Below are 72,089 nucleotides of genomic sequence, written 5' to 3'. Positions count from 1 at the left end.
TATATGAGGATCGGAGTGTCACGTTCCGACACCAGGATAGTATATGGATCGGGTGTCACGTTCCGACACCAGGATAGTATATGGATCGGGTGCCACGTTCCGGTACCAGGATAGAATATGGATCGGGTGTCACATTCCGACACCAGGATAGAATGAGGATCGGAGTGTCATGTTCCGACACCAGGATAGTATATGAGGAGCGGAGTGTCACGTACCGACACGAGAGGAATAAAGATAATGAATCTTGAAAGATATTAATATACTCAATCTAATGAACCTAATTCCCAGATGAGTATGATGAGGAGGCGTGAGTCCTCATTGATGTGCTTGGTGTTGTAACCAAGGGTTATGGTAATTGTAAATGCTGCATGCTAAGGATATTAGTTTATTTTATGATGTTATCTGATATATACTGTTTTCTATTTTGAGTTGGCTGATGATATCTACTCAGTACTTGTGTTTGTACTGACCCCTACTTGTATGTTTCTTTCTTTGTTATTTGTGGAGTGCAGCAAACGTAACGTCGTCTTCAACTCAACCGCAACTCTAGCCAGTCTTCATTACTCCGGATATCAGGGTGAGCTAATGTTTCTAGCTTGGACTGGATCCTCCTCTTCATGTCTTGATGCCTTGAAGTTCCGGCATGGACTAGCTGTTTATGTATTTTAGCTTCTTAGATACTCTTAGATTTAGTAATTTGAAGTAGATGTTCTTGTGATGATGACTTCCAGATTTTGGGGATAATAATAGTTGTCGAGTTTTTAGAAGTTATTTAATTAATTTTCATTAATGAGTTTAAGTCTTCCGCATTATATTCTGTTATTATATTGAAATGTTGGGTTTGTATTGGTTGGTTCGCTCACATAGGAGGGTAAGTGTGGGTGCCAGTCGCGACCCGATTTGGATCGTGACACTCATGTTTGGGAAATAACCTAGAAATATCACTTATGTTTGTTTTTGAACTACAATATCACCCAACTTTCGCTATTTTTCTCAGATTATACTCGACATAGAGAATACATTATTTCACTCCTATTAAATGTCATGCCACATTATTTATTTATTTATTTATTTATTATTAAAAAATATTCTTTAAACCTATTTAAACGTTAGGTTGCAATATGTTTTTTTTAAAATATATTGTTTTCTATTTATGTTTTCTGAAGATGTTTTATTTTTTAGATATATAAAGATAACTTTTAAAAGGGAAAATTGTATATAATAGCAAACTAATAACCTAAAATAACTGGAATAGCTAGGGTTTGATTTAATTGTGCTCCATAGAAAACGTTAGCTAAAATTTGCCTGCGTCTCTCTCTTAGAAATCTCGCTCGCGACTCTCCATTCTCGCTCGCCTCTCTCGCTTTATACACAGAAGTGTATAATTCTGTTTCTGTTTTGTATAAAGCGAGAGAAAATTGTATATACACATGCAAAAATATATATCTTCGTGTTATACACTTAATTATACAATTTACAAACATTTTACTTCAAATATTGCAGAGAAAAAGACCAACAAATTATTCAATTGCGAATTATACAATTGCAGTGAAACACAATTTTCTTTAGCTTTATACAACAGAAGTGTAAATATTGTGTTTCTGTTTTTATATAAAGCGAGAGAAAAACATATATCTTCTGGTTATACACTTATAATTATGCAATATACATACATTTTAATTCGATTCAACTGTATGCAAAGCAATTTTTATAAAAAATTGCAGCGAAATAGGCAACGAATTATACAATTGTGCATTATACAATTGCAGTGAAATAGGATAGTGAATTATACAATTTCAGCGAAATAGACCAGCGAATTATACAATTTAGGCCAGCGAATTATTCAATTGTATATGTATAGAGAATTATACAGTTTTATGTTTGCTATGGAGCGCAATTATGCAAACATTGTTATAGCATACAAATATGAATTTTTTGTTTGCTATATGTGAAAGTTGCCCATTTTAAAAATGAATGAAAAAAGTACCCTACTTCTACAACTAACTACTAATGGACTGTTTTAACTATTTTTTAAAATATGTTTTTTATTTTTTTAATAATAATAATTATTTTTTTACTAAAAATATTTTAATAACTTTTTTAACTAATAATTATAGTTTTTATGGTGCACTTTTTCCTCTCCTATTTAGATAGATATTTCTACATTCTATTTTGTTGGAGCATTCCTTAAAATCATTAAATGTGTGATAAATATAAATCGACATTACAATTTTTTTATAAAATAATTCAATTTTTAGTTTTCATTTTTTAACCTTAAAAATTGAAATTTGAAGCATTTCGAGATCTTTCATTTTTTTCCTGTCATAGCCATTACTGTTTTTATAATAAAAAATAGTTCAACTTCATTTTTTTCCCTTTAAATTGTAATTAGAGGCATTTTAAAATAATTTTTTTTGTCGTTATAGGTTTTTTTAAATAAAAGAACTTTTATTTTCTATTTAAAATAACTATATTAAAATTCATATTTTTAATTGTATTTTTAGAGCATATTTAAAATGTTTTCTGAAAAATTAAAATTCTTGAATATTTGTGGTGCCGACATGTGACACTTTTTACTTCTCATATTATATATAGATAGATTTTAAAAAAAAAAAAGATAGAAAAACCCACATATTATACCTACTAAAAAAAATTACATTAAGAACTGTACTATGAACTCCTTCGGTTCTTCAAAAAAAATATGAGGGTTGCTCCGGTTCTTTAAAAGAATTAGAAAAATATTAATAATAAATTAAAAAATGTGACATGACACTCTAGTATGAGAGAAATAATGTATTTTTTTTTGCGTCAAGTATATTTTAAGGAAAATAGGCAAAGTTGGGTGGTATTGTATTCCTAAAACAAACATAAGTGATATTCTTAGGTAATTTCCTAAACATGAGTGACTATCTAGAGAAATTACTCATGAGTGTTTATAAGTTGAATTGTAACTATTACCAACTCTGATAAAATTTATTGGCAAATTATTAATTACTAACTTATATTTAAATAGTTGGTAAATTCACCAATTGAAGTTAAATTTTTTTGTATATCAGAATATAGTGTTGAGGCTTTAATATTTAGTTTGTGTCATTAGCCGTTTTAACTTTTAACCAAAATTTGACTTTGTTCAATATTTTTGGTAAACGTGATCAGATTAGAACTCCATCAGTGTCATTAGTTTCAAAATGTCATTTTTTATCTAACAAGAAGGTTAGTTCAAATTTTGAGGCTTCACCTTTTTTGTTTGTGCTGTTAGGTGTTCTAAATGTTATGTTTTGACCAAAATTTGACTTTTGTCAACATTTTTGTGAACGTGCTCAGATGAGAATTTTGCTAGCGTAATTAACTTCAAAGGTCATTTTTTTAATCTAGTAGGATGGTTGGTTAAGATTTTGAGGCTTTCATTTTAATGTGTGCCGTTATGTTACAACCCAAAAATTGACGTGATGACACTCGTCTTATCCCACCAAGACAAGTCAGCCCTAAACTCAACTTATTACAATAAAATGCAGAAAAATTACTATCAAGTTACATTATACCCCAAAACCTGGTTGTCACGTGTACAAAGCTCTAAAGTATTACAATTGAATCAATGAAAATATAAGTCTCATATGATATTGTTTCTAGAGTAGAACAAAATCATAAACAGGAGAAAGAAGGTATGCTGAGATGACCAACAACTACCTCACAAATCTCCGGAAAGCCTCGGAAAGAAAAGAATGACAAGTACCGTAAAAATCCAGGCTCATAACCTACAAAAAAATTTGTAGAAGTAAGGGGTGAGTACCAAACCACACGGTACTCAACAAGTAAATCCCTAAACACAAGCTAAGGGGGTGAAATACCGGTACTCCTACCACCCCAACGAACCTCCATAACTATAAACAAATAGAAATCAGCCCAACCTAACTACTCGCATTTTACATAGCACGTAACTCAATAACAACACTTAGACAAATTATATATCCTCCACAATAATACTTTAACAAATCACATATCCTCAACAACAACACTTAAACAAATTAGATATCCTCTATAGCAACACTTCAACAATTTACATATCCTCAATAACAACACTTCAACAAATTATATATTCTCAACAACAACACTTCAAAAAATTAAATATCCTCAATAACAAGCTCAATGTTCAACAATCACAAGTTTCGCGAAAAGGCAATCACAAGATCAGCAAAAGACAATATCAAGTTCACTAATGATAAGTATGTGCAATGCAATGTCAAGTATAATGATGCATGTTTGACCTAGTGATACACACCCGCTGTCTCTTAGTCCAGGACCCATGGGGTCATATCTGTCCATGCAGTTGTCGCGGCGCACGTTACGACCCTCGATAATAATAACCATCACGACGCACGATACGTCCCTCGAAATATAGTATCTATCGCGGCGCGCGATACGTCCTTCGAAATGGTACATCCTTCTTAAGTTCTCATTCTTTCTCAATGCACATAACACTTGTCATAATCATGTCTTAAAATAATAAAAATGACATGTTCACACAAATAAAGAGGATATGACCATTTTCATAACATTGCACAATTCACATCAACATCAACATTGATTCAACAAGACTTTCAAACTATTCTCCATTATCAACACATCATACACAAGTAATTATTACATTGCCTTTTATTACCCTTTGTTTTCATCATTAAAAAAAATCAATGTGGACCAGTCAACCCATTACCAAGTTCCATTACTCCCAAACATATACCACAAGGAAAAACACACATTTCATACACATAGCAAGGTTTAGAAATCCACTTGCCTGAATCCAATAAGAATTTACTCCGGGACTTGAGCCTTTCCCATTTGTTGAACTTCCAACTCAAAGCAGTCTATTTACATGCATAATCACAATAAGCTTTCAAAACTAGCAACATTCATATAACTATAGGTCTAGCCTAGACCTAAAAACTCCTTCAGAATATATAATCAAGTTCCTAAGTTTCAACTCTAGGGTTAAGTCTTGATCTTCTCCAATATCATAAATTTAATATCATTCATATAATACAATACACCGATTATATAATTTAATAACCAATATATCAAAACTTGAATCATAATAATAAAACTATTACAAAGATATTAAATTGATCCTAATTAATACCAACGTATTTGAACACAAAAACAAAGATATTCAATGAAATACTCAGAAGGCTACTTGCATATTTGTTTAATAAAACAATCTCCCTTTCCATTAATTGGTTAATGCGTATCAACAATTGATCATAATTATTTAATGAGTAAGGTACAATTTTACTAAATTTACACGTGATAGTTGGATCTAGAAGTTAAATGGGTTTCTGGAAATTTTTGAAATACATACATACATACATACCTATATACATACATACATACATACATATATATATATATACACACACACACACTGGGTCATTACACGTTAGGTGTTTTAAGTTATAAATTTTACAAAAATTTAACTTCGGTCTATATATTTGATAAAGTACGGAAGATCATTTTTTATGTAATAAGATGGAGGAATCGGTTTTGAGGCTTCTATTTTTAGTTTGTACCGTTAGACATTTTAATTTTTATGTTTTGGCCAAAATATTACTTTAGTCAATATTTTTATTATCGTGATCAAATTTAAATTTTGTCACCGCGGTTAGCCATATAAGGTCAGTTTTGGTCTCATAGGATGGTTGATTTGGGTTTTGAGACTTTTATTTTCAATTTGTGTCGTTAATCATTTTAACTAAAATTTGAATTAGGTCAAATCTTTTTTGGGATGCATGCTCAAATTTGAATTTCGTTAGAGCGATTAGCTCTGGAAGGTCATTTTTCATCTTATCAGATGGCTGGTTTGAATTTTGAGGTTTCCATATTCAGTTTATACCGTTAGGCATTTTACCTTTAGCTTTTGATCAAAATTTGACTTAGCTTAACATTTTGTAAACGTGCTCTGATAAGAATTCTGTCAGGGCGATTAGCTTCGAAAGGTCATTTTTATATCTAACAAGATGATTGTTTCATTCATATATGATTTATCAAATTGATATTAATATTTTTGAATTTATATTCGTGCTCTTAGATTTTTAAATGCAATAAATTAATAAATATTTTACTATTGAATAATCATTCAGTTAATAATATTTTGAACATATTATCAATCAATCACTAACCTAACATTAAACTTGAATTATATATTACCAACAAATTAACAATCATATTAATGTATTTAAAAGGGAAAATGCACAAGTACCCCATCAACGTATTATTAATAAAATATTTTCGATCACGTAAGCAGAAAAGAGGTAGAAAATTATTAATAAAATAAGTTCAGGAGGGATAATAGGACCTTGTGTCCCCGAGATTTCGGGCATAGGTTGAGGAAAAACTTGTGCATTATCCCTATGTAAAATTGATTACCACCAAGGGTTGGGGTGGAGTGGTAAGTATTCCTTCATCCTTAACCAAGACATTGGATGAGAAACCCAAGTATTTAAAATTTATTCATAAATTACCAACATAAATTTTCAGTTACTCAAAATTGTCAACCAATTACAAAAGTATGAATCGAATAATAAAGTAAAAAAATTTACCAACTCCTTTTCAATTTGTTAGTAAAGGTACTATTGATATACTAACAAAATATTAGTTGGTGAATTTACCAACGAAAATTTCAGGGCCATGTTTCAAAATTTTGTAACAAACATTGTAATGACGTGCGAGGTTATTTTTGGAAATTTTAATAATTCGTATAACTTGAGTTAATTTATTTATGGTTAATTATAAATAATGGAATTAATATATAGTTAGTGGCTAAAGTGATCATTTATTTAAGACCCTATTCTTTTAGGGTCATGTATTAAAAGAATAAGTTAGTACTTTATTAATTTTAATAAACTATTTATTTAGAAAAGAAGGGGAGACAGAAACCTGCCTAAGCGGATGCACACGAGAGGGTTTGTTTGATCGTCAGGTAACAATTTATGGTGCTTTATCGTAATTGTTTTTAGTTAGTCGATTATGTGATACATGGGATAGAATCTTGGTTGAATGAGCAATTAATGTCTCTATCTAGTGCAATGTTGGCCAGTCGTAAATGGGGGCAATTGGAGGCCATGTGAATACTATTGTTGGTTTGCATTAGAGAAAACAATGAAAATTTATAAAAGGATAAATTAAGTGCTAATATTATTGGGTGAATAATTAGTAGTAATAGTTATATGTGACTAACTGCAAGGTGGGTGGTACTGGGAAACTAAGAAAAGAATTGGGAGTAATTGGATTGGCCATAATGAGCCAATGATTGGACATAATGAGTCAATCATTGGCTGGAAAAAATGTTAAACAGAAGGAAAAAAAATAAAAAGGGATCAATTTTTCGTTAACATTGTTTTAATTAAATTAGTAGTGTAAATTTTATATCTTGGTCATTATATTGTGAATTTAGTTTTGATAGGTGGACATGTGTAATTAAATATTATATGTATGGTATTGAGTGAATGTCATTTGAATTATGATAGTGAAAAGAAATAATCGAAATTTAATCTTAGGCTTGAAACTTGGAAAACTATGATAGTGAAAATGTTAATTGACACCAAGAATTACAAACTTGATTATAAATTTGGGTGAATTTTTAGGTCAAGGTTAAATACATAAAAAAATGTGGCAGTGTTTGTTCGGAAACGTTATTGTGAATTTATATACTTGAATAGATTTCATCGATTTGGAAGTTCAACGAAAAGCGAAGACTCAAGTCCCGGAGTGATTATTCGGGTGGCAAAGGCAAGTGGACTTCTAAACCCTTGAGCATATCATTTGCATTGTATCTGAGACATGGTTGTGATAGGAGTTTTGTGATAAGAGGATGTACCATTTCGAGGATCATCTCGCCACCGTGATGAAGATTATATTTCGAGGGATCGTGCTCCACGATGATTACTATTATCGAGGGTCGTGTTGTGCGCTGCGACAGATGCATGCACAAATATGTCCCCCATGGGTCCCAGATTGAGAGACAACGGGTGTGTATCATAAGGGAAGACATGCATCACTATACTTGACATTGCATCTCATGACATTACACATTTTATTATTGATGAACTTGAACTTGTGTTTTGCTGATCTTGTGAGTGTTTTTCTGTAAAACTTGTGACTGTGGAATATTGAGTTGCTATAGAGAATATGTAATCTGATAGAGTGCTAATGTTGAGTTGTGTACTTGGTAAACTGTAAAATGTTAGGTTGTGGTGTGGAAGTTCAGATAGGGTGTAAGGAGTACCCGTATTTTGTTCCCTTAACTTGTATTTAGAGGTTTGCTTATTGGGTACCGTGTGGTTCGGTACTCACCCCTTGCTTCTACAATTCTTTGTAGGTTACGAGCCCGGATCTTCGTGATATCTTCTATTTTGTTCATTTCCGAGGCATCTTGTGGAGTATTGTGAGGTATTTGTTTGTCATCACAGCGAACCTTCCTACTCTAGTTTATGACTTTGTTTTTACTTGAAAGACAATTTCATTTTAGACTTGCGTGTTTTATTTCATTTCTAATATTTACATTAGAGACTTGTGCACGTGACAACCTGGTTTTGGGGATTAAATTAAGTTGACTTGTTTTCTTAATGGAAATTGCTATTGGACTTCTGTTTATTTCCGCACTTTGTTAGATGTTGGGGTTTAGGATGAATTGTCTTGGTGGGATAAGACGAGTGCCATCACACCCATTTTTGGATCGTGACAAATAGTATCAGAGCTCCAGGTTCATCGGTCTCACATGTATACAAGTTGAGTCTATGTAGAGTCTCAATTATCGGTATGAAGACGTCCGTACTTATCTCTTTGAGGCTCTAACGACTATTAGGAAACTTCTTTTCGTTCAATTTTTTCTCATAGTGCATGGTTAGAATTTCTTTGTACTAAGTTATTGTATACTTTTGACAAATGATGAGGACTAGAGCTAATGTTACTGGTGGTAGAGTAGAGGCACTTCCCGAGGCAGTTGTTGAGGCCCTAACTAGGGGTAGGGGTAGAGATCCAGCTAGAGGTCATGCTCATGGTACAATACTAGCCAGACGTCGTGGCCGTGGAGTAGCACCAGTGAGAGGCCATGCTAGAGAGGTCTTTCTAGAGCCTCAAATTGATGGTAGAGAGGAACAGGTTCCTCTAGAGCCTGCTGTCACACCTTTGCTTCAGGATACATTATTAAGGCAGTTAAGTGTGATGGAGGGCTTTAATCAGGGTGGTGGTGCAACCACCACACCATATAAATCTTAGACTAGAGAAGGGGCTTAGACCCAAGAGCAACATCAAGCTCTAGTTGTTCAAGATATGGTGGGGCATCTACCAGTGGATCCCGCCGTTGAGAATGATTTTACACCAGTATTTGGGGGTCAAGTTGCACCTGCGGTTGTGCTGATAAAGGATGAGCAACGTAGGTATGAGAGATTTCAAAAGATGGACCCACCTCAGTTTTAGGGTGGGAAAAGTGAGGACGCTAATGATTTCTGACTGTATGCCGAGAGTTGGTAGAGGTAGTTGGGTTAGCTGAGTCTCATGGTGTTCAATATTCTACCCTCCAGCTTCGTGGTCCAGCGAGAGAGTGGTGGAGGATTTATTCGGGGTTTTTGACAGTTGGATCTCCTCCAGTGACTTGGTAGATTTTTTCTAGTGCATTCCATGATTGTTTTATCAGTTGGAGCAAGAGAGTACAGAGTCGCTTGAGGTTTGAGAATCTGAGACAGGATGGTTTATCGGTTATAGAGTATGAGGCTCATTTTTTCCATTTGTCTAAGCATGTGTTGGCCATTATTCTAGATGAGACAGAGAGGATTCGCAGATTTGGGAGGGGATTGACTTTCTCAATCAGGTCAGCTGTGTTTCGGGCATCTAGAGAGGGGGCTTCTTTCCAGTCCAATGTGAGCGCTGCCAAAGAGGTGGAATTGATGGAGAGAGAGGAGTTTGGGGACCCTAAAATGGCCAGTACATCAGGTTAGTTTCATGGTGCCTCATCTGAAGGTAGGGGATCACAAAGTAAGAGATGTTTCTTTCAGCAGCGGGGACACATTCATGCATCTATGCCGACATCCGAGGGTGGTCAGACATCTAAGTGTTCTTATAGTTCGAGTTAGGGCTCGTACTGTTCACAACAATGACCTACAGGGCTGGGAAATTATGGTGGATTTTCAGTGTCCAGACAACAGTTCCCAAGACAGAAATTTTGCTTTACTTATGGATATCCTGATCACCTGATGTGGCAATGTACTTCTTAAAGGGTTTGTGGTGGGCCTTGATCTAATTCTTCATTTAAGAATAGACCACCGGCACCAAAGGGTAGAGGTCGTGGCAGAATTTAGTCAGGTAGAGGTGATAGGGTTTCTAGTAGTGGTGTTGCAGCTCAGAATAGTAGGGGTAGAGGTACCTCCCAGGTTGGAGGTGGAAGACGAGGCCACTGTTATGCTTTACCGGGGATACCTGAGGTAGATACCTGTAATGCTGTTATTACAGGTATCATCCCAATATACCATTGACCTGCGTCTATATTGTTTGATCTATGGTCTACATTCTCTTATATGTCTACCAATTTTGCAGTTGAATTTGATATGATATGTGATAACATGACTGTACCTATTCGTGTTTCTACACTCGTGGGTGAGCCCTTAGTGGTTGATCAAGTGTATCTATCCTATCTTGTTTCTTTGGCTGTGTATGACACTTGGGTGGACTTAACCATTCTGGGGATGGTAGACTTTGATGTTATCTTGGGTATGAATTGGCTTACTACTTATCATGCTATCCTTGATTGTAATGCTAAGACTGTGACCATCGCGATGCCTAGTGTTTTGAGGGTTGAGTAGAAGGGTATTAGTGGTTCTTATCCTAGCAAGGTTATTTCTTTTTTCCGTGTTAAAAGAATGGTGGAGAGAGATTGTTTGTCTTACCTAACTTTTATTCGGATACTAGTGTTGAACTACCTCCCAATGGACTCTGTCCTGTGGTTGAGTAGTTTCTCGATGTATTTCCTTCTGATTTTCTAAGTGTTCCTCCCGATAGGGATATTGATTTTACAATTGATTTGGAGTCGGGCACTAATCCTATTTCTATCCCTCCATATCGTATGGATCCAGCAGAGTTGAAAGAGTTAAAGGATCAGTTGCTGGATTTATTGAGTAAGGGTTTTATTTGCCCTAGTGTGTAACCTTGGGATGCCCCTGTATTGTTTGTGAAGAAAAAGGATGGGACTACGAGGATGTATATTGATTATAGACAGTTGAACAAGGTAGTAATGAAGAATAAGTATCCTCTTCTGCGTATTAATGATTTATTTGGTCAACTACATGGAGGATCATTGTTCTCTAAGATTTATTTGAGGTCTGGGTATCATCAGTTGAAGATTAGGGCATTAGATATCCCTAAGACAACTTTTCGGACCCGGTACAGGCATTATTAGTTCCTAGTGATGTCTTCGGATTGACTAATGCTCCTGCAGCATTTATGGAGTTGATGAATGGGGTGTTTCGACCATACCTTGATTATTTTGTGATTTTTTTTATCGATGACATCTTGGTTTACTCCAATACTGAGGAGTACCATGTCCGACACTTAAGGATTTACTTGATAGGTTGCTCAACGTGTGATTTCTGGCTTTGTTTTGTGGCATTCTTGGGACACGTGGTGTCCAAGGAAGGTACTAGAGTAGATAAGGCCACGATTGAGGCAGTCATAGGGTGGACGTGACCTACTTCACCTACTGAGATTAGGAGTTTTTTGGGATTTACAGGCCATTATCAACGATTTGTTCAGAGTTTCTCTACTTTTGAAGCTCCATTGAGTAGATTGACTCAATAAGATGTGGGTTTTTAGTGGTCTGATGAGTGTGAAGAGAGATTTAAAAAGATCAAGACTTTGTTGACTTCGGCTCCGGTGTTAACTTTACATGCGGAGGGCTTAGACATTACTATGTATTGTGATGCTTTAGGAGTTGGATTGGGTAGTGTGTTGATGCAGAAGGGGAAAGTGATTGCTTATGCTTCTAGGCAGTTGAAGTCCCATGATAAGAACTACCATAATCATGATTTGGAGTTGGCGACTGTGGTATTTGTACTTAGGTTATGTTGTCATTATTTGTATGGGGTGCATTGTGAGACCTTCACTGATCATAGGAGTCTTCAGTATATCTTTAGTCAGAGGGATTTGAACTTCGGGCAACGGAGATGGTTTCAGTTGCTGAAGGACTATATGTGACAATTCTGTATCATCATGGGAAGGCCAATGTTGTGGCCGATTCTTTGAGTAGGAAGACTCATATTATGAGGAGTCTTGCATCTCTTAGTATTGAGGAGAGACCATAGTCTAGAGATGTTCAGATGTTAGCTAACAATCTTGTTCGATTGCAGATTTTGGAGGATAGTGATGGGATGATTGCTTTTATTGAGACTTGGTCTTCTTTAGTCGAGTATATCCATGAGCACCAGTTTGATGATCAGATTTGACGATCGGAGGCAGGATTTTTGTGCCCAAGACAGGCGAGTATCACCCATGAAGGGTGTGATGAGGTTCGGAATGAAGGGTAAGCGTAGTCCTAGGTTCATCGGACCTTTTGAAATTTTGAGCCGAGTTGGAGAGGTGGCTTATCAGTTGGTATTGCCATCTGGTTTGTCAACACTTCATCCTGTTTTCCATGTTTCAATGCATCGAAAGTATATTCCGGATGGATCTCATGTGATTTCACTTTATTATGAGGAGACGGGTCCCGACTTGACATATGAAGAGGAGTCTATAGCTATATTAGATAGGTAAGTACGAAAGCTTAGGATCAAGGAGACTGCTTCAGTGAAGGTGCAGTGAAAGCACCGTTTAGTAGGAGAGGCAACTTGGGAGACAGAATCTAACATGCGTGCCAAATACCCTCAGCTTTTTGAAGCTCCAGATACCTTCTTTTACTTTATGTTCGAGGACGAACATAATTTTTAGTGGTGGATAATGTAATGACCCGCGAGGTTATTTTTGAAACTTTAAAATTATTCGTATAACTTGAGTTAATTTATTTATGATTAATTGTATATAATGGAATTAGTAGATAGTTAGTGAGCTAAAGTGATCATTTATTTAATACCCTATACTATTAGAGTCATGTATTAAAATAATAAGCTAGTGCATTTTGTCAGTTTTAATAAACTATTAATTTAGAAAAGAAGGAGAGGCAGAAACCTACCTACGCCGACGCACACGAGAGGGTTTCTTTGAACTTCAGGTAACAATCTATGGTGCTTTGTCGTAGTTGTTTTAGTTAGTCAATTATGTGATAAATGGGATAGGATATAAATTCAAGATCTTGGTTGAATGAGCAATTAATGTCTCTTTCTAGTGCAATGGGGGCCATTCGTAAATGGGGCAATTGGAGGCCATGTGAAGACTATTGTTGGTTTGCATTAGAGAAAACAATTAAATTTTATAAAAGAATAAATTAAGTGCTAGAATTATTGGGTGAAAAATTAGCAGTAATGGTTATATGTCACTAACTGCTACGTGGGTGGTTCTGGGAAACTCAGAAAAGAATTAGGTGTAATTGGATTGGCCAAAATGAGCCAATAATAGTCCAGAATGAGCCAATTATTGGCTGGAAAAAAATATTAAACATAAGGAATAAAATAAAAGGGACCAATTTTTCGTTAGCACTGCTCTAATTAAATTAGTAGTGTAAAATTTAAATCTTGGTCATTATACTGTGAATCTAGTTTTAATAGGTGGGCATGTGTAATTAAATATTATATGTATGGTATTGAGTGAATGTCACTTTTAATTATGATAGTGGAAAAGAAATAATCTAAATTTAATCATAGGCTTGAAACTTGGAAAACTATGATAGTGGAAATATTAATTGACATCAAAAATTACAAACTTGATTTATAAATTTGGGTGAGGTTTTAGGTCAAGGTAAAACACATAAAAATATGAGTATTGTTAGTTCTGAAACCTTATTATGAATTTATATACTTGAATAGATTGCATCAATTTGGAAGCTCAACGAAAAGCAAAGACTCAAGTCTCGAAGTGATTATTCGAGTGGCTAAGTCAAGTGAAATTCTAAACCCTTGTTAAGAGTATGAAATTCATTTATTTCCTTGTGTGGTGTTGAGAAAAATTTGATGACTTGTTGCCTATTTGTTGGTTTTGTATTCCTTATTGTAAATTGTGCTTTGTTATCAAGATGATTATCTCCTCATTTTCATTTGAGCATGTCATTTGCATTGCATCTGAGACATGGTTGTAATAGAAGTTATGTGATAAAAGGATGTACCATTTCGAGAGTCGTATCACGCCCTGCAATGAATATTGTATTTCGAGGGACGTATCGTGCGCCGCAACAATTACTATTATCGAGGGTCCTGTCGTTCGCCTCGATAGATGCATGGACAGATATGTCCCCCAGGGTCCCAGACTAAGACACAGCGGGTGCGTATCATTAAGGCAAACATGTATCACTATACTTGATATTGCATCTCATGACAATACAGATTTTATTATTGATGAACTTGAACTTGTGGTTTGCTGATCTTATGAGCGTTTTTCTTTAAATCTTGTGACTGTGGAATATTGAGTTGTTATAGATAATATGTAATCTTATAGAGTGTTGTTGTTGAATTGTGTGCGTGGTAAACTGTAAAACGTTAGGTTGTGGTTTGGAGATTCAGACAGGGTGTAAGGAGTACCGGTATTTTGTTCCCTTAACTTGTGTTTAGAGGTTTTCTTGTTGGGTACCGTGTTATTCGGTACTCACCCCTTGCTTCTACAATTTTTTGTAGGTTAAGAGCCCGAATCTTCGTATATCTTCCATTTTCTTTGTTTCGGAGGCATCTTGTGGAGAATTGTGAGGTAGATGTTTGTCATCTCAACGAAACTTCCTACTCCAGTTTATGAATTTATTTTTACTTGAAAGACAATTTCATTTTAGACTTGCGTGTTTAATTTTAGTATTTACACTATAGGCTTGTGCACGTGACAATCTGGTTTCAGAGATTGAATTAAGTTGACTTATTTTCGTAATAGAAATTGCTGTTCGAATTCTATTTATTTTTTCACTTTGTTAGATGTTGGGTTTTAGGATGACTTGTCTTGGTGGGATAAGACAAGTGTCACCATACCCATTTTTGGGTCGTAACAAACATCTTTGGGTGTTTACCAATGAGCTATTTACAAACTGATTACTATAAGTTGACATTTGACTGGTAAATCAATTTGTGAACCAATTTGATCAATTTACCAACAATTTTTTTGTTGGTAATTTGATCAAAACCAAAAGTAAGAACCTCATTCCTCGTAATTTCTCTTTGTGTTATACTTGTGTTGTTTTTTCATCACATTATTTTGTTGTTGCGTCAAATTTATTAGAGAAGTGATATATTTATTTTATAAATATTTTCTTATTGATTAAATATAAAACTGAATTGTTAAGGACCAAAATCGATAAATTGATAAAATATTTCTTATTTTTTCTAATTTTAAACGCAACCTTTAGATATAAAAAATATAATTTGAGGTTCAAACAATAATTTTCATTACCATAAAAAAATTTCATGATAAACAATATCATAGGAAATCACAAAATTAAATATTTGTAAAAGCCAAGGGTACTATTGTCCGTCAACACTATATGATCAGTAGAGTGAAAATGGAAAATAAGTAGTTAAAATTAGGTATATAGCATTTTATATAGTAATATTCTCAAGCTATATCATTAGAGTTTGACTTTCAATATATAAAATTTAATATATCAAGTTATAACATATTATTATAAATTAAAGGTTGATTTTTAAATAATTGAAGACATTTATTTTTTTAAAGAAAGAAAAATATATAAATAATGTTCCATTTTTAAACGGAAAACAAGATGATTGTTGTGATTAAAAATAATTTAATTTAATAATAGATAATAACTAATTAACACATATTAAGGAATTAAAAAAATCAGATTATTCAGTTTCCTTAAATGCTCAATTAAATTAAAATCAAATAAAATTCTGATTTGATTACTTAAAACGCTCAAATAATTTGAAATCAAATTAAAATATATATTTTTTCCTCTATCCTGTTTCTCTCTGTTGTTGCATATTGTATTTTAATTTTTTTGGTGATTGAAGATATTTTGTTGTGGAAAAAACGTGATTTGTTGTGATGAACAACAACATGTCCATCTTAATTAAACATGGTGGAAGGTGGAATCCGTTAGGTTGGTATTTATTATAGTTTGTTGGTTTGTTTTTGGTAATTTTCTTATATACACTTTAAGGTGTTTTTTGTTTCACAACGCGTATTGGTAGGTACCATATTTGCAACAACATGGAACAATATATACATCTTAGTTTTATTAAAATTGAAAATTCGAGTTGATACGTGGTTTCTGAAAAAAAATAAAAAAAATGAATAATGATGAGTCAATCTACTAGTAAAAAAAGCAAACGAAATTGATATTACTGTGGGTTAAGTAACGTGCAGGAAAGAATTTTTTATAGTGTTTTGGATCATTGTGGTAACAACCCTAAAAATGGATATGTTAAGTAATGCTTAATGTGTCTAGAATGCCAACTGTTAGACCGGGTTCACACGGATTGATGCGCGTAGAACCAGACCTCGGAACCCTTGATAGATCCAAGCCAACTAACTTGGGGATTCAGTTGATCTAGGAAAGGTTGGGTCCAACCAAGTAGGACTCTCAAATACGAAGATCTACTTGAAGGAGTCTTTACCGTACTTAAAAAAGGAAGATCTTAGGTTTGGAGGGTCTAGAGGTAAAATGGTCTTTTTCCAGGCTAAGGGTAGTATCATAATTACCTAAATATAATTAATTATTTAACTAATAAGGTGGAGGAGTATTTTGGGGAGAGAGGACCGAAATTGGGCTCTTGAAGTGAAGTCTTGCTCCACCCGGGATCGAACCTAGGTGGAAGCAACGAATTAAATTGTTTTCAATTAAGTTGATAAATTAATGTAATTAATTTATATTATTATTTATTATCGTATTTAAAATAAAAGAAAATCATATTTTTAATAATTAAATAAAACCTTATTTGACTAAGTCCTTTACTAGACTCCTAAGCCTAAGAAAACTCTTCTGTGCCACCCTCATCTCTCTCTATGACGTCTCTATCACTCTCACTCACGTTTTTCTCTGCCAAATAACGTACAAAACAGTAGGTAAACCAAAGTTATTCATACTTGAAGAAATTACAACGATAATTATAAACATACAACTAATCAAACACGTTAGGCAAATAGAGGGTTTTTCCATCAAGTTGGTGTTGAAGCTCATGGATTTTTGATGTGTGTTTGGAGGGGTTCTTTGGGAAGAAAGTCGAGGTTTGAACGTCCAAAAGGTATGGGTTTTCTTATCTCTTTGTCCCTTTCCCATGAGACTCCTTAAGGTTCATATTATTCATCCGAAAAACTAGGATAGTTTCCTCTTTTGCCTACCCCTGTCACTAGCTCCCAATGAATCGTAGGTTGGGTATGATTGCTGGTAGATATAGGTGTATATTATGTTTCGTGATGAATATGATTATGTTTGTGAACTTGAAATTATATAAATGATAACCTATGTGTTTCGAAACTATGTGAATGTGTGTGCAAAAATGTGGCAGTGACTATGTGTCCTCGGATTAAGGCTCTAAAATTGATAATGTTTTAGTTGTTATTTTAGATGCATAAAACTTTGTAAATCATGATATTCATTAAAATGAAAGTGTGGCAGATTTAAATATCAATCTTTTGGCTTAAAGAATCGATGAACAATTCACCCCAAAACGTATTAAATGATCTACAAGTTACTCTATGAATTCAAGTGTAAATGTTGAAGGAAGTGAGCTAAAAATGTGACAAAATTTCAAGCAAATTATAAGTTGTTTTCGGCTAAACACAGAAATATAAATCTGGAAATTTAAATGGGTATAAATTATGTGAGGTCATTAGGAATTGAACTCGCGACCTAACCCTTGAAAAGCACTAAAACGTGAAAAGGAAAATGGGGTCTAGGGGGATTGATCTTTGGTGTGCTGGCTGAAAAGTAAAGTACAAAAATTAATAAAAATAAAATGGGAGGCGTGGGAATCGTACCCACAAACTCCAGGCATCGAGTGGAAGCAAAGGAAAAAAAATAAAAGAAAAGGAATGTGAGGCGTGGGAATTGAACCCACGACCTCAAAGCTGTGAAGGATAGTAAAGGAGAAAGGGAAAATAAAATAAATAAAATAAAGGTGAGGCGTGGGAATCAAAACCACGACCTCTAGGCAAGTTGCGAAATAAAAGAAAAATAAATAGAGGTTGTGGGGGTTTGATCCCACAACCTCATGGTTTATGCGAATTGGACAAGGAGAATTTAATGAAAAAAATAAAAGGGGTTGTGGTGGTTCGATCCCACAACTCCTTGGCCAAGTAAGAGGAGATTTCAAGGAGAAAAATAGAGAGGGAATGTTGATGTTGGGTCTCGATCTAGGGTCCCAATGTTATGTGGACTAAAAATAAAATCAATAAAAAATGTAAGTGTTGTCCAAGGGATTCGAACTTGGGTTCCCTTGCCCAAATTCTGCATTGATACATAAGTCATACGTGAATCAAATGTTCAAAAATAATGCCACCTACTTAAATCAAAATTGAGATCTTGTCATACATACAAGATGCATAAGTCTTTTACTACATAATCTTAGGAAGATATGAATCGCTTAAACGAACTATGAATGAAGCCTTATGGCTTATATGTGTAGACTGATAAATCTAGCATACGTTTTAAAATAAGTGAACCTAAGATGTATGCAATGAAATGATGAAACCCTAGAAGGGTTAAGTACGAGAGTAAAATACACTAAATGGCCAAGTGAATTGGCATATGATGAAATGAACAATGAAATGATGAAACCCTAAGGGTTAAGTAAGAGTGTGAAATACACCAAATGGACAAGTGCATTGACATATGATGAAATGAACAGTGAAATTATGAAATGAACAATGAAATGATGAAACTCTATAAGGGATTAAGTAAGAGTGTGAAACACACCAAATGGCCAAGCATATTGGTATGTGATGAAATGAACATTCACGTAAACAAGGGTGAGTAATTATGAAGAGCATGTGTGCTAATGTTAATGAATGTACTGAAAATATGATATGAGGCTAATGTAAAAGATAAGAGCAATCTCAAATGAGCCTAAGTAAATGTTACCAAAACGTACTCACCTATGAGAGTGTAAAGTTAATGAAGAGACTAGTCTCTATGAAAACTCTAATGAAAGTATTAAGATTAACACACTTAATACTAATGATGAGATGAGAAAACATCTATTGAGATATGATGTCCTTGTACTAGAAGCCAGATTCCATAACGTATGATTTGAATGTAATGGAACTTTATACTGAGCACCGATGGACTAGCTATGAGCGGTGATGCCTTCTTTCGGGAAGGGCAGAGGTTCACGTGACTCTCATGAGATGAGACTTTATGGCATGCCGGGTATGAGTCTCCATATATCTCCTAGTCTTTGAACCTATACTACCAATATAGGGATCTGGCGGGGTTCAATTCCCATGTACGCTAGCATGTTTTGGGTCACTTTGGCCGATGATTCCACCTCTTTTCTGTGTTGGGTTTCATGACACTGGATTTCATGATGCTCACATGACCTATGTTGGTTAAAGTTAAAGTTCCCAATGAATGAATGAGGCCAGCCTCAAATGATGCAGATAATGAAACGAATGATACCAAATGTGTAACGATAGGACAATCAAGAGGTGAGTTAGATTAAAGTAATGATATTAGGTCATTCTTGGTCATTGCACAACGAACTCGATAAAAGTCTTAAACTACATCCCAGGTATAGCTAGTGTTTACATTAGCCCATGAATGAAATGAAATGAAGTACATATGAATGAACGAAACAGACTCTGTGTTTGCTAAAGCAGACTCCGTAGTTGAGGTCCCATACGTTGAGACCTCATTTTTGGGAAGTCTTAATGACAAGTACATGATTCCAAGGTCTCATGACATATGAATAAATGATATGAACAACGTTATGTGTTATAGGAATTATGATATGTGCTATGTTTACGCTGTTGTGTGCTATGTGCAAAATGTTAAGTATGATGATTCATGTTACTGTCATGGCATAACATTCCTAATCCAAATTTGGAAAGCTTATTAACTTTCATAATCCAAATTTGGAAAGTTGACTCACTTTCCTAATCTCAATTAGGCAAGTCCACTGACTTGACCTGCTATAATCATGTTGCTAGGAAAGAGATATTCTTACTCATGCATGTCCTTGGTGTGTGCTTGCATATACCCATACTTAATACAAGTGTGTACTAATATCATACAACTCTACAATTTTAGGTGCAGGCACAGGTGGAAGCTAGTGCAATAGGTTGACGCAGAAACTATCCGGACGTGGAGCATTCATCTGGAATTGGTAGGACCTCATGATTTCGAGGATGCTTTCTCAGTATATTCTTTCTTAGTTATAGCATTGAGCTAGTTGAGTATGTTCCACTAGCGTTTGTTTCCGCTTTTGTTCAGACATTGTATTGGTGCCATTTTGGCAAGTATACATTTAATGTTATATTAAACTATTTCTTTTATTTGATGATTTTAGTGTTAGATGGTGAAAAATTATGAATCTAATAGAATGATTAGTATGTATGTTAAGAAATAATTTTTTTTTAAATTTTCCGCAAAAATTAACCTAGACTAAGTAAGAATGACGTAAGTAGGTTTGTCTGTAACCTTTGAGAGGTCAACGACGCCGGTCTCGTCTGGAGTCTAGAATCTGGTCGTGACAAAGTTGGTATCAGAGCGCTACGTTAAATTCTGAGGATAATAAGTTCACATCAACCACATCGAGTAGTTTCTAAGTCATGGTAGTAAAGTGCACCACTATCCTGGATTAGAGACTGCATGATGCGTAGGAAAATTTCCCTTCTTTTGCCTTCTCTAATGTCAGATTTCTTGGTTTTAAGAGCGTTTCTAACATCAACTCTTGAAGTTTCCAAAAGATGAATACAAGGAGAAAAGTAGGGGGGAGATTGGACGAGCGGTTTCTGGGGTAATTCAAGTTCTCCCCAGGCTCCAGCTTCTGGAATAGATATGCCTGTTAACTTAGCTGGGTTGAAATATGGAGAAGTAAGGACAACTTTGGTACAGATGGTCCAAGCTAGCACTTTACAAGCTCAGCCTATTGGGTTTGATTGATGTGGAGATGTTTGAGTTTGCATCCTACCAGCTAAAGGATGTAGCTCAATACTGGTATAAGGTGTGGAAGGATAGCAGAGCCTTAGTAGGGGGTCCTATTACTTGAGATCTTTTCAAGATGACTGTTCTAGGGCGATTCGTTCCCAAATATATGAAGGAGGCTTAGGTTGAGGAATTCATTAACCTTAAGCAGGGCTCGATGTCAGTCATGAATTTCTCCCTGAGGTTCATAAGACTTTACAGCCTAGGAGAAGCCACCTTGTAGGAAGTGTGGCATACTGCATGGGGGAGAATGTATGATGGACTCTAGCACTTGTTACAGTTGTGGCAAACCGCGTCACATGATGAAGGATTGTCTGAATAGGAGAATTCAAGAACAAAGGAAGGAGAGAGTTCAACCTAATTGTCCAAGTGAAGAGGCTCCAAGGAGGAAACGATTCTTTGCACTCAAGTCTAGCGGTGCAGGGGAAGGAACCTCTAGTGAAGTCTCGGGTAAGTAGCCGTAATTAGTCCTTTAGGTAGTTGACGGTGTATGGTGTTTATGCACTAGTATGAGTTAATATGATTGAGTCTTCATGTTGGTTGCTGATTTGTATGACTTACATGTTTACTTATGTTGTATGCTTTGATGAGACTACTTTAGGAAAGAGTTCCTTAGTCAATTCATGTGAAGCTACTAGTAGGTTTCAAGGATGTGCACCATCATGTTTATATGTGAATCTGATATTTACCAATGGGGAGTATGAATTACCTATGTATGCATACATTCTATAGATGAATTACTTATTGTTAGTAAAGAGTAGTGTCATTCGGGGACGAATGTTCCTAGGGGGGGGGGGAAATAATGTAACTATCCTAAAAATGGATATGCTAAGTAATGCTTAATGTGTCTAGAATGCCAACTATTACACCGGGCTCACACGGATTGATGCGCGTAGAACCAAACATCGGAATCCTTGCAACATACAATCCAACTAACTTGGGGAGTTAGTTGAGATAGGAAAGGTTGGGTCAAACAATGTAGGGATCTCGAATTCGAAGATTTACTTGAAGGAGTCTTTACCGAAGTTAAAAAAGGAAAATCTTAGGTTTGGAGGGTCTAGGGGTAAAATGGTCTTTTTACACGCTAAGGATAGAATCTTAATTACCCTAAATATATACTTAGTTATTTAATTAATAAGGCGGAGGGCATTTTGAGGATAGAGGGCCGAAATTGGGCTCTTGAAGTGAAGTCTTGCTCCACCCGGGTTCGAACGTAGGTGGAAGCAATAAATTAAATTGTTTTTAATTTAAGTTGGTAAATTAGTGTAATTAATTTATATATATTATTTATTATATAATATTAAAATAAAAGGAAATCAGATTTTTAATAATTAAATAAAACCTTATTTGACTATGTCCTAAACTAGACTCCTGAGCCTAAGAAAACTCTTCACTCCCACACTCATCTCTATCTCTCAGGTCTCTATCACTCTCACTCACGTTTTTCTCAGCCAAATAATGTACAAAAACAGTAGGTAAACCAATGTTTTCACACTTTAAAACTCACAACGATAATTATAAACAAACAACTAATCAAACACGTTAGTTAAATAGAGGGTTTTTTCCCTCAAGTTGGTGATGAAGCTCTTGGATTTGGACGTGTGTTTGGAGGGGTTATTTGGGCAGCAAGTCTTGGTTTGAACATCAAAAAGGTATTGGTTTTCTTCTCTCTTGGTCCCTTTCCCAAGAGACCCCTTAAGGTTCATATATTCATACGAAAAACTAGGATTGTTTCCCCTTTTGCATGCCCCTGTCACTAGATCCCAATGAATCGTAGGTTGGGTATGACTGCGTGTAGATTTAGGTGTATATTATGTTTTCGTGATGAATATGATTATGTTTGTCTACTTGAAATCATATGAAAGATAACTTATTTGTTTCTAATCTATGTGCATGTGTGTGCAAAAATGTTGCAGTGACTTTGTTCTAAGATTAAATCTCCAAAATTGATAATGTTTTTGTTGTCACCAAATTCGGTATGACCAATGGAAGGATAGTAAACCTTTGAGGGCGGGTCCTATAGAGTGGAAAACTTTTAAGTTGTCCTTGATAGGTTCTTTCCTAGGGAATTGAGAGAAGCTAAGTTGGGGGAATTCATTAAACTCAACCAAGGTGATATGAGTGTTAAGGAATATTCTTTGAAATTAACTCTTTTATCAATCTATGCTCCAATCTTGGTGGCAAACCCTAGAGAATTGATGAATAGGTTCATGACATGGGTGTCCGAACTAGTAGAAGAAGAGTGTCATACGACAATGTGAGTTGATGAAATAGATATCTCCCAACTCATGGTGTTTTCTCAACAAATAGAAGATTCCAAACTTAAGAAGGATAAATAAAAAGAGAATTAGGATGGATAAGGAGGGGTCTGATAGACATGTTCATTCCAAGAATCGACAAAAGTTTTTTGTACAACATTATTCTAATGTTTCAAGGTATGAGGATGAGGGGGTTTCTAACCCTAGACATTATCGGAATAATGAATATTCCTGACCCACGTGCTCTAGGTGTGGCAAGAAACATGAGGGTAGGTATTTGGTAGGTAGAGATGGTTGTTATTGGTGTGGTGATAGTGGCCACATGATGAGAGATCTCCCTAAGGCAAAAGCTAATATGAAAGAAGGAAACAAAGTTGCTGCTAGTTATTAGGAACTTGTTCCTAGAGCAAAAGGTAGGTTCTATGAAATCAAATCTAGGGATGATCCAAAGTAATCCTCTCATATCCGTTTCTGGTATGTGTTTCTTTTATGATTTATGAAAATTTTCAGAATTTCTTATGATTATGCTTTTCCTTGCTAGTTATGTTGTTGTCCTAATGATGAGTTGATGGTAGAAAGACATGTGTGTCTTACACCCTAAAATGAACTACGTGAAACTAGAGCCTAAAATATATTTCATGATCTTATAAGTCTTAATATTTCTAAATATAGTGTTAAGAGGCAGTATATAAAGTTTGGAAGTGTTTACAGATCAAACATCCAAGAACGTCCAAGTTGCCCGGAAACTAGTCAAAATTTAGCTAGTGTGTTGTAATGTTCTGTAGTGGTGTTTTAGGGGATGGTTTGAAGGTGAAATTGAGTAAAGATGGTTCCTATGGGCAGACAGACATGTAAAGAATCCAAACAGTCCATATCTATGCCCTGAGAACAACTATAAGGGTCCTCAAAGAGGACCAAAACATGGTCCAAACAGGCCGCCGCGCCACCCAAGATTTGGCATTTTGCTCAGCGTACACTTGGAGGGAAAATTTTTTGCCCTGCTATGAGGGTCCATCACGAACCATTCAGTCCCAAAATTTTCCAGAACAAAGAATTAAAAGTGCCTCCGCGATGCTCAGTTAACTCCAAGATTTGGTCGTATTGTTTTTAAGTCAAACTTTGATGGTTCAATAGTTGCAGGGGACTTTTTAATATTTTAGGGATTAATTATTGATGGTTATTTTAAAATTTTGAATAGTATTTAAGCATTATAATGTCCATTTAGATTATATACTCCAAAACAAAACCTTTCTCGCTCAAAATTCTCTCACAACCACCATTGAAGAAGAGAGAAATTGGAGTCAGCTTCTATGACTAAATTCACAAAGGTTTCAAGAAGGGTTTAAGTCTCTAACCTAAGGTATGTGAAGCTTCCCTCAATTTGTGAATAAAAAATACCCCATTCTAGAGAGGGTTGTGATTGCATTGTGAGAAATGTTTGATTGTGATCCCAATCTAGTGGGTAGCATTGAATGACGTTCATGTGATGACTATATGATGTTTTCATGAGTTTTTTATGGTGAATTATAGTAATTAATGTTAAAGGTGATTATTGTGATTTTATGCCACTAGAGGCTTGATGAGGGTTTTATGTTGATCTTCTTAATTCAATTGTGTTATGCGTTATGTGTTATTCGGTCATGATTTAACTAAGCATGATCTTGAATCGTTAAGATTGAATTGAACCTATATGATCATGTATGACTAGAATTACCTTCTAATGAACTAGTTGTGGATTAACAGGTAATTGATTATGAATCATGATGGACTAAAGGAAGCCTGGGGCGGTTTCTTCCTTCTTAATACGCGGCATAACAACTTGAATTCTGAATATAAAAGTCATATTATACTTGTATGGGTTTTTCTTTCGATGACCTTAAGTTACAAGAATTTGAGCCATTTAGTTTTGAATCTCCTAAGAGATAGACACGTTTGTTTATGCCTCTAATTTCGGCCTTACAATCTGATTTCTTAGAAATTTTAAATTTGTGTTGGCTCTTTTAACATTACTTTTAGCTTAGCACTTAATGTTTGCCTCTTCATCTTTTATGCTTAACTCAATTTGAATAGTATTCTTTATCCTATTTGTTGCGTGATAAGCTACTATTTGGATTCATATCTTTGAGAAAATGACAAACATGTTTATTGGTGTTGATTTGTTTTTTATCCATGTGTAGAAATCATGCAAATTTTATTTTTACTAGTTTTTTAGAAACTAAATATTTTCTTGCTTCTGTGTGGTATTTAGATTTGTTTTTAAGATTAGGTAATTTGTTATGGTTAGATAATGGTCAATATCCATCTTTCAAGTATAAATTACTCATTGTTTTTCTTCCATTTAATTCATTGATTGCTACCTATTTGTTTTTCTTCTTAAATTTGTGTGTTGTTGTAGTTTTATTTAGTTAGCCTTTCTCGTTTTATGCATTTCGATTAAAATCGGCAGTGGATTTTCTGGTAACTTAATTGTTAGAATGTTAGTTTGTAGTAATATTATTATCATATGATAATCTTTATTGTATGTTTCCTTCTCTGCTTTTGCATGAATCCGCCCATAGTCTCATAGACTTCTTTCCTCATTTGCATCCTGGTTCAGCCACAAAGGCCCTTTACTGTTATTTCTTTAGTCAGTCATCCATGAAAAATTGAAGAACAAGTCCATGGATTAGATGCACAGGTGCTTAGAGATTATTTATAGGATTGTATATATTAGTATAGATATAGTGTATACAAAAAGAGAAAATGGGCCTAGAGGCCCCGTAAATTCAATTTTGGATTTTGTTATTTGGCCTAAGCCTCTTTTACTTGAATTATTGTTTTTTTGTTAGTTAGGACATGCGGGAAATTGCCTAAGGCCCAATAAAAAAATTCAAGATTAGCCTAGGGCGGGTATTAAGTAGTGGGCATGTGGATCCAAACTTGAAATTAGGCCTACTTATTGGCCCAAGTGGAAGGATAACTAGACTTAGGCCCAAAACACACACACACTCTCTGTCTCTTTATTTATTTTATTAGTTTCATATTTGTTTAATTTTTTATGTGGTAGTCAATTTTAAGGTTCTCGTAATTAGATTTCCTCATACGATTATAGTCATTTCTACATTCTCTAAAGACAAAATAAAGTTACTTCACCACTTAAATTTCCATGCAAATAGTTTTTTAAGTTACTATTTCCCTTCCCCTAAAAGATAATTTTAAGTCTTAAGTTGTTTATTTCCTAAACATGTCCAGCGTGCCTTTATTATAAAATTTTACTCGTTAACTACCAGATAACCGCATGTTAGCTGACATTTCTAGTGCTTTCAAACCCTACCGGAAATTCAAAGATGAATCTTGAACCCCATAGAACATATTCGTTAGATTTTCTGTTATAATCTTCTTTTAAAAGATAGTTTTCTTAACTTCTCTTTAAAAATTAAGTGGTGACTCTTAAATACGCGTCATTTTCTTATTTTATATAAGATCGAATGACAACTCCTCTAGGGAATGAGCAGGTTCTAACCTTCAAATTAACTTATTTGGCGATGTGTTTAATTGATTACTTGTTTTAATTATTGTATATTATAAGTTGTAGAGTTCATGACATTGACTTCGCCTAACAACAAATAGTTTGCATTAGGAAAAAACACGTTACGTGGTTTTCCACAATTGTCCTTGAGGAAACACCCTCAAATCTTTTATAGTGATAAACGAATAGTTGTGTTGTGATCATCCGATATCATTATTGTAGTTCACCCAGTATTTTGTTCAGCTCGTGTGACCATGTCTTGTATTTAAACCAATTCTTAATCAACTAGCATAGAGTAAAATCAAATCCTTTTTAGTTTATTGTACTAAGACGATTCAACACCCAAGACGTGTTGGCCAATTATAAGACCACCTTGTCTATAATTGACCCACGATCAATGTAACACAATCATTCAACTATTTTTCTAATTTGATAGATATGTATGTTGATTTGTGCGTACCATTATCCCTTGAGGGTGGGTTTTTATTTTATAGGTAGGTCATTTTTTAAGGCAAAGGAATATCCTTCTCATTAGAAAGATATTAAACAACATCAAGAATTTTGGAATGAAGATTTCATATGGAAGCTTAGTTTAGTTTACGATTGTACCCTTGAGTAGGACTGATAGTTATTTCCCTTTTCTTTAATATGTATCTCCATTTGTTTTATTCGTAAGTTTCGTATAAACATTTTTAGGGTAGTGGAATGCGTCCCAAACGATAAGCACATCCTACAAATGTAAGGCTTACATTTTGCTCCAAATAGATCACATTTTTATTCGGATGCGTTTTATATTGTGTGTATCCTTAATGTTACAACTTTTTCTTTATATGTTCTTAATTTACTTATGTATTTTATGCATATGTTTTTCTTTAAATATGATTGGTCCATTATTCTATTCCAAAATCTCAAAACCTTGTTTTGTATATAAGCTCTATTTGATCCCTTCCGAATTACTCTTGGAGTCCATTATCAAAATCTATTAAATTCACTCAAGTTTTTAGTTCATTAAATCCTAAAAAAAATTGTCATTCTTGAAAATTAGTTTCCGCACATACCTAACCATTATTACTAAATATTACATCAGTTTCAAGCCAAATTTAAGACGTCTTTATTCTCAAAAGAACTTTTCAATTGAACCTTCCAAAAGTAAGCATTTTAACCGTTATTCCAATCATATAGTTTTCTTTGTTATAATTATTTTCTTTCAATAAAGATTTGGTTCACAAAAGGATCGATTTTTTCCGTTTGGTCACCTTTAAGAGTCTCTCCGTAGTAGATACTTTGGAGTAATTTATTTTAAGTAAAAAAATTGTGTATGTTGTTTGGTTTATATTATGATTAATGGACTAACACTTTGATTTTTGTGAGTTCTTATTAGAAAGAGATCCTGATTTATGTTGGTAATCAAACTTGATCACTCTACCAAAGTACTCGCTGATAGAACATTCATATTTTACACGGTCTAAGGTCGGGAAATTTTTATTGACTTTCATTTCTTACTTGGACTAGTAAGAGCATTCGATCAAAATGGATTTAACTATTAACACAGCCGCTTTCTCTGAAATCATCTCATTTCATCTGTCACGACCAATCCTCGTGCCTCTGTAGCAAAATAATCACCTGGAAGTCGTTATTCGTCAAGAGTGAAAAATTTGTTAATTGAATGTCCTGGTAAAAAACTAACAAGCTGCTTTTCATAACATACTAGATGCTCACCCAAAACTCCCATGCCACCTTCGTTTCCAACTTCAAGTGAGTTCAATCAAGGAGATAATTTTACTACCTTTTAGCAAATTCAAATAGCCTTATTCACTAATTCAACTAAGAGTACTCCTCTCTTCTACATATTTTGTCCTCCAAATTCACCAATGGTAACCCATTATGCTCCACCAATATACACTTATGGGTTGTATAACCTGTTACCAAGGCTAAAGAGTTTCATGTACAAGATTTTAATCACTATGCTTAAATTGAAAATGATGCAAAATCGATTGATGCTGAAATGATGAGTAGAAAGATTAAAATCTTAGAGGATGCTTTGAGAGGTCTTCATTGGTTCAACATAGCTAGAGTGTGAGATATGAAGAGTTGTGTACATTTCCCGAGGTTGAGCTTCCACCCAGTTACAAGATTCCAATGTCTTAAAAGTTCAGTGGAAATATTTTCTTTGACTTGAAAATATAAAGTGAAATGTTGAATACCAAAGGAGAAAAACAAAGGTATAAGAATGAAGCTATTCAATAAATATCAGACTAGAAAGGCCTTTGAGTGGTATTCAAATCAAGATGTCACTAAATTACATACTTGGATGATCTAGAGAATGCTTTTGTTGATCACTACAAATTTCATGTTGAAATACCTCTTAATAGGATTTCTATTACCGAGATAAAACCAAAGTCGACATAATGCCTTTGAGTATATGCCATTCGTCAGAGATAAGAAGCTTCTAGGGTGCATCAACATATGGAGGAAACAAAAAATGATCACCTACTTCAATCAAGCTCTATACTAATAATACTATTAGAGAATGGTGGCAATGGGTGGAAAGACATTTTTTGAAGTTATGGAAGCTATAGAAATAATTGAAGATGATATCAAGACTGAGATGATAACAAGTTACTCACATCTCAGTTTGCTAATAGGGCCTATCAGACTGGTTCCTTTGGAAAGAAAAGGTGAGAATTTATACCTCATATAACTGTCAACAACCTCTAGGCTATCCTGATTCAAAATACTATGTTTCCAACAATCAAGCAAGATTTTTTTCTCCACAATCAATAAAAAAATCCTTAAAAAAGGCTCCTCTTCCAAATTTTGAGAAATAGCCTTCCCGAGTCTTCACTCTATTATGTTAGACAGAGACTCAGCTTTTTGAGAGATCAAAAGAGGCAGAAAAACTCCATCAAACCGAAGCGAAGACTATGAATATTTCATCCAAGTGGTATGATCCAAATAAGTGTTGTGCTTATCATTCAGAAGTTGTTGGACATAATACCTAGAAATATGCCACCCTCAAACACAAAATTAAATATCTCATTGACAACGAATGGTGAAACTTGTTCAAACTCCACCAAATATGAACACCAATCTTCTAACCAAGCACAGGGAGTAGTCATTTGTGTAACCTGTTGTGAAGAAGAAGCACGTTTTTCTGAAAGTCAAACTTTTGGCGTCTTTTAGTGCTCCTCTTGAAGTTGTTGTTTTATTTTTGTATAATCAAACATTTATCGCTTTGTTTCTTTTGCAGTTATTTGGTTGAATTCGATTTGTAACTTTCTTTCATTTATAGAGAACTACGTCTAAACTGAATTCTCGAGAATGAGATATGTAGGAAGCCTATGTTGCCTTATCCTTTTTCAATGTTTCCTTGTACTTGAACTATGTTCAACCTTCATTCTCAAGAGTAGGATATTTAGGCCCCCTATGTCATCCTAAGTCGTTTTCTTAGTTAATTTTTTCTATTCTTGTTAATGTTCAAGGTTAGAACTCCGTTCGACCAAATTATTGCTCAAAGCAATACGTAAGCGCCACACCGGCTCGATCATATTCCCTATAAGTTTTTCATTTCCCTTTATAATGAAAACTAGGGCAGAAATTTCATAGGATCTCAAAATTCTTTGTAAGATGAATTTTTCAAACAAGCCAGAATTAAGGACACTTCAGAATGCAACTGGGGCACAATTTTTTAAATTCACTCAAAAATTCAACTAAAAATTGCAGAAAGTTCAAATGTTATATATTTTTTTTGAATTGGGAAGAATTTTTTTGGAGGTCCCCAAAATTCCATATAGCAACATTTCAAGACTGAAGAAGCTTGTAATCCAGAAAGGAAAGGAGCATCTAGAATGCAAAGGGAAGCCAACTGAATCAGTCTCTCAAAATTTAAAAAATTTCTTTGGTGGGGTGAATTAATGAATTATAACCCATCATTGGACCCACAATGGTCACATCATAACTCAAATTATTTAAATTCTTAATAATCTTCTAAAATTTTTGCTTTCAATTTGTTTTGTTTAAAAAAATCCCAATTCGGGATATGGAATAGCTTGACACAATGACGAAGACCACAAGACATTATCTGGACCAATATAAGTTGAATTACATATGAATTCTGCAGGTGTCGCTAGAATTTGAGTCATAATTCCAAAAGGTCTTTTAAATTTCTGAAGGATGAATCCACATGTTCACTAGAAGAGGAACATAAATCAATAATTTTCAAAGATTTTATTGTTAAAGATTCTTGATACAAAGGATCCAATCAAAGAAGCTTACTGTTATCCTCTACTTTTACGTTGATGAGTTTTACCCTCCATTATTTCTATTCTCTTCCCTTTTCTGTGGCAAATCTTTTGTTCTCTTTAATTTTGTTAAGTTTCAGGTTTGAGCTATGTTAGTCCTGATTCGTGTTGCAACAAGATACGTAGGTAATTCTATATATGGATTTGGACTTCCAAGTGTTTCAAACTACATATCTGAAAAGAATCAGGGCATGTTTTTAAATATATTATTCTTCGTTTCTTGAAAATTATTTTACTTATGTACCCTAGACTAAAAACATGGAAAACTTTTTGAAAAAATTCAAAATTATCATAATCTTTTTTCAACTTCAAGTATCAAGATATCATTTATCAAACCAATCATATCTTTTCTAAAGATCAATTTTAAGTAGGAGCACACTTCATGGCCGACAAACTTTAGATGACAACCAGAGATGTTACCAGCTTCGGTGTTATAACCCTTAAAATTAACTAGCATGAACTAGAGCTTCACTTGTTTTTTATGAACTAGTCTTGTGGTCTTATGTGATTCGTGTGTTGTGTAGTAGTTCCTAGACCGGTTTGAATGAGTTTAAGGAGTCAATGTCATGGTGTGTGTAGGAATCAATGTTGAAAGACCCTTTATGATGATGGTTGAAGGTGCTTGGTCTTGTGCAAAGCCAAAGAAGGAAGGGCCTTAGACAAAGGCCAAGGCATCCAACCTTGGCTCAACACTACCTCAAGAATCCACAAGCCTCTTCACTGCCAGTTTTCTTGATCAATGCTCGTGAAGGGGATCATGAAAGGCCTTGGTGGCAAGTGAGGCAAGGCAGTTTGGCCTAGCCATTGCCCCAAATTTCACGTACAACTTCACGACTAGTGGTTTTGACCACGTCTCGTGAAGGTGACTTAACTTTATGGGGTTTTTCAAGGAAAATTGACCCACTGCATAGAGGACCACGATCCATCAAATGGGTGAGGAACAACCCTCACAGACCATGAACGTGGACGTGGCCCCTGGGCCGGATGCCTAAATTTGTAGCATTTGGGTTATTTAGTTTTAATTAATTATTAAATGAGGTTGATTTTAATAAATTTATAATATTACTATATATAGATTCAAGTCCTAAAACTAATTTGTAACTCATTTATTTCAATTACTGAAATCAAGAACCCTTCTCTCCCAAAAACTCACTCAAACTCAAGAAAGAAGATGAAGATGGAGTTGGGGCGACACTTTCAATTCATGGAGGTTTCTTCTTTGAATTTCATGGGAATACTAAATTCAAAGGTATGATTCTTCTTTATCTAAATATTTCTATGACCTTAGAGCCAATTTCAGTGTGATTTCAAATATTTCAAAGATTATGGAAAAGTCTAATATTCACTCTAACTCGAGGGTTCTGTAAGACCCCAAAATGAGTTAGAATGTCTAGATACTAAAATGTTTGTATTAAGGTTATAAGTTCCTAAAATGATTTAAAATATGGACAGTGTTTAAAGTTTGAGGTGATTTGAAGTCAAACATCAAGGGACGACCAAGAAGTTTGACGACTACTCGCCTATGTGCCTCGTGTGTATATGCATGATTGTATTTGTATATAATGAGCTTAAGATGTATTATAATAAGTTATAATGATTTGTAAAGATGGTATATGGAGTTTCTAGAAGTTTGGAGGTCAAATGACCAAGAACGTCCAAGGCGTTCGAAAGATAGCCCTTAAGACGCTCAATGTGTGACTTGATGGGGCCTAGCTTGTTTGGACGAGTTGTGAGTTTTTGTTTTGGGTTAAAATCATGTGGTAGGTCTAAAAATTTTTAAGGGTTGTATTTACGTTGGAAATATCCAAGACTAAAGGGCCCACCAAAAGGCCCCACAAGACGGACCCAAGGCTGGTCGAGATACTGCCTTGGTAGTGTCAATCGACGGACCAAACGACGGCCAATTGGTTAAACAACGGCCCGTTTTTGAGGTCTCTTAGGTGGAAACTTAGTTTGGGCAGGTATCATTCAAAAAATTGGCCAAGGACAAATCGATGGAAGCTAAAGGACAACCAGTTGATTGACCAACGGCCAGTCGATTAGGTCTATCGATGATGGCCTGTAACTGCTGCCTTGATTCGTTCTACTTAAAGGGTGAATTGCTAAACTCACCCCACGTTCTAAACTGAATCTAATAGGCTTATTAATATACTTTTAGGTGTATATAAGTCATCTAAAACTTGAACAACCCATTCCCAATTCCTCTACACGAATTAACACTTTCCCTCCAAAAATATTCTCCTTAGAAATCACCATTGTTGGTGAAGCTCAAGAAAAACTTGGAGATTTGATTTCCATGGTTGAATAATCATGTTTTAAAGGTCTTCATGCAGATGAAGGTATGGTGATCCCTAATCTCTAAGTAAACTTTCACTTGGAGATTTCTTCCAACGTTTTCAAAGAATATTTTATTATCAATCTATCAATCTTTAAATCTAGCCATCGGTTCCTTCTCAAAACATTTTTAATGTTTAAAATACTAAGAATTGATATTAATATATTGTTTTGAACGTGATTTTTAATACAATTGCATGATGAACCCATGTTCCTTCTCAAAATTGATTTAGTCCTTGCATGGGCTTTGTGATCTTGACTTGTTATCAATTGAATTATGATTATATTACTTTGAATTGACTATACCTACTTTTGTTTACCTGAATTAATGTTTAATTGATGTTGAAAGATACATGAGGATCAATTTATGAAGATTTGAACATATCTAATACATGTTTTTAAGTGATCACTGTAATATAGAACTTTTAAGGTATAAAAGTGGAAATCGATTATGTGCTAATTATTGTTGTTAATGCAGCAGGCTAATAATTTGGTTGAATTGTGAATATATATTTGTTATGATCAAAGTAAAGAAGGCTTGTATTAATTGATCTATGTTTTAGTAGTAACTTGTGATCAATGTAACATTGGTACTTACTTGTATAAAAGTGAACTTTGAGTATGTTAATATTCTTAGGTCTACTGTCTTTAATGTGTATTAGTGAAGAAATAAGTGACATGAATCAATGCATGATAGTTTTAATAGGATAAACAAAAGCAAGTTCCTCTTCAATAAATTTCTAATATGAAACTTACATACAGTGAAGTCGAATTTTCTGGCAATGGTAGTAGGATCTCGTTTTGGGTTATGATTTCTTTGACTACTTCCATACTTTTACATTATTAATGAATCTTGATTGGTAAACAATACTAGGGAAATTGATTGATGACCTATGCCTATATATTCTTTAGAACAATGATAATGTTTTACACTAGTTGTATCATAATCTTTTAGCGACTTGTACATGGTTTCCTTTATGCTTAAAGTACATTTAGCTACTGCCCTATATGTGTATTTTTTATAAACAAGGTGTATTGATCATTCATGATCAAAGGTGAGAAATTTGTAAGAATGCTTATCTCCTCTACTTTTCTATACAATATTGATGAAGCCTTGTATGGCATTATGTTGTATAGTTCACTTACAGTGGCGGTGTTTACTTTATTATCAATATATGTGTTGACCATGGCATTGAAGGAAAATTTATGATTACGTGAAGGAGTGATTATGATGATGACCTTATGTGTAACTTGTGCCTAGTCTTGTTCTCTAGTTGTGAATCTACGTGATGTCACTATGAGCATGTAAATGGCTATGTTTAGTATATATGTACTTGCTGCCTATGATGAGGTCTAAGAATGCTATATATGTGTAAAGCTAAGATAAGTACATAAAGACCTAAGCTTACTGAAAAATTGTTGCAGGTCTTAAATAAATGGGTCTTATGCTATACTAACAATTCTATGATGTGGAATGATGTATTATTCATTGGGGTGACTTAATAGATGTACTAGTATAGTAAGGGTGGCAACTTTGACTATACATTGAATACGTGCACCTTGATGGGGTAGTCCGTAGGCTGGCCTTCTAAAGACATGGATTGGACTGTATGAAAGGATTGCTCATGTAGGTACACATATAGACTTATGCATTAATGTATGAAAATGTATGACTTAAGGTGTTATGTGAAAGGTTTGATCACATATCAGTATACACACATACATGACTGAAGATCTAGTCAATAGAGGAGCCTTGAAAGGTACGCTCAAGTGTATCCTAAACTAGATAGTGCTAACACATATGCTATGGCCATGTGAAAGGATCTTCTCACATGATTTAGGTTGATGAACTCTCATCTATAACCTATGATCTAAGCATATGAGGGGATAAATCTGCTAATCCTATATTTAATAAAAGTAATGTAACAACAGATTTTTAATAAAGGGAACTTAGCTTAGTATCGAGTGAACTTGAATATGAGTGTATGTCTCTTCTTATGGTAGGAAGGTAGGTCACCATAAATCTCATGGGGTGGATAGCCTCAAGACCCAAAAGGGTGTTAGAGTGATGTTTCCATAAGTGAATAACTACAATGCCTAATCTTGGCATAAAGAGGGTTTTCACATGTACCCCCAAGTTCCATAACTATGCTTGCCACGTAGGATCTAGCAAGTGATATCACCTAAGATGCTAGTATGCTATTCATGTCTTACGTTGGCAAGTGATATGCCTTCTTTTTGGTGTGAGGGGATCAAAATTCGATGTTTAGCACCCATGGTCTTAGTTAAGGCTATAGTTCCCCTAATGTAAAATTGACAATGTAAGTAAATAAATAGGATCCTATCTAGGAGGACCTATGGTACGTTATTTAGGATATGTAGAAGTAATGAACCCATCTAGACATTGCACAAGTAGCTCCTTAGGAAGTCCTAGGAAGGTGACCTAATATATATGATTATGTTTATGTATATATGTATGACTTTGTAGTACTGGTCTACTTGTTATGAGTTGTATATGGTATGAACCTATATGAGGTGGTCTTATGTTTATATGCACTATGTTGGTCTAAATGACTATATGATGAAGGTCTTGTATTGACATGTATAAAGTTGTCTTCACTTACTTGTTGATGTATGAATTGAAAATGTTAAGGTTTGTGGTCTCATGAAGGTTTATTAAGAATGTTTGGGGTTATGGGGCTCAATATGTTCATTGCACGTAGACTAATATTTGGGTAATGAACAAGGTCTTATAGTGATGGATGTGAAAAGAAATATGTACAACTTGAAGTAGCTTACTGTGAAGCCAATGTAATCTTGACTTAAATGTGTCTTTGATATAGTATGTTTATATGATATGTTTCTTTGTGCCCTTAAGGTGATGCATTGCACCAAGTAATACTAGAGGGTTACAAATGAGGTTAACGAATAAAAGCAAGAAATGTTCACTATTAAGAAGGAATAGCTTGCTATAAAGTGGCTTCAAAAATGTCATAGATCCTATATGTGATCTTATATAATGTTTCGACTTTGAATATGTTTATTTATATGAATGATATTGTTTAAAGTTTTTATAAAGATTTACTCGAAAAAGGAATGAAGTATGATTTCAAGAAAATGTCCCTTTTAAATGCATGTTTTTGCATAGTTGCCATACATAGTGCATTCTTGTACTAATCGAATTCTTCTCTACTTTTGACACAAAGTGTAGGTTATGGATGCTTAAACGATGTCTATGATTGAGGAGCTCGATATGTGATTCCAAAGCACAAGAAAAGGGGTCCATAAGTTCCAAGGATTCCATACTTATATCTTAATGTAAAGTTTATTAAATATTATATAGTATTCTAAAGTTGTTTGTTAATTTAAAAGTTGCATTTGGAGCCTTTATTAGAAAATTTCTTTAAATGTGCCTTCTTGAAAATGTTGCAAGAATGTTCTTTGAAAAGAAATTGCATGATGTGGTAAGTGATGTCTAAATGAGCATGGTGTGATGCATCACAAGGTGGTAGATGTGTTCCTACTTTCTTGAGTTGTGTGATGATATAGATGACTTTTATGTGAAGTTGATGTTTCCCTGTAAGTTTTGTGCATTTACTACAATGTTATATGTTGTGGGCTTGTAGTAAGTCATTGAGTCCTTGAAAGTGTTTTAGTGTCATTCGAGGACGAATGTTTTCCATGTTTTGTAGAATGTTACAACTTAAAATGACTAGGATAATCTAGAGCTTCACTTGTGTTTTATGAGTTAGTAATGTTTTCAAAAAGAATAGTTTTGACTTTCAAAGTCTAAATTGAGGAGTTCAGAGGTTGAACATCGAGGGACGACTGTTATGACCCACATGTAAACCCTAGAAGTTAGGGTATTCATAGGTTGTCACACAGCGTACTTGACCTCTCGGAGGTCTTGCACAAGCCTTTATACATAATTCATTTCAAATTTATATGAAAAGTAGTGTGGGATTAAAACATTTCTTTGAAAACATAAAAATGATGTCAGATCATAAATCGTGTAAAATATGTCTCAAAACCATCTATGAAAACATGATTACAATAGTATTGGGTAAAACCCATCAAAGTCAAAACATTAGGAGATGGCATAAAATAACATAGGGGTGGTGTCCTTGAATGCTATGTGGACTCACCAATCTTCACTTCTTGGAAACCATGGATACTCTACCCTTCAAGCAACCCAATCTTCTTAAGACCCTACATGGACAACATGTCGGCAATATGTGTTAGTACAATATGTAACAATTTAGTATGGAAATTCTCATACCAACATAAGATATCTAAAAGGGTTAGTAAATAATAGGCATATTAAAAGAGAACATAAGCATAACTGATGTACCGTGGTTTCACGATACTTTCGATGCCTTTTCCTTAAGTTTAGTGTGTGTCTAAAGCCTTTTTGCATTAATTTTTTGTTGTAGTTTTCTATTTATTTCCAGGAAATCTTTCCAAAGGAGAACCCGGAAATTTTGAGCTGAAATTGCAGAAGTGACCACCTACGGACCCCACGAAGGTCCGTCGTGACAGTGACGGTCCATAGGGGTCAACCGTCATGAGAACATCATGGTTGCTGAAGGAAGTTGGGGAATTTGGACCAAGTGTGGGACTACGGAAGATCACGATGAACCTTCATAGCAATGACAATCAATCATGCATATTCGTCAATGCTAACAGAGAGTAGTCCTAGTACCTAAAATCAGAAGATTCTAAGTGTCGTGGAACAAAGCCCCTCGACAGACCGTCGTGCTTGCGACGGTTCGTCACACCTATCCGTCGAGGGTAACAGAGAGTTGATGAAGAAAAGCAGTAGAAAAAGATCTAAGTATAGAGCGACGGAAGACCACGACGATCCGTCGTGTCCACTACGGTCCGTCATGAGGATTGTCGACTCAGACGCCTTTTTGGGCAGATTTTTCCTTCTATAGATTTTCCTCTTTTATTAAGTTTTGTTTCTTATAAATAGTCCAAAAACCTTGTTTTTGGGGTTATACTCTTGGATAATTTTCAGTTTTATTGTCTTAGTATTGAACTTTAGATTTTGGGATTTGATATTATTTTTCCGGCATCGATTACTTGTATTTTGTTATTTATTCAAGTAAATTTCTGGATTTTGTTCATTCTCATCAAAGTAAGTGCATGAATTCTTACATTATTATTATGAATTGTGTGATTATTAGCATGGGTAATAAACTCTATAACTAGGTTGTAGAAACCATGGGTAAATAACAAGGTAAAACCTAGCTAAAATAATGCTTCTAGAATAATGTCTTGCATGTATTGATAATTCTTTCATTGAGAAGTCTTTTTAACGGATGGACAACGTTACAACTCTCCTTATTGCTACTTGCCGGACCAAGGAGGTAGATAATAGGAAAAGAATTATGAACATAGATTTAGTGTATGCTATCTAATAGGCTAGTATCGGTTGGTATGAAGTAACAACTTGGTCAAATGTCGAATATGATGCTTACTATGAGGTGAAGATAAGGTTTAGCAAAAAAAACATGTAGCCGGACCAAGGTGCGGAGTGAAATTATCTAGATGCCGGACCAAGGATTAAGAGATACCTGACTTATCACTTTGCATACAAGAATCTAGAAAAGGATTGTTATAGCTAGAATTACCGAGTTAGGAGCCTATGGGGAAACACTTACGCCCTAGCTACTCTCATTACTTGATTAAACTCAAATACTTGAACCTGTCACTTGTTTACTTTGATTTAGCTAATTTCTTTCATTAATCAAAAAACCTCTTTAGTTATTTGTATTCAAGAAATAATTGACAAAATAGAAATAATAATAGAATAAAGTTAAGTCTAAACCATTTTCCTCGTGGGAATGATCCTAACCTCACTAGTTGAGATCTTTACTTGATGCGAACGCTTTTACTTCGTTTCGAGAAGTAAATTTGAGCGTATGAATCGTCGTGAGAAGATAATGGAATTATGAGCAAGTGTGGGACTATAGAACCGCACGACAGATCTTCATAGCCACGCCGATCTGTCCTTCACAATTTTCAAAGATAACAGAGAGTATTCCCAGTATCCAACTTCGGAGGATTCTAAGTGTCGTGGAATGAAGCCCCTCGGCGAACCGTCGTGCTTGCAACGGTCCGTCACACCTGTCCATAAAGGGTAACAGAGATGTGATGAAGAAAAGCAGAAAAAAAAAGCTAAGTATTGAGTGACGGAAGAACACGACGGTTCGTCGTGTCCACGACGGACCGTCACGAGGGTCATAGACTCAGACGTGTTTTGGTAAGGTTTTTCCTTAGTATTGAACTTTTGATTTTGGGATTTGATATTACTTTTCCGGAATTGATTATTGTTGCTTTGTGATTTATTCAAATAAATTTCTGGATTTTGTTCATTCTCATCAAAGTAAGTGCATAAATTCTTACATTGTTATTATAAATTGTGTGATTATTAGCATGGGTAGCTAAACTCCATAACTAGGGTTGTGGGAACCATGGGAAAATAACAAGGTAAAACCTAGCTAAAATAATGATTCTAGAATAGTGTCTTGCATGTATTGATAATTCTTTCGCTTAGAAGTCTTTTTAACGGATGGTCAACGTTAGAACTCGCCTTATTGCTACTTGTGGACCAAGGAGGTAGATAATAGGAAAAGAATTATCAACATAGATTAAGTGTATACTATCTAATAGGCTAGTGTCGGTTGGTACGAAGTAACATCTTAGTCAAATATGAAATATGATGCTTAATATGAGGTAAAGATAAGGTTTAGTAAAGCAACATACGTAGTCGGACCAAAGTGCGGTGTGAAATTCACTAGATGCCGGACCAAGGATTTAGAGATACCTAACTTATCGCTTTGCATTCAAGATACTAGGAAAGAATTGTTACAACTAGAATTACCAAGTTAGGAGTCTATTCGAAACACTTACACCCTAGTTACTCTCAATACTTGATTAAACTCCAATACTTAAACCTGTCACTTGTTTACTTTAATTTAGCTAATTGCTTTCATTAATCAAAGCCCCCATTTTGTTATTTATTTTCGATAAATAATTGACTAAATAGAAGTAATAATATAATAAAGTTAAATCTAAACTATTTTCCTCGTGGGAACGATCCCGACCTCACTAGTTGGGTTCTTTAGTTGATGCAACCGCTTTTAATTCGTTTCCAGAAGTAAATTTGAGTGTATCGACCGTCGTGAGAAGATAATGTTTGCTGAAGAGAGTTGGGGAATTCAGAGCAAGTGTGGAACTATGAAAGCTCACGAAGGACCGTCATAGCCACGATGGTCCGTCCTGCACATTCGTCAATGCTAATAGAGAGTAGTCCCAATACCCAACTTCAGAAGATTTTAAGTGTCGTGGAATGAAGCCCCTTGACGGACCATCGTGCTTGAAAATGTCCGTCACACCTATCCATCGAGGGTAACATATAGTTGATGAAGAAAAAAAGCTGAAAAAGAGCTATGTATGGATAGACGGAAGACCACGACAGTCCGTTACGACGGTCGTCGACTCAGATGCATTTTTGGCAGATTTTTTCTTAAATAGATTTCCCTCGTGTATTAGGTTTTATTTCTCATAAATAGTCTTAAAAACCTCCTCTTTGGTGTTAGACTATTGGATAATTTTCAGTTTTATATTCTTAGTGTTGAACTTTCAATTTTGGGATTTGATATTACTTTTTCTGGAATCGATTATTGGTGATTCGTGATTTGTATTCAATTAACAGTTCTGGATTTGTTCATTCTCATAGAACTATGTACATGAATTCTTACACTATTATTATGAATTGTGTGATAATTAGCATGGGTACCTAAACTTTATAACTATGGTTGTTGGAACTATGGGAAAATAAAGAAGTAAATCCTAGCTAAAATAACGATTCTAGAATAGTGTCTTGCATTTATTGATAATTCTTTCGCTTATTTTTTAACAGATGGACAACGTTAGAACTCGCCTTATTGCTACTTGTGGACCAAGGAGGTAGATAATAAAAAAAGAATTATCAACATAGATTTAGTGTATATTATCTAATAGGCTAGTGTCGGTTGGTACGAAGTAACATCTTAGTCAAATATGGAATATGATGCTTAATATGAGGTAAAGATAAGGTTTAGCAAAGCAACATACGTAGCCGGACCAAGGTGCGGAGTGAAATTCGCTAGATGTCGGACCAAAGATTTAGACATACCTAACTTATCACTTTGCATTCAAGATAATAGGAAAGATTTGTTACAACTAGAATTACCAAGTTAGGAGCCTATTGGAAACACTTACACCCTAGTTACTCTCAATACTTGATTAAACTCCAATACTTGAACCTGTCACTTGTTTACTTTAAATTAGCTAATTGCTTTCATTAATCAAAGCAACAATTTTGTTATTTGTTTTCGAAAAATAATTGACTAAATAGAAGTAATAATAGAATAAATTTAAGTCTGAACCATTTTCCTCGTGGGAACGATCCCGAACTCACTAGTTGGGTTCTTTAGTTGATGCAACCGCTTTTAATTCGTTTCCAGAAGTAAATTTGAGCGTATAAACCGTCGTGAGAAGATAATGGTTGCTGAAGAAAGTTGGGGAATTCTGAGCAAGTGTGGAACTACGGAAGCTCACGACCGACCGTCATAGCCACGACGGTCCGTCCTACACATTTGTCAATGCTAATAGAGAGTAGTCCCAATACCCAATTTCAGAAGATTTTAAGTGTCGTGGAACGAAGCCTTTGACGGACCGTCGTGCTTGCAACGGTCCATCACACATATCCATCGAGGGTAACAGAGAGTTGATGAAGAAAAAAAGCAGAAAAAGAGATATGTATGGATAGACGGAAGACCACGACGGTCCGTTACGAGGGTCGTCGACTCAGATGCATTTTTTGCAGATTTTTCTTGAATAGATTTCCCACTTTTATTAGGTTTTATTTCTCATAAATAGTCCAAAAAACCTCATTTTTGGAGTTAGACTGTTGGATAATTTTCAGTTTAATTTTCTTAGTATTGAACTTTCAATTTTGGGATTTGATATTACTTTTTCCGGAATCGATTATTGGTGATTCGTGATTTATAATTAATAAAAAATTCTGGATTTTGTTCATACTCATAAAAGTAAGAACATGAATTCTTACACTATTATTATAAATTGTATGATTATTAGCATGGGTAGCTAAACACATAACTATGGTTGTGGGAACCATGGTTAAACAAAAAAGTAAATCCTAGCTAAAATAACGATTCTAGAATAGTGTCTTGCATTTATTTATAATTCTTTCGCTTAGAAGCCTTTTTAACGGATGGCCAACGTTAGAACTCGCCTTATTGCTCCTTGTGGACCAATGAGGTAGATAATAAGAAAAGAATTATCGACATAGATTTAGTTTATACAATCTAATAGGCTAGTGTCGGTTGGTACGAAATAACAACTTAGTCAAACATCGAATATGATGCTTAATATGAGGTAAAGATAAGGTTTATCAAAGCAACATACGTAGCCGGACCAAGGTGCGGAGTGAAATTCACTAGATGCCGAACCAAGGAATTAGAGATACCTAACTTATCACTTTGCTTGCAGGATACTAGGAAAGAATTGTTACAACTAGAATTACCAAGTTAGGAGCCTATTGGAAACACTTACACCTTAGTTACTCTCAATACTTGATTAAACTCCAATACTTGAACCTGTCACTTGTTTACTTTAATTTATATAATTGCTCTCATTAATTAAAGCCCCCATTTTGTTATTTGATTTTGATAAATAATTGACTAAGTAGAAGTAATAATAGAATAAAATTAAGTCTGAACCATTTTCCTCGTGGGAACGATCCCGACCTCACTAGTTGGGTTCTTTAGTTGATGCAACTACTTTTAATTCATTTCCAGAAGTAAATTTGAGCGTATCAACTTTCGTGAGAAGATAATGGTTGCTGAAGAAACTTGGGGAATTCTGAGCAAGTGTGGAACTAAGAAAGCTCACGACGGACCGTCATAGCCACGACGGTCCGTGCTGCACATTCGTCAATGCGAATAAAGAGTAGTCCCAATACCCAACTTCAGAAGATATTGAGTGTCGTTGAATGAAGCCTTTCGACGGACCGTCTTGCTTGCAACGGTCCGTCACACCTATCCATCAGGGGTAAGAGAGAGTTGATGAAGAAAAAAAGCAGAAAAAGAGCTATGTATGGATAGACGGAAGACGACGACGGTCCGTTACGAGGGTCGTCGACTCAAATGCATGTTTGGCAGATTTTCTCTTAATTAGATTTCCCTCGTTTATTAGGTTTTATTTCTCATAAATAGTCCAAAAACCTCATTTTTGGAGTTAGAGTGTTGGATTATTTTCAGTTTTGTTTTCTTAGTATTGAACTTTCAATTTTGGGACTTGATATTACTTTTTCCGAAATTGATTATTTGTGATTCGTGATTTATATTCAATTAAAAATTCTGGATTTTGTTCATTCTCATAAAAGTAAGTACAGGAATTCTTACACTATTATTATGAATTGTGTGATTATTAGCATGGGTACCTAATCTCTATAACTATTGTTGTGCGAACCATGGGTAAATATAAAAGTAAATCCTAGCTAAAATAATAATTATAGAATAGTGTCTTGCATTTATATATAATTCTTTCACTAAGAAGTCTTTTTAACGGATGACCAACGTTAGAACTCGCCTTATTGCTACTTGTGGACCAAGGAGGTAGATAATAGAAAAAGAATTATCAACATAGATTTAGTGTATATTATCTAATAGTCTAGGGTAAGTTTGTACGAAGTAACAACTTAGTCAAATATGGAATATGATGCTTAATATGAGGTAAAGAGAAGGTTTAGCAAAGCAACATACGTAGCCGGACCAAGGTGCGGAGTGAAATTCACTAGATGCCGGACCAAGGATTTAGAGATACCTAACTTATCACTTTGCATTCAACATACTAGGAAAGAATTGTTACAACTCGAATTACCAAGTTAGGAGCCTATTGGAAACACTTACATCCTAGTTAGTCTCAATACTTGATTAAACTCCAATACTTGAACCTGTCACTTGTTTACTTTAATTTAGCTAATTGCTTTCATTAATCAAAGCCCCCATTTTGTTATTTGTTTTCGATAAATAATTGACTAAATAGAAGTAATAATAGAATAAAGTTATGTCTGAACCATTTTCCTCGTGTGAACGATCCCGACCTCACTAGTTAAGTTCTTTAGTTGATGCAACCGCTTTTAATTCGTTTCAAAAAGTAAATTTGAGCGTATCAACCGTCGTGAGAAGATAATGGTTGTTGAAGAAAGTTGGGGAATTCTGAGCAAGTGTGGAACAAAGGAAGCTCACGACGGACCGTCATAGCCACGACGGTCCGTCCTGCACATTCGTCAATGCTAATAGAGAGTAGTCTCAATACCCAACTTTAGAAGATTTTAAGTGTTGTGGAACGAAGCCTCTCGACGGACCTTCATGCTTGCAACAGTCCGTCACACCTATCCATCGAGGGTAACAAAGAGTAGATGAAGAAAAAGCAGAAAAAAAGCTATGTATGGATAGTCGGAAGACCACGACGGTCCGTTATGAGGGTCGTCGACTCAGATGCATTTTTGGTAGATTTTTTCTTAAATAGATTTCCCTCTTTTATTAGGTTTTATTTCTCATAAATATTTCAAAGAACCTCATTTTTGGAGTTAGACTGTTGAATAATTTTCAGTTTTATTTTCTTAGTATTGAACTTTCAATTTTGGGATTTGATATTACTTTTTCCGGAATCGATTATTGGTTATTAGTGATTTATTCAATTAAAAATTCTTGATTTTGTTCATTCCCATAAAAGTAAGTACATGAATTCTTACAATATTATTATGAATTGTGTGATGATTAGCATGGGTAACTAAACTCTGTAACTATGGTTATGGGAACCGTGGGTAAATAAAAAAGTAAATCTTAGCTAAAATAACGATTCTAGAATAGTGTCTTGTATGTATTGATAATTCTTTCGCTTAAAAGTCTTTTTAATGGATGAGTAATGTTATAACTCGCCTTATTGCTACTTATTAGACCAAGGAGGTAGATAATAGGAAAAGAATTGTCAACATAGATTTAGTTTATACTATCTAAAGGCTAGTGTTGGTTGGTACGAAGTAACAACTTAGTCAAATATCGAATATGATGCTTAATATGAGGTAAAGATAAGGTTTAGAAAAGCAACACACGTAGCTGGACCATGGTGTGGAGTGAAATTATCTAGATGCCGGACCAAGGATTTAGAGATACCTAACTTATAAGTTTGCATGCAAGATACTAGGAAACGATTGTTATAGCTAGAATTACCGAGCTAGGAGCCTATGGGGAACACTTACCCTAGTTACTCTCATTACTTGATTAAACTCCAATACTTTAACCTGTGACTTGTTTACTTTAATTTACCTAATTGGTTTCATTAATTAAAACCCCCCTTTAGTTATTTGTTTTCAGCAAATAATTGACTAAATAAATGTAATAATAGAATAAAGTTAAGTCTGAACCATTATCCTCGTGGGAACGATCCCAACCTCATTAGTTGGGTTCTTTACTTGATGCGACCACTTTTACTTTGTTTCGAGAAGTAAATTTGAGCGTATAAATAACCTTTATATTATAAGCATATTAAAACATCATAAACCATATAATAGATCATACTTAGCTCATTCTCCTCTTTACTGAAATGAACTACATCAAAAGCCACCTACAAGTAAATTTGTGCACAGCTAAAGTAGTATCACATACTACTACCAAAGCTAACTACATCTATTTGGTCATTCTTGTTCATAATCCACTTTCATAAATATGATCTAACTTCATTATAACATATGAGAATTATGCCCCAAGACACCTCAAAGAACACTTGTGGGATGCATGTGAATCATCTCGTACTACTTCCTAGTAAGTATATCTTGAAGTCAGCCTATCTTATTTCATTTCATGTTAGAAGTCTCTAGTAAACCTACTTTATACTGACAAGGAACTATCATCCTAAGTCAATAAAGTCATGGAATACAACTATTGTCACCATCCAAGCTAAGCATATATCATGTAGGGGTCATGTCATAGGTAGTTTCAAGCCATACGTGTGCCATATATATGTATATATGTATGTATGTATGTATGTATATATGTATATATGTATGTATATATATATATATACACATACATATATACATATATATATATACATATATATATATATATACACACACATACATATATATATATATATATTTATATACATACATACATACGTACATATATATATATATATATACATACATACATATATATATGTATATATATATATATGTATATATATGTATATATATACATATATATATATATATATATATATATATATATAGCATCTCATACTACCATCCATAATAAGTACTTATATCGACTAACCTAATCCAAGATAACTTATTTCGCAACCTTGTCTACAAAGATCATCACAATACCATAATAGACCTACTACCATGGAAAGCACACCATCATACTTACCAAGCTAATTAAGGAAGATACAATCATCCTAACCACCATGCAACAAATCATGTAGATGCAAGCTAATCCATAGGAGATAATAAATCCTCAACCCTAAGCTACAATGAGAAACTAATCCCAAAATATTTCATGAAATGCACCTTACATGCAAATCATGCTACCATTAGGAGAGTACATACATTTCTCCTAAAGCTACCATGATATGGCTTGGTCGAAGCCAAGTAAAATTATCATGAAGGCACTCTATTCATGATACTTAAAGTTATACTTAGGAGAGTTTCATAACTAAATCACAAGCCACCATGAGAACCATCATTCTCAAGCTACTATGAACATGCATCCTTGCAACACATGACCAAGATACACATGGGAGAACTTACTTCCTCCTTCCAGAGCTACCATGAGATTCATCACCTCAAGCTACCATGAAGGAGCCATGCTCAACCTCAAGATACTACACCTTGGTCTTATCTTACCAAGTAAAAAACGCAAGATATAACCATAAGGTCCATCTTCAAGCTAGTCTTAGTCTTTTCATGTCTTGATTCATTTAGGTTGTTAGGTCAACCTACAATCCATTTAAGTGAAAGAACTTTTTTCTCCTAATCATGTTCATGTCTAAGTGTATAAGAAAAAGGAAACATCATCACAATCATCTTCACAATGGCTTCGCCCCAAAAGCCCTAGCAACAAAGGCATATAATCCCTACAATCGACTACTACCGCTGAAGCATTCATAGTAGGTGTAATTCGCATTCATGACAATCCTTGCTCTACTGTCACTGATCGAGACCCACAATTCTTCCATTCTTTTTTGACAACAATAAATGATTTGTAGGGTTCAAAATTGGCTATGAGTCCTTCATATCATTCCCAAACTAATGGACAGTCCGAAGCCATAAATAAGTGTCTTGAACAATATCTTCGTTGTTATGTTGCTGATTCTTTAACTAAGTGGGTAACCATGGTGCTTTGGGATGAATTCTGGTACAATAATTCGTACGAAATGTCATCTTGAATGACACAGTTTCAGGGGTTGTATGGGTGAAAACCCCCAACTATCGCTCAATATATATAGGGAAGCAATGATTGTTAATTGGTGGAGGCCTACTTCATTTGGCGTGATATAATTCTAGCATTTTTGAAAAATAATTTTCTCAATTTCAATCAAGTACGATCATGTATGAAGATAAACATTTTATTGAACTAGTGTTTGCAGTGAGATTGGGATTTTGTAAAACTGAAACCGTACCAACAACTTTCTATGTGGCATCATAGGGGTTAAGCTTGGACTGCGATAGTTTTGTCATTTCAAGTACATCACACGTATTAGAGATGGGGCATATAAATTGGAGCTTCCTGTCGAGGCCAAAATTGATCCTGTGTTTCATATTTTAGTACCTAAGCATTGGTGGGGGAGCCTATCTGACAAGTAGCACCATTGTCTCTCCAAGATTATCCTAACTAAATAAATGAAAAAACAGACCCCATATTTTAATATTCTCTCTAGGTTCTTACCTCAAATCTCTCCACTCTCTCTATTTTCCCACTAATTTTATCTCTTATATTTCTTTAAGAATTTTTTCCCACTTGTACGATTTCAACATCTGGCAATTTTTTCTGCAAATTGGGTTATAATATCCAATTTTTGTTTCCCTTGTGTCTGATCAGGAGTTGGAACTGCTTCACAACTCTCTTCTTATCGGACTCGGACGGTTTCACTATGGGGTTCAAGATACCTGACCATGCTCTAAGGTTGGTTTTGAAGACTTTTCTTGGATCCATGGAACTTTATGTATCAATTGTAGGATTGAAGTTCTTAACTTTCCGTTATTCTCAATTCTAAATAACAAAAATATATTGTATTTATGTATTCATTATTTAGGTATTAATCATATTGCATAGGTAAAAAGAGGTTTTTAATTTATTTTTCTTATTTTGTATTTACAATAATTGTTTGATTTAATTTCGTATTCATTCTAATGGTGTACCACCAAGTTTTTTTATTTCTATTTATTTTTGTATTCATTCTCAATTCTAAATAACAAAAACGATTTATTTATGCATTCATTATATAAGTAGTCATCCAATTGCATTAATAAAACACATTTTGTATTTTATTTTGCTCATTTTGTATTTTTATATCACTTTGTATAGCAGATAGTGTGTGTTTAGATTTGATTTTGTATTGATTTTTCAATTCTAAATAACCAAAATACAGTTTATTTACGTATTCATTACATAGTTATTCATCCTAGTTGCATTAGTAAAATAGATTTTGTATTTTATTTGGCTTGTTACGTATTTTAAATATCTCTTTTTATACAACCTAGTTTGCATTTAGATTTGAATTTGTATTCTTCCTAATGATATACAATCATGTTTTGTATTGTATGGACTAACTTTTCGATTTGAATGAGTATTTATTGTGCTCAATTTGTAATGTTGTTACGAATGTAACTCCCGAAGGATCGACCACTATTCTAAATATAGTAAGGCGGAGAACTGTTGTTCAGTGGAGCGCCGGAGTGCGGAGGTTGTGAGTTTGTCAAATGCTCGACAAGCTGCTACATTAGCGGCGCATAAACTATGTTCGTCAACCAAGTTTGTTCAGTGGTCGTAAGCTCTCTTCTAGGCGGGCAGCTGTGTGACAACAATACAGAGAAAGCGGCGCTTTCGTGTAACATGCTATGGTCTCAACGCCCTTACGAGGTAGTGATGAGTTTCACTCTCAATTTTAAAGGCAACAAATTTGTATTACATTATTATTATTATGTAGTCATCATAATTGTATGTCACTCCAATTTATATTTAAAAATTACATTTCAAAATAATGACACTGTGGTATGTCTTCCGAAATCCCCCGACTCCTGATAAGATTGTACCTCCCTATAGTCAACAAATAAGTGTGTAACATATATATATATATATATATATATATATATATATATATATATATATATTAATGTTTTAATAAACAAATATAAGTTTATGTGTCTTCTTATTCCTTTTTACTTTGGTGCATAATGTTCAGATTATTTGAATGATTCGAGGTTGGTGAAGGTGGGTTGATCGAAGCAATGATAGTTCACCAAGCTATGGAGAAAGTGAAGATCATTCAAGAAAGGTTGAGAACAACGCAAAATCGTCAGAAATTCGACACTTATGTTAGGAGAAGAGACTTGGAGTTTGAGGTGGATGATTGGTGTACTTGAAGGTTTCATCCACGAAGAGTGATAGGAGATTTAGCAAGAAGGGGAAGCTTAGTCTCCGATATATTGGTCGTTAAGAATGGGAAATTTATCTTAACATTTTCCTTTGAGGAGAACATTTGATTTTATTAAATTATAAAAAAGAATAATTCAACTTTTAGAAGCAAACATTTATGGAAATCTACCTCAAGTAGGAAGACATAGAGTAATTTTTTATACCAAATTACCTACTCTTGGTTTATATTAAATTATAAAAAAGAATAATTCAATTTTTAGAAGCAAACATATATTGAAAGCTACCTCAAGTAGGAAGACATAGAGTAATTTTTTATACCAAATTACCTACTCTTGGTTAAGTTAATATAATACCAAATTAAACAAATGTCCTTTCCCTTACACGCATCGTGATAAACTTTATTTATATTATCATCCTACCTAGCTAGATAATTCTAATTTCCAATCTCCTCTTCTCCTTTTATTTTATCGTAATTTTCGAGTATATGAATTCCATGAAGTCCAAAGAGGCATCAACAGTTAACAAAGAGTCAATATTTGATTATTCTAGTGTTGATCGACCTTCTTCATATTTTATTTGTTGGATTACCAGGAAACTTCAATATCAGGTGTTCCTAATGTCTATTAAATTGAAGAAGCAAAGAGTTGTGGATCCACCAAGTAGCTCACTGAATAATTGAAATAGCGATCCTTGATTCACGATTGGGAAACACCCACTACTCGTTCTTCTATATTAGATTTCTCATGACGTCTCAAATATCAAATTTCATTGATGTTTGTCAACGGATCTACATTAAAAATGAAATTATCCATTATTGTTAATTTTGAGATTGAAATTCCCAATTTGCCATTCAAAACTTGAATTACACAGCTAAAAATATGTCTCTAACTTATTGGAATATTCAAAAAATTAATTTAAGGACATTTGGACACATTATTGACCGTGGTCGATTAACTTCAATACACAAACCGTATTGTATTTAATCTTTGTTTGGTTGTAGTAATGAAACCTCAAACATTTGAATCTTTCCTCTTTTACTACACCTGCAGAAGGTGTGGACATTTGTATTTAAATATCCTTTTCATATTTGATTTTTATATAATATCGGTACAACTTCATGCATATTAGAGCATATAAATAATACATGATATGCAAGCTACATATGATCTACACCGGGCTTTTATATGTTTTTCCATTTCATTGCGCCTATAAGACAACGACTCATATGTTTTAAATTTGTAATATTATTCTTTTATTATCTTATCACTTGGCTTAATATAATTGTTAAGTGCTCTCCATATTCCTTTTTTTCTCTTTTTGGTAATTAACTGACTATTTTATGAATCATCAACGACATATACAAAGTATAGTGAGAGTAATTACAGTCAAAGAACATGTGGTATAACGAATTACAATGTTTCACTATGATTAACAAATACACATTTGATATTCACTGTCATGTTCCATTTTAAAAGCAATTCTTTGGTCCTCGTTCTTCCTAATAGTGCTATCCATAGGATGAAAGTTTGTGTGGGGCATGCCACATTAATTGTGACGTACCATACCTCTCCAGGGGACATGTATAAGTTGCCTTCATAACATTGTGTATATTTTTTTATCATAAACATGTCACTTCTTATCAATTGATGACGATTTATAAGCATTGTCCAATATTTTTCATATTGAATATCTCTGTTACTATCCACGAAGCTTGGCCACCTCCATTGTGATCATATATCTAGGTCTTTTACGTAGTAAACGAGAATTAATGAAATCCAGAGCTCCAACACCTTTTCGAAAGCATATCTTCTCCCAAACTACTAAAGCCTTTCTAGAGATCGTAGCTTCACCTGTCCATAGGTAGCTAGGTTCGTTATGCTTCCTCAATCATCTTAATCACCTTTTGTGGTTTGACTCAATTTCTTCCAAAAGTTCCCTTTTTCTTTTACTCAAGATTATTCTTCAGGCTTTAGCAAAATCTTGTTAGTCTTTTTGGTCCTTTGTAAATAGCTTTTACATACTACTAGACAAAATTGTTATAAAATCGTCATTTACTATAATGTTTTTTTTTAAATTTAATTATATACTATGCCAAGAATATATAATATAAACAAGATGTAAATCGGATAGAAATCATATATAATGCGCATAGTTTCTTCAAGGTTGTTTATTATATATTCTATAAATAATATATCTTGGGTTCTTTGATACATATTGAAATTCTCTTGTATTAATCGTTCTAATAATTTTATGTTTTCCATAGTTTCTTTTCAATATTCTAAATAGTCATAGTTCTTTTTAATCTAAATCTATTTCTAAATTGTATATATCTATTCTTTCTATTTCTAATTCTTGTAAATTTATTTCATACCATTCTTGATTTAATATATCTTCTAAATCATATTCAATTATTTTTTCCCATATAACTCTTTTTATGTCATCAATTTATATATCTTTAAGTATATATAAAATCAAAGTTTTATAGCTTCTTATTTCATCGTACTTTGTAAACATATTTTTATTATGCAAGTTTTTCTTCAGTTATTCCTTCCTATCATATCATAATCTAATTAAATCCATATTAGTTTATTATAAACTAGAGTATCGTTATCATATTTTCCGGTCACTACTAGCATCGTACTTTAGCGGATAATTACTACTTATCAGCGCCTCAACCTTGTGTACTCCTCTAACGGCATCCCTCGCCTACCGGTTTCCACTGTGGGATGGCATGGTCTAGCAGTTTTCTCCCTGTTTCCCGTTTACTAGCAAACTAGAATTCATTATTCAAATATTTCTAGTGTATAATAACTAACATAAATTTAATCAATCATATATATGATATTCAGGAATATATGAAATTAGTTCTGTATATCTAATAAACAATATACCTTTAACTCTTGATTTGTCATGCTAGCTGAGATACCTGATTGTATTTCCAATTTTTTCATATGTTTTTCTTAGTTTGTATATTTGAGAGAGCTTTGTATTTTGAGAGAGGGTTTATTAACTTGAACTTTAGTTTGGCATTGCCTGCCTTTCATTTACAATTTGGCAATCTATATATACTAAATCCTAAGTCTGCACATAAGTGCGTCTACTGTACACCTTATGACTTTTGAACAAAACTTTACAAATGGCCGGCTATACACATTGCCCTTTCAAAAAAGCAAAAGTTATTTACTGTACAAAGGAATCTTATCTATTTCTTTTTACATTTTTTATCTCTTTGTCTGCCATCTTTTCTATCTTTATGTGTCTTTTTCTTTTGTCACTTTTTCATTGTCTGGCATATCTGTTTTTCTTTTCTTCATCCTTATCTTATCTTGCATCTTTATCTCCTTGTCCTTATTCTAAATCAACATCTGGTGTTATGTTATCTTCTCCATTGCATTTGGAGCATCTGTGATCTCGATATTTATGTCCAATAAGTTTGCAATATCTGGTTAATAATTCTTCTTAAATAAATTCCTTTTTCAATGCTCTTGTCGTAGGTTGTTCTTGTGGTTTTAATAGTGACAAAATCCGTCGCTGGACTTTATCCATATATGCTCTTCTTAACTCTCTGGAGTTTGAATATATCATAATTTGATCTATAGCGTAATAACTCCATATAGCGTTTCCATTTAAATAGTTATGTGCTAACACTTGTATAATAGTTGATATATCAATTATTCTTTTATTGACATAAAAATTTGGTATTTCTATTTTTGGTATCTCGTTTTGATGTCCAATATCTTCTGGTATGATCATATCTTTTGTTAATCCTATCTTGATAACTTTAATCGGTGACTTAATTTCTTCATACAATATCTCTGCTGGTGCTGTATAAAACTTGATATAAAACAAGTTTCCTCTTGTAACTCTTTTGTATGTGATAAATGCTTTGTATAACTCTGGTATTCCAGTAATTTCTTCTCCGTCGTATGTATATACTGTACTTAGTAGTCCATAATTGTAACATGTTTTTACTAAGTTTAAACTAGTTTTAGGTTGTGCAATCAATCTATTATATCCTTGTAGTTTTTGGGTTATATAATCTTCGTTTGGGTTTTTGGTTTGTGTGGATCTAGGGTTTAAATTTAAATATCTTTGGATCTTATATATGTTTTCAATGTATGATTGTGTGATATAATTGTATCTTTTTTTATCACTATGTATACTAACTGTGTATGTAGAAGTTCGTGGTTCTGTGGGTATATGTTTTTGTGTGTTTTGGGTAAATGGTTTTATAAATAACTGGTTTAAGTTTGTATTTCGTGATTTCTCACTAACTTTCCTGCTTGTACCTGCAACAATATTTAAACAAACGTTATGGATTTTAGGGAGTTTCCCATCGTGTCTTTTTATCTCTGGAATTTTATCGTCTTCCGATCGACGTAGCTCCGCATTTTTCTAATCATGCTGCTGACTTATATTAGCTTTAGACTTCAGGTTATCTTCATTAGTCTTTAGCTTTTGTATCTCATTGTCCATTCTGGCCACTTTGGTACAAAGTGTAATAATGGCTTTGAGTAGCTCGTCGATTGTATCTTCATTTTTTTTCTCATTCTGAGTAGTTTTGTCTTGATAAATAGTCTGCAACACCATTCTTGTTAGTCTTTATTACTTCAATTGTAAATGTAAAGTTTAATATATTTAATACCAATCTTCTAATTTCTTTTGTTGTTACCTGAATCTTGTATTTTTCTGGTTAACCACCATTTTACTTGTGTATTATCTGTTCTTACAATAAATTTGTTATATACAATATATGGCTCAAATGCTAATAAACATTTATATACAGAAAATAATTCTTTCCTATTTATTTCCCATTTTGTTTCTGTATTTGTATATGTGCCTGAATAATATCTACAGTGATATTCTATATTACTATTATCTTATTGATATTTAAATACTCCTCCATAACTCTTTTCACTTGCATCAGTTTCTACTATATAACTAAATTTTTTATCTAATCCGAAAAATATTATTTCGGTAATGTTGTACAGAATAATTATATCTTTTGTATTTGTGTTTGATCTCTATTTTCAAAAAGGTATTCTACATCATTCTTTAGTTTTTGTTGTAATGGTTTTAAGTTTTATGCTAATTTTAGTGTATATTCCCTTACTTGGTTAACTAATCCTAAAAAGGATTGTAATTTCTTTTTTGTATCTAATTGTTCATTTGAGGTTATTATTTTTTGTACTATATGTGTTTGCATCATTATTCCATTTTTATCTATTTGTATTCTGTAACGACTTGTTTAGTCGTTTTGAGCAGCAGATTTTATTTCTGGAAAAACAGGCTGAGGCGACGGACCCCACGATGGACCGTCATGGGCACGACGGACCGTCGCAGGGTCTCGTTTCAAAACACTTAGAAAATCTGAAATTGGGTACTGAAAATCGACTCTCTGAACTACGTAACGGAATGGCAGGACGGACCGTCACCAGGTGTGACGGACCGTCACAGGTGTGACGGACCGTCACCAGGTGTGACGGACCGTCACAGGTGTGACGGACCGTCACAGGTGTGACGGACTGTCACAGACTCTTCAGAGAAATTGAGTCTCTGAACTCTGTGACGGGGCAGCAGGACGGCCCGTCGCAGGTGCGACGGGCCATCACAGACTGCGTAATTTCAGTCTGGGTCGGATTTCTTTATACGTTTTAAGGGACGTTTTAGACTATTCCCACGTTAATTATAAAGTTAGAGGGTTAATGTTAATAAGTCTAATTACTTGGGGGTTAAAAGAGGTAACCTTAAGTTAATTAGTGGCTTGGGTTAAAAGAGGTAACCTTAAGTTAATTAGTGGGTTATTATTGCCATCTTTATTCTTAGTTATATACTAATTAGGGTAAAAGAAAGAGGGTTTGAATAAAGAAAATAGCAAGAACAAAGAGAGGGAAGGAGAATCGATAGAGAGAGACGAACGAAGAGGAAAAACACAAGGCTTTGGGAAATTCTTGCTTGATCACTAGTCTTCGGTGGAGGTAGGTTATGGTTTTTATGCTATTCGTAGTAAACTCTTAATAGCGAATGATATGTATGGGTAGTATTGTAAACCCTTCAATATGCTTAATTGTATGCTTGCATGAATGTGATTATATGATTGTGATAAAATAAGCATGATGAAGCAATTGAATCCTAAATCTTGAAAGATAACCCTAATCTACTTTGTTAATGATGATGCCTTGGTATAAAGGAAGGCTTGATGAACGAAAGTAGTGAGATTAGGGGATCGGGTGCCACGTTCCGGTACCAGGATAGTATATGAGGATCAGAGTGTCACGTTCCAACACCAGGATAGAATATGGATCGGGTGCCACGTTCCGGTACCAGGATAGTATATGAGGATCGGAGTCTCACGTTCCGACACCAGGATAGTATATGGATCGGGTGCCACGTTCCAGTACCAGGATAGAATATGGATCGGGTGCCATGTTCCGGTACCAGGATAGAATGAGGATCGGAGTGTCACGTTCTGACACCAGGATAGTATATTGACGAGCGGAGTGTCACGTATCGACACGAGGGGAATAAAGATAATGAATCTTGAAAGATGTTAATATATTCAAACTAATGAACCGAATTCCCAAATGAGTATGATGAGGAGGCGTGAGTCCTCATTGATGTGTTTGGTGTTGTAACCAAGGGTTATGGTAACTGTAAATGCTGCATGCTAAGGGTATTAGTTGATTTTATGATACTGCTTAATATATACTGTTTTCTATTTTGAGTTGGCCGATGATATCTACTCAGTACCCGTGTTTTGTACTGACCCCTACTTTTATATTTTCTTCTTTGTTAATTGTGGAGTGCAGCAAACCTGCCATCGTCTTCAACTCAACCGCAACTCTAGCCTGTCTTCGTCACATCGGATCTTCAGGTTGAGCTAATGCTTCTAGCTTGGACTGGATCTTCTTCCTCATGTCTTGATGCCTTGAATTTCCGGCATGGACTAGCTTTTACTTGTTTTAGTTTTTAGAATACTCTTAGTCTAGTAATTTGATCATAGATGTTCTTGTGATGATGACTTCCAGATTTTGGGAAATAATAGATGTTGAATTTTAAAAGTTAATGGATTGGTTTTATTTAATGAGTTTGAGTCTTCCGCATTATTTACTGTTGATATTACATTGAAGTGTTAAGGTTTAGATTTGTTGGTTCGCTCACATAGGAGGGTAAGTGTGGGTGCCAGTCGCGGCCCGGATTTGGGTCGTGACAAACTTGGTATCAGAGCATTAGGTTCGTTGGTCTCATCACACAAGAACAAGTCTAGTAGAGTCTTAAGGAATGGTAGGGGGACTCCTTTACTTTTCTTTGAGAGGCTATAAGACTTTAGGAAAATTCCATTCTTTCTTTCTTTCTTTCGTGCTACTACTTGAATCCAATTGGTATCTAGGTGATACAAATTGGTATCTGACCATCTTCACTCTCTTTCGCAGATGGTTAGAACTAGAGCAACGACTACGCCAACACCAACACCAGCACCGGCGGGACAGGGTGCGACTGAGCGAGCAACTGGTGCTGTAGCTCGAGGAAGAGCAGCGGCAAGAGGCTGTGGTAGAGGTAGTGGGAGAACGTCCTCTAGGGGAAGAGGCCGAGCACCTAGCCCATCTGATACTAGGGCAGTGACTCCTCCACCTACTGAGGAAGTAATAAGAGAAGGGGAGGATGGGGAAAATGAACAAGTGTAGAATGAGGGATTGCCACCCCAGCCTACCCCAGAGATGATAAATCAGGTGCTCGCTTATCTTAGTGGGTCTTCTGATCAGGGTCAGGCACCTCCAGTGTTTTCTGCACCAACACCTCCGGTTTCAGAGGTACAACATGCAGCCACTATGGCTCCTCGTATGGATGCCTCATTGGACATAGGCACGTTTCCACGTCTGACTACTGGGCCTATAATGACAAATGATCAGCATGAACTTTTCTGTAAGTTCTTGAAATTGAAACCTCCAGTCTTCAAGGGTGCTGAATCTGAGGATGCTTACGATTTTCTGGTTGACTGTCATGAGCTACTACAAAAGATGGGTATAGTAGAACGGTTTGGTGTTGAGTTTGTGAGTTATCAGTTTCAAGGGAACGCCAAAATGTGGTGGCGGTCACATGTTGAGTGTCAACCAACAGAGGCACCCCCTATGACTTGGGCCTTATTCTCTAGCTTGTTTATGGAGAAGTATATCCCCCGGACATTGAGGGATAGGAAAAGGGATGATTTCTTGAGCCTAAAGAAAGGTAGGATGTCGGTCGATGCATATGAGGCTAAGTTTCGTGCACTATCTTGATATGCCACCCAACTTTGTTTCAGTCCACAAGAGCAGATTCGTCGTTTTGTGAAGGGGTTGAGGTCAGAGCTGCGGATTTCAGCCTTACAGGTAGCGGCTACGGCAAAATCCTTCTAAGAAGTGGTAGATTTCGTGGTAGAGGTGGAAGGAGTGAAGCCAGATGAATTCACCATGGCATCGACATCAAAGAGGTTTCGAAAGGGAGGCGAGTTTAATGGTTCTTACTCTAGAGGACAGGGTTCCGGAGGTTACGCAGTTCGACCCATTCAGTCTTCACTACAGACTGTAGGTGGGAGTCCACCTCCGACCGGTCAACACTTCTCTGAGAGACCTATGAATGAACCCAGAGAGTGCTATGGATGTGGGGAGATTGGACATATTAAGAGATATTGTCCAAAACAGAGTTACAGACCTCCAAATGTTAGAGGTAGAGGTGGTCATGGAAGAGGTCGTCATTCTGGAGGACGCGGTGGTCGAAGTAATGGTGGTCACCAAAACGGTCGGGGTGATGGGAAAACTGGAGCCACTACATCACAACATGGTAGGGGCAACGGACAAACAAACGAAAGGGCCCATTGTTACGCTTTCCCTGGGCGGTCAGAAGCGGAGACATCAGATGCTGTCATCACAGGTAATCTTTCGGTTTGTGATTGCATGACTTCTGTATTGTTTGATCCTGGATCCACATTTTCTTATGTATCTTCTTCATTTGCTAATTGTCAAAATTGACCTTGTGAATTACTTGACATACCTATTCGTGTTTCTACTCCGGTGGGTGAGTCTGTGATAGTTGAAAAAGTATATAGGTCTTGTTTGGTGAATTTTGTGGGGAGCAACACTTATGTAGATTTGGTTATCTTTGAAATGGTTGACATTGATGTAATTCTTGGTATGACTTGTCTTTCTCCGAATTTTGCAATCTTGGATTGTAATGCTAAAACGGTGACGTTAGCCAAGCTTGGGACAGATCCGTTAGTTTGGGAGGGTGACTACACTTCCAATCCGGTGCGTATCATCTCCTTCCTTCGTGCTAAGAAAATGGTTAGTAAAGGGTGTTTGGCTTTCTTGGCACATCTCAAGGATGACATTACCCAAGTACCTTCGATTGAGTCGGTTTCGGCGGTCCGTGAGTTTCTGGATGTGTTCCCTGCAGATCTTCCTGGTATGCCACCAGATAGGGATATCGATTTCTGTATTGATCTTTAACCGGTTACTCGCCCAATTTCTATACCCCCTTATAGAATGGCTCCCGCGGAGTTAAGAGAGTTAAAAGCCCAACTTCAAGAGTTGTTGAGCAAAGGCTTCATTAGACCAAGTGCATCCCCTTGGGGTGCTCCGGTGTTATTTGTGAAGAAGAAGGATGGGAGTTTTCGGATGTGCATAGACTACCGGCAGTTGAACAAGGTAACCATAAAGAACAAGTATACTCTTCCTCGCATTGATGACTTGTTCGATCAGTTACAAGGTGCTTGTGTCTTCTCTAAGATTGACTTGAGATCCGGTTATCATCAATTTAAAATACAGGCTACGGATGTGCCAAAGACCGCTTTTAGAACCAGGTATAGGCATTAGGAATTTGTAGTGATGTCTTTTGGTCTTTCGAATGCCCCTGCTGCGTTCATGAGTTTGATGAACGGGATTTTTAAGCCATATTTGGATCTCTTTGTGATCGTATTTATTGATGATATACTCATATACTCAAAGAGCAAGAAAGAACATGAGGAGCATTTGAGAATGGTATTGGAAATGTTGAGGGAGAAAAAACTTTATGCCAAGTTCTCTAAGTGTGAGTTTTGGCTAGATGCAGTGTCCTTCTTGGGGCACGTGGTTTCTAAGGATGGAGTGATGGTGGATCCTTCTAAGATTGAGACAGTAAAGAATTGGGTAAGACTTAGTAATGTGTCAGAAATAAGGAGCTTTGTTGGGTTAGCTAGCTACTACCGCCGATTTGTCAAGGGATTCTCTTCTATTGCTTCCCAACTGACGAACTTGACCAAGCAAAATGTTCCATTTGTATGGTCGGATGAGTGTGAGGAAAGCTTTCAGAAGATCAAGACTTTGTTGACTACCGCACCCATTCTCACCTTGCCAGTGGAAGGTAAGAATTTCATTGTCTATTGTGATGCATCTTATTCGGGTTTGGGTGCAGTGCTAATGCAAGAGAAGAATGTGATTGCTTATGCTTCAAGACAATTAAAAGTGCATGAACGTAACTATCCAACTCATGATTTGGAATTGGCCGCAGTAGTGTTTGCATTAAAGCAATGGAGACACTATTTATATGGGGTTAAGTGTGAGGTCTATACGGATCATCGTAGCCTACAGTATGTCTTTACTCAGAAAGATTTGAACTTGAGACAGAGGAGATGGATGGAACTAGTGAAGGACTACGACATCACCATTTTGTATCATCCGGGGAAGGCGAATGTTGTAGCGGATGCTTTAAGTAGAAAGGCGGGAAGCATGGGAAGTCTAGCTCACTTGCAAGCTTCTAGACGCCCATTGGCTAGAGAGTTCCAGACTTTAGCTAATGACTTGATGAGATTAGAAGTAAATGAGAAGGGAGGATTGTTGGCTTCTGTGGAGGCGAGATCTTCCTTTCTTGACAAGATTAAGGGAAGACAGTTTGATGATGAGAAACTGCGCAGAATCCAAGATAAGGTATTGCAAGGAGAGGCTAAGGAAGCACAAATCGATGAGGAAGGTGTTTTGAGGATCAAGGGAAGGGTATGCGTACCCCGTATCGATGATTTGATCAACACTATTCTGACAGAGGCTCATAGTTCAAGGTATTCGACACATCCGGGTGCAACCAAGATGTACCGTGACCTAAAGCAACACTTTTGGTGGAGTAAAATGAAGCGTGATATTGTGAACTTTATCGCCAAATGTCCAAACTGTCAACAAGTAAAGTATGAACACCAGAGACCCGGAGGAACACTTCAGAGAATGCCCATTCCTGAATGGAAATGGGAGAGAATTGCAATGGACTTCGTGGTTGGTCTTCCAAAGACATTGGGTAAGTATGACTCTATTTGGGTGATTGTTTATAGGTTAACTAAGTCTGCTCATTTCATTCCGGTCAAGGTGACTTACAATGCAGAGAAGTTAGACAAAATCTATGTCTCAGAAATTGTTCGGTTGCATGGGGTTCAACTCTGCATCATATCAGATAGAGGTACGCAGTTTACTTCTATGTTTTGGAAAACATTGCATGCGGAATTGGGTACTAGGTTGGACCTTAGTACTGCGTTCCATCCTCAGACCGATGGTCAGTCTGAGCGAACGATTCAAGTGTTGGAGGATATGCTTCGTGCATGTGTGATAGAATTTGGTGGCCATTGGGATAGCTTCTTACCCTTAGCAGAGTTCTCCTACAACAATAGCTATCACTCAAGTATTGATATGGCCCCATTTGAGGAACTATATGGGAGAAGATGTAGGTCTCCCATTGGTTGGTTTGATGCATTTGAGGTTAGACCCTGGGGTACTGACCTTTTGAGGGATTCATTAGAGAAAGTGAAATCTATTCAAGAAAAGCTTCTAGCGGCGCAAAGTAGGCAAAAAGAATATGCAGATCGAAAGGTTAGAGACTTAGAGTTCATGGAGGGTGAACAAGTCTTGTTGAAAGTTTCGCCAATTAAAGGGGTGATGTGGTTTGGTAAGCGAGGTAAACTTATCCCAAGGTATATTGGTCCATTTGAAGTACTTAAGTGAGTAGGGGAGGTGGCTTATGAGTTAGCCTTGCCTCCAGGGCTGTCCGGAGTGCATCCGGTATTCCATGTGTCGATGTTGAAAGGATACCATGGGGATGGAAACTACATTATCCGTTGGGATTCAGTATTGCTTGATGAGAATTTGTCTTATGAGGAGGAACCTGTTGTCATTCTAGATAGGGAAATTCGCAAGTTGAGATCAAGGGAGATTGCATCCATTAAAGTTCAATGGAAGAATCGACCCGTTGAAGAAGCCACTTGGGAGAAGGAGGCAGATATGCGAGAAAGATACCCACATCTGTATACAGATTCAGGTACTCCTTTTCGCCCTTGTTTCCCTTCTTGTGATCGTTCGGGGATGAACGATGGGTAAATTGGTATCTATTGTAATGACCTGTTTAGTCGTTTTGAGCAACAGATTTTATTTCTGGAAAAACAGGCTGAGGCGACGGACCCCACGATGGACCGTCATGGGCACGACGAACCGTCGCAGGGTATCGTTACAAAACACTTAGAAAATCTGAAACTGGGTACTGAAAATTGACTCTCTGAACTTCGTAACGGAATGGCAGGACGGACCGTCACAGACTGTTCAGAGAAATTGAGTCTCTGAACTCTGTGACGGGGCAGCAGGACGGACCGTCGCAGGCGCGACGGGCCATCACAGACTGCGTAATTCCAGTCTGGGTCGGATTTCTTTATATGTTTTAAGGGACGTTTTGGACTAATCCTACGTTAATTATAAAGTTAGAGGGTTAATGTTAATAAGTGTAATTACTTGGGGGTTAAAAGAGGTAACCTTAAGTTAATTAGTGGGTTATTATTGCCATCTTTATTCTTAATTATATACTAATTAAGGTAAAAGAAAGAGGGTTTGAATAAAGAAAATAGAAAGAACAAAGAGAGGGAAGGAGAATCGATAGAGAGAGACGAACGAAGAGGAAAAACACAAGGCTTTGGGAAATTCTTGCTTGATCACTAGTCTTCGGTGGAGGTAGGTTATGGTTTTTATGCTATTCGTAGTAAACTCTTAATAGCGAATGATATGTATGGGTAGTATTGTAAACCCTTCTATATGCTTAATTGTATGCTTGCATGAATGTGATTATATGATTGTAATAAAATAATCATGATGAAGCTATTGAATCCTAAATCTTGAGAGATAACCCTAATCTACTTTGTTAATGATGATGCCTTGGTATAAAGGAAGGCTTGATGAACGAAAGTAGTGAGATTAGGGGATCGGGTGCCACGTTCTGGTACCAGGATAGTATATGAGGATCGGAGTGTCACGTTCCGACACCAGGATAGAATATGGATCGAGTGCCACGTTCCGGTACCAGGATAGTATATGAGGATCGGAGTGTCACGTTCCGACACCAGGATAGTATATGGATCGGGTGCCACGTTCCAGTACCAGGATAGAATATGGATCGGGTGCCACGTTCCGGTATCAGGATAGAATGAGGATCGGAGTGTCATGTTCCGACAGCAGGATAGTATATTGAGGAGCGGAGTGTCACGTACCGACACGAGGGGAATAAAGATAATGAATCTTGAAAGATGTTAATATATTCAAACTAATGAACCGAATTCCCAAATGAGTATGATGAGGAGACGTGAGTCCTCATTGATGTGCTTGGTGTTGTAACCAAGGGTTATGGTAACTGTAAATGCTGCATGCTAAGGATATTAGTTGATTTTATGATATTGCTTAATATATACTGTTTTCTATTTTGAGTTGGCCGATGATATCTACTCAGTACCCGTGTTTTGTACTGACCCCTACTTTTATGTTTTCTTCTTTGTTAATTGTGGAGTGCAGCAAACGTGCCATCGTCTTCAACTCAACCGCAACTCTAGCCAGTCTTCGTCACATCAGATCTTCAGGGTGAGCTAATGCTTCTAGCTTGGACTGGATCTTCTTCCTCATGTCTTGTTGCCTTGATGTTCCGGCATGGACTAGCTTTTACTTGTTTTAGTTTTTAGAATACTCTTAGTCTAGTAATTTGATCATAGATGTTCTTGTGATGATGACTTCCAGATTTTGGGAAATAATAGATGTTGAATTTTAAAAGTTAATGGATTGGTTTTATTTAATGAGTTTGAGTCTTCCGCATTATTTACTGTTGATATTACATTGAAATGTTAAGGTTTAGATTGGTTGGTTCTCTTACATAGGAGGGTAAGTGTGGGTGCCAGTCGCGGCCCGGATTTGGATCGTGACATATTCTTATGAATTCTATTTGTTTTTTCATTATTTCTGCTTTCTTTTTGCTTAAATTTATTCCTGAGTGTTGTATTAAAAGTATAAATTTTCTAGTAATCTTATGTGTTCATCTTGTGTTTTAGAATATAATAATATATCATCAATGTATACTACACAATTTTCTAGTTGTTTAAAATAGTTATCCATAAAATGTTGAAATCTACCTGGTGCATTTTTATATCCAAATGGTACTACATTCCATTCATAAAATCCTTGTGGTACTGTGAATGGTGTAAGTTTTTTAGACTCTTCTTCTAATTTCAAATGCCAAAATCCTGATTTACAATCAAATTTACTAAAGTAATTATATCCCTGTATTTGTCTTATTTTTAATATTTTATTTGGTATTGGATAATTATATGTTTTAGTTTTTTCATTTAAATTTCTTTAATAATTTATCATTCTACTTTTTCCTCTTTCTGTTCACTATATTTATGATCAATAAATGTCGGACTTGTATGTTTACTATTACATTCTTGTATATATCCATTTTTAGTAATTCATTTATATGTATTTTAAATTCATTTAAATCATTAAAATTATATATTTATGGTTTTTGTGTTATTATACTATCTTCATCAATCAGTTCAATTTTAACTTCTGTTTTATTTTTTTCCCATCCTTTTAAAGGATCTTTGTCATATAATAATTCTAATTTTTCTTGGATTATTTTAACTTTATCTAAGGAAAATATAATTAATTCTATTCTAGGGTCTTCCTCTTTTATATTTTCTAATTTTTGTGTAATTTTTCAACTGTCTTTACTCCATTCCGTTTTTTTTCCTTCTTTTGTTACCTACTCTTCTTGCTCCTATCTTTTGTTTACATGGTGTTGTGAACCACCAGTGTGTTTTTGTTGTTAGTTCAAAAGTATATATTTCGTTTACAGTTAATATTTTATCCATATTTGTATTTTTATATCTTTTGCCTTATACGTGATCATACTTCCTTCATTATTAAATCGTGTTACTACTATTGGTGTTTTTAATTTTTTTCATTTTTCTTCTGGTAAACAATTGTATTTACATATATTAGCCTCTGCTCCTATCTATCATTGGTGTATAGTATCTGTTATATTATTCTTCTATTATTATCTTTGCGAGTATATATATTTCCATATTATTTACATTAAAGTCCTTTTTATTACGACTTTTTTATTTTGGTAATTTATCGTTAGTTGTTTATCCTCTATATTGTATGGTTTTACTTGTTCTAGCCATTTTATTCCTAATGTTATATTTTCATTTCTTTGATATATTTTAAATTTTATTATCATTGGTATACCTCCAATTATTATTTCTTGTTCCGTTGTTTCTTCAATATGTATTAATACTTTTGATAAATTCTGGACATGAGTGTTCCGTAGTTATTATTTTATCTTCCATTGCTAATTCTCTTGTAATGTAGCTTTCTTCTTGTCCTGTATTTATTAGTATTAAATATTTTCTTTGCTCCATTATTCCTGTTATATAATAATAGTGTGGCTTTATTTCTTCTTATATTGTTCCTTGTGAACTTATAATTATTCTTTTGGAACTATTTGAAGTACTCATTTTTTATGATTGTTGTGGTATATCATTATTATTTATTCTTTTTTATGTGCTTAGTCATTCTTGTAATATTTCTAAGTCTCCTTCGATATCAATTTCATTATAACTATAGTCATTATTATCTATAACCGTAACTATTTTTTCAAAGGGGTTTTCTATTTTTATTTTATTTTTTTATTTTTTGCTGTTATTTTATGTTTTGTTGTTAAAACATATAAATTTTTACATTTCGTTGTAAATATTTTACTTCTAGGTGCTAGCTCTATTCCAGATATTTTCCAATATAATACTAATGATTTGTCTATGTTTCTATCATTAATTGCTACTGAGTAATTAGCACTTATTATAAATTTAATTTTTTTGTATATTAAATTAACTTTTACTGCACTTATTAAACTTTTTTCTATAGGTTGTGTAATTCTGTCATCTGCTAAATATATTTCTATAGGTGTATCTATTCCTTCTCTAAAAAATGCTTTTATTAATATTTAGTTCCTCCTAAGTGTACATATTTAATTGGGTTTTTTGCATTTATATCTTGTATTTCTTTATTAATTATTCTCTTATTAATTATTGATATTTTAGCTTTTCCTTTGGTATACTTACAGTCTATGATATGTTCTCTTTGGCTTACTACATAATATTCTTATTTTTGTCTTTTAAACAAATTTTTTATTTTTGGTACTTCTAATATTTTTCTACACTTAGATCTAATTCTTTTCCTTTTATTTGTCCAAATATACTTGTCACGACCCAAATCGTGTCGTGAGTGGCACCCACATTTATCCTTCTATGTGAGCGAACCAACCAATCTAAACCCCAATCATTTACCAATAATAAACAGAAAATAATGCGGAAGACTTAAAACTCATTAACGAAATCAATTAACAACTTCTAAAATTTATCAATTAATATCCCCAAAATCTGGAAGTCATCATCACAAGAACATCTATCCTCAAATTACTAAGACTAAGAGTATCTAAGAAACTAAACATAAATAAAAAGCTAGTCCATGCCGGAACTTCAAGGCATCAAGACATCAAGAAGAAGATCCAGTCCAAGCTAGAACCTTTAGCTCACCCTGAAATTCGGTGTAATGAAGACTGGCTAGAGTTGCGGTTGAGTTGAAGACGACGGTACGTTTGCTGTACTCCACAAGTAACAAAGAAAGAAACATACAAGTAGGGGTCAGTACAAACACAAGTACTGAGTAGATATCATCGACCAACTCAAAATAGAAAACAATATATATTAGATAATATCATAAAATCAACTACAATACTCAGCATGCGGCATTTACAATTACCATAACCCTTGGTCACAACACCAAACACATCAATGAGGACTCACGCCTCCCCCTCATACTCATTTGGGAATTAGGTTCATTAAATTGAGTATATTAACATCTTTCAAGATTCATTATCTTTATTCCTCTCGTGTCGGTACGTGACACTCCGATCCTCATCATACTATCCTGGTGTCGGAACGTGACACTCCGATCCCCTAATACTATGTGTCAGAACGTGATACTCTGATCCCCTAATTCTACGTGTCGGTTCGTGACACCCGATCCCCTAATTGTACGTGTCGGTTCGTGACCCCTGATCCCTTAATTCTACGTGTCGGTTCGTGACACCCGCTCCACTAATCTCATTCTGTTAATTCATCAAGCCATGTTTCATACTAAGGCATCATTAATGTCATTACCTTAGTTCATCAAGCCTTCTTTCATACTAAGGAATCATCAATCTCATTACTTTAGTTCATCAAAGCCTTCTTTCATACTAAGGCATCATCATTGACAAAGAGGTTTTTTCAAGATTTAGGATTCAATAGCCTCATCATGCTTATTTTATCACAATTACATAATCACATTCATGCAAGCATACAATTAAGCATATAGAAAGGTTTACAACACTACCCAATACATATCATTCGCTATTAAGAGTTTACTACGAATAACATAAAAACCATAACCTACCTCCACGAAGAATTTTGATCAAGAAAGCAATTTCCCAAAGTTTTGTTCTTCTTCTCGTTTCTCCTCTTTCTCGTTCGATCCTCTCTCTCTCTTTGTTCTTTCTATTTTTCTTATTCAAACCCTCTTTCTTTTACCCTAATTATCATATAATTAAGTATAAAAGATGAGGAATTAACCCACTAATTAACTCAAGGTTATCTCTTTTAACCCCCAAGTACTTAAACTATTAACATCAACCCACTAACTTTATAATTAAAACAGGAATAGTCCAAAACGCCCCTTAAAATATTTACAGAATTCCGACCCAGCCTGGGATTACGCAGTCTGTGACAGGCCGTCGTGAGTGCGACGGTCCGTCTTGCTGCTTCCGTCACAGAGTTCAGAGACTAAATTTTTACCTAGAGTCCGTGACAGCGCGTCACGCCTGTGACGGTCCGTCCTGCCATTTCGTCGCGAAGTTCAGAGAGTCGATTTCAGTACCCAAATTTCAGAATTCTAAGTGTTTTGGAATGAGACCCCCTCGACGGTCCATTGTGCCCATGACGGCCCTTCGTGGGATCCGTCGACCAACACAGTTTTTCCAGAAATAAAATCTGCTGCTCAAAACGACTAAACAGGTCGTTACAATAGATACCAATTTACCCATCGTTCATCCTCGAACGATCAAAAGAAGAAAAACAAGAGCGAAAAGGAGTACCTGAATCTGTAAGCAGGTGTGGGTATCTTTCTTGCATATCAGCCTCTTTCTCCCAAGTGGCTTCTTCAACGGGTCGATTCTTCCATTAAACTTTGATGGATGCAATCTCCCTTGACCTCAGCTTGCGGACTTCTCTATCTAAAATAGCAACAGGCTCCTCCTCATAAGACAAATTCTCATCAAGCAGAACTGAATCCCAACGAATAATGTAGTTTCCATCCCCATGGTACCTTTTCAACATAGACACATGAAATACCGGATGCACTCCTGACAGTCCTGCGAGCAAGGCTAATTCATAAGCCACCTCCCCTACTCGCTTAAGTACTTCAAATGGTCCAATATACCTTGGGCTTAGTTTACCTCTTTTTCCAAACCGCATCACCCCTTTCATGGGCGAAACCTTCAGCAAGACTTGCTTAACCTCCATGAACTCCAAGTCTCAAACCTTTCAATCTGCATATTCCTTTTGCCTGCTCTGAGCCGCTAAAAGCCTTTCTTGAATAGATTTCACCTTCTCTAATGAATCCCTCAAAAGATCAGTACCCCAAGGTCTAACCTCAAATGCATCAAACCAACCAACGTGACACCTACATCTCCTCCCATACAATGCTTCAAATGGGGCCATATCAATATTTGAGTGATAGATATTATTGTATGAGAACTCCGCTAAGGGTAAGAAGCTATCCCAATGGCCACTAAATTCTATCACACATGTATGAAGCATATCCTCCAACACTTGAATCGTTCGCTCAGACTGACCATCGGTCTGAGGATGGAACGCAGTACTAAGGTCCAACCTAGTACCCAATTCCGCATGTAATGTTTTCCAAAACTTAGAAGTAATTTTCGTACCTCTATCTGATATGATGGAGAGTGGAACCCCATGAAACCGAACAACTTCCGAAATGTAAAGTTTGGCTAACTTCTCTGCATTGTAAGTCACCTTGACCGGAATGAAGTGAGCAGACTTAGTTAACCTATCAACAATTACCCAAAAAGTCATACTTACCCATTGTCTTGGGAAGACCAACCACGAAGTCCATTGCAATTATTTCCCACTTCCATTCAGGAATGGGCATTCTCTGAAGTGCGCCTCAAGGCCTCTGGTGTTCATACTTTACTTGCTGACAATTTGGACATTTGGCAACAAACTCCACAATGTCACGCTTCATTCTACTCTATCAAAAATGTTGCTTTAGGTCACGATACATCTTGGTTGCACCAGGATGTATAGAGTACCTTGAACTATGAGCCTCTGTCAGAATAGTGTTGATAAAATCATCAATGCGGGGTACGCATACCCTTCCCTTGATTCTCAAAACACCTTCCTCATCGATTGTTGCTTCTTTAGCCTCTCCTCGCAACACTTTATCTTGGATCCGGATCAATTTCTCATCATCAAACTGTCTTCCCTTAATCTTGTCAAGAAAGGAAGATCTTGCCTCCATACAAGCCAACAATCCTCCATTCTCATTTACCTCTAACCTCATAAAGTCGTTACCAAAGTCTGAACCTCTCTAGCCAATGGACGTCTAGAAACTTGCAAGTGAGCTAGACTTCCCATGCTTCCTGCCTTTCTACTTAAAGCATCTGTCACAACATTAGCTTTTCCCGGATGATACAAGATAGTGATGTCATAATCCTTCAGTAGTTCCATCCACCTTCTCTGTCTTAAATTCAAATCTTTCTGAGTAAAGACATATTGTAGGCTACGATGATCCGTGTAGACTTCACACTTAACCCCATATAAATAATGACTCCATTGCTTTAATGCAAACACTACCGCAGCTAATTCCAAATTATGGGTCGGATAGTTACGTTCATTCACCTTTAATTGCCTCGAAGCATAAGCAATGACATTCTTCTCTTGCATTAGCACTGCACCTAAACCTGAATAGGATGCATCACAATAAACAATGAAGTTCTTACCTTCCACGGGCAAGGTGAGAATTGCTGCAGTAGTCAACAGAGTCTTGAGCTTCTGAAAGCTTTCTTCACACTCGTACGACCATACAAATGGAACATTCTGCTTAGTCAAGTTCTTCAATTGGGAAGCAATGGAAGAGAATCACTTGAAAAATAGATGGTAATAGCTAGCTAAACCAACAAAGCTCCTTATTTCTGACACATTAGTAGGTCTTACCCAATTCTTCACTGTCTCAATCTTAGATGGATCCACCATCACTCCATCCTTAGACACCACGTGCCCCAAGAAGGACACTGAATCTAGCAAAAATTCACACTTGGAGAATTTGGCATAAAGCTTTTTCTTCCTCAACATTTCCAATACAATTCTAAAATGCTCCTCATGTTCTTTCTTGCTCTTTGAGTATATCAGTATATCATCAATAAATACGATCACAAAGAGATCCAAATATGGCTTAAAAATCCCGTTCATCAAGCTCATGAAAGAAGCAGGGGCATTCGTAAGACCAAAAGACATCGCTACAAATTCGTAATGCCCATACCTGGTCCGAAAAGCAGTCTTTGGCACATCCGTTGCCCGTATTTTCAATTGATGATAACCAGATCTCAAGTCAATCTTTGAGAAGACACAAGCACCTTGTAACTGATCGAACAAGTCATCAATGCGAGAAAGAGGATACTTGTTCTTAATTGTCACCTTATTCAGTTGTCTGTAGTCTATGCACATCCAAAAACTCCCATCCTTCTTCTTTACAAAGAAAACAGGAGCACCCCAAGGGGATGTGCAGCCTTTGCTCAACAACTCTTGAAGATGGGCCTTTAACTCTCTTAACTCCGCGGGAGCCATTCTATAAGGGGGTATAGAAATGGGGCAAGTGCCCGGTTCAAGATCAATGCAGAAGTCAATATCCCTATCTGGTAGCATACCAGGAAGATCTGCAGGGAACACATCCAAAAACTCACGCACTATCGAAACCGACTCAATTGAAGGTACTTGGGTAGTATCATCCCTGAGGTGTGCCAAGAAATCTAAAAAACCCCTACTAACTTTTCTCTTAGCACGAAGAAAGGAGATGATACGCACCGGAGTGGAAGTGTAGTAACCCTCCCACACTAACGGGTCTGTCCCAGGCTTGGCTAACGTCACAGTTTTAGCATTACAATCAAAGATTGCAAAATTTGGAGAAAGCCAAGTCATACCCAGAATTACATCAAAATCAACCATTTCTAAGATAACCAAGTCTACATAAGTAGTGCTCCCCACAAAAG

The 72,089-nt window shown here is 35.3% G+C and overlaps 1 long non-coding RNA gene across 2 annotated transcripts; it reads right to left on the bottom strand.

Annotated features, from left to right (window-relative positions):
- Positions 1-51,740: 51,740 nt before the first annotated feature.
- On the bottom strand, positions 51,741-53,743 carry LOC104649688 (uncharacterized). Of its 2 annotated transcripts, none has more exons than XR_011212110.1 (2): positions 53,297-53,743; positions 51,741-52,428 (listed from the first exon to the last, which is right to left on the bottom strand). It is a non-coding gene; the product is annotated as an uncharacterized lncRNA (long non-coding RNA). The 2 variants fall into 2 exon arrangements; XR_743594.4 differs by having other exon boundaries at positions 51,741-52,425.
- Positions 53,744-72,089: the final 18,346 nt, after the last annotated feature.

This window comes from Solanum lycopersicum, chromosome 10 (genome assembly GCF_036512215.1).
Source record: "Solanum lycopersicum chromosome 10, SLM_r2.1".
In the NCBI taxonomy this organism is placed as follows: domain Eukaryota; kingdom Viridiplantae; phylum Streptophyta; class Magnoliopsida; order Solanales; family Solanaceae; genus Solanum; species Solanum lycopersicum.
This window is presented reverse-complemented; position numbering and strand designations above follow the sequence as displayed.